This window comes from Sciurus vulgaris, assembly GCF_902686455.1.
Source record: "Sciurus vulgaris genome assembly, chromosome: 3".
NCBI lineage: Eukaryota > Metazoa > Chordata > Mammalia > Rodentia > Sciuridae > Sciurus > Sciurus vulgaris.
The window spans coordinates 160465936-160519408 of NC_136463.1; the positions used below are offsets into that span (position 1 = coordinate 160465936).

The 53473-nt window shown below is 41.5% G+C and overlaps 5 protein-coding genes and 2 pseudogenes across 8 annotated transcripts; 1 reads left to right on the forward strand and 6 right to left on the reverse strand.

Annotated features, from left to right (window-relative positions):
* Positions 1 to 7151: 7151 nt before the first annotated feature.
* Positions 7152 to 7489, reverse strand: LOC306656296 (Golgi apparatus membrane protein TVP23 homolog B-like; annotated as a pseudogene). Its single transcript has one exon. The product of its transcript is annotated as a Golgi apparatus membrane protein TVP23 homolog B-like (transcript).
* Positions 7490 to 9405: 1916 nt separating this feature from the next.
* LOC306656411 (homeobox protein OTX2-like) lies at positions 9406 to 11615 on the reverse strand. Its single transcript, XM_079131536.1, has 2 exons — positions 11184 to 11615; positions 9406 to 11049 (listed from the first exon to the last, which is right to left on the reverse strand). The coding sequence occupies exons 1-2, from the start codon at positions 11430 to 11432 to the stop codon at positions 10429 to 10431; spliced, it is 870 nt and encodes a 289-aa protein (XP_078987662.1). The 5' UTR covers positions 11433 to 11615; the 3' UTR covers positions 9406 to 10428.
* Positions 11616 to 13459: 1844 nt separating this feature from the next.
* Positions 13460 to 14467, forward strand: LOC306656577 (small ribosomal subunit protein uS2-like; annotated as a pseudogene). Its single transcript has one exon. The product of its transcript is annotated as a small ribosomal subunit protein uS2-like (transcript).
* A 5524-nt stretch (positions 14468 to 19991) lies between these two features.
* LOC306656770 (gamma-crystallin E-like) lies at positions 19992 to 22462 on the reverse strand (the record flags this gene model as incomplete). The annotated part of the gene is made up of 3 exons (XM_079132306.1): positions 22370 to 22462; positions 22028 to 22270; positions 19992 to 20264 (listed from the first exon to the last, which is right to left on the reverse strand). Exons 1-3 carry the CDS (start codon positions 22376 to 22378, stop codon positions 19992 to 19994), a joined length of 525 nt encoding a protein of 174 aa, XP_078988432.1. The 5' UTR covers positions 22379 to 22462.
* Positions 22463 to 29212: 6750 nt separating this feature from the next.
* Positions 29213 to 31038, reverse strand: LOC306656800 (gamma-crystallin D; the record flags this gene model as incomplete). Its single annotated transcript, XM_079132316.1, has 3 exons — positions 30946 to 31038; positions 30604 to 30846; positions 29213 to 29485 (listed from the first exon to the last, which is right to left on the reverse strand). Exons 1-3 carry the CDS (start codon positions 30952 to 30954, stop codon positions 29213 to 29215), a joined length of 525 nt encoding a protein of 174 aa, XP_078988442.1. The 5' UTR covers positions 30955 to 31038.
* A 6681-nt stretch (positions 31039 to 37719) lies between these two features.
* Positions 37720 to 39345, reverse strand: LOC306656801 (gamma-crystallin C; the record flags this gene model as incomplete). Its single annotated transcript, XM_079132317.1, has 3 exons — positions 39250 to 39345; positions 38902 to 39144; positions 37720 to 37992 (listed from the first exon to the last, which is right to left on the reverse strand). Exons 1-3 carry the CDS (start codon positions 39256 to 39258, stop codon positions 37720 to 37722), a joined length of 525 nt encoding a protein of 174 aa, XP_078988443.1. The 5' UTR covers positions 39259 to 39345.
* Positions 39346 to 45327: 5982 nt separating this feature from the next.
* LOC306656707 (gamma-crystallin B) lies at positions 45328 to 47300 on the reverse strand (the record flags this gene model as incomplete). Of its 2 annotated transcripts, none has more annotated exons than XM_079132226.1 (3): positions 45328 to 45603; positions 46957 to 47196; positions 47292 to 47300. In XM_079132226.1, the coding sequence occupies 3 exons, from the start codon at positions 47298 to 47300 to the stop codon at positions 45328 to 45330; spliced, it is 525 nt and encodes a 174-aa protein (XP_078988352.1). The 2 variants fall into 2 exon arrangements, with proteins under 2 accessions (XP_078988352.1, XP_078988353.1); XM_079132227.1 differs by having other exon boundaries at positions 45328 to 45600; positions 46954 to 47196.
* Between the last annotated feature and the right edge of the window lie 6173 nt (positions 47301 to 53473).

The window sequence follows — 53473 nt, forward strand, 5'->3', positions numbered from 1 at the left end:
CAAGTGCTCAACCAGTGCTATTTCCTTCCTCTTCTGCTTAATGACAGTGACTTTGATGTATCCTCTCTGAGATTTCTCTGCTGAACTCAGCAGTATTCAGACCTGATTGTTGTGACCTCCATTGTGTCTCTAGGCCTGTGTCTCATGCCATATTGAGCCTGGCTGTCCTGATACCCTTCTTAGTCCCTACTGACTTGAGTCAACCCAGCTATCAGCAATACCTGTTACCTGCAGGTTCTGACCTGATTATCAAGTCAAAAACAGAGTTTACTTGTCAAGATAAAAGGAACCTTGACTACCAGGTGTGGGACTTTCGCTGCCCATATGTGTTATATGCAGTGTTCTCAAAGCAATAGAGATAAACAATACCCCAGATTGTTTTCGTCATATCAGGCTACTTCTACCCACTATCCGACCTGCCTCTCTAATGGGAATAGTGTTTTGTTTCACTGACTTTAATTTCTTTCCTGATTTTCTTCCTTTGACAGAAGCCTAGACTAAAGCAGCAGCCCATTCAGTGTTGGTTTCTGGCACCTGATCAAGTTCCTGATGTCCATCTTCACTGCTCCTACTATCCTTTTTATATACTGTGTTAAGAACAGCTACTTAAATTCTGCTGCCATGTTGTGTTAGTCAGTTTTCCATAGCTATAACAAAATACCCGAGATAATCAACTTATAAAGAGGAAAGGTTTATTTTGGTTCTCAGTTTTAGAGATTTCAGTCCAAGGTTGGGCAGACCCATTGCTTTTGTGCCTATGGTGAGGCAGCATATCATGTTGGGAAGCACATGATAGAGGAAGATACTGATCATTACCAACAACATGGCAGCCAGGAAACAAAAAAGTAAGACAGGAAGGGGTCAGAATCCCAATATCTGCGTCAAAGGCAGGCCCCCAGTGACTGACTTCCTCTGACTAGGAACAACCTCTTAAAGGTTTCATACCTGCCAACAGCACCACAATCTGAAAACCAAGTCTCTAATTCAAGGGCCTTTGGGGACATACGTCCAGACCATAGGACAGGTCTCATCTGATCTTCTTCAATGCTGGTGAGAACTTAGACTCACGAACGTTTGTGTTTCTCTCTGGATCTTGGCAATTTACATTGTAAACCCTCCCCTGGGAAGAGAGAAGCTTTCTCTGCTCCTTAGTAACTCCTGTCAGCTCCACCTGTTGCTGCCAGGCCCCCCAGCCTGTCTTCCAGAGTTATAACAGCTCTTTCCCTGGACTCTTCTCAGTCTCTGCTTCCAGGTTTAAGCTTTCCCCTCTGTCCTGTGCCCTCTAAAGTTAGATTTTTGGACTTCCCATTCCTTCAGGTTATTAACTAAGTAAACACACTCTCTTATTAAAGAAAAAAAAAAACAGCTATCATATTTTAGTTCTAGGCCAATGAAATTATTATTATTATTATTATTATTATTATTATTATTATTAATGCTCAGCGAGAAAGATCACCTCTATGTCTAAATCTGTGTCCTGATGGGAGTGTCCATGGCTAACTTTCACGGACACAAGTTCCTCCTTCTTCTAGAAAAGCCGTGTGACCCAGCTCCTCCTTGATTGGGTGCTTGCTTTCCAAACTTACCAGGGCACAGACGGGTTTTCTCGATTCTCTAGCAGAAGCAGAGGAAAGCGTCCTCAAGGGTTCCCGGTGGAGAGCAACTTACGGGGCCATCAGGCACACTTCCTGCTTTCATTCCCTGCCCTTGTTTGGCTTGCACAAGTCATCTCTTTGAAGAGATGCTACCAAGGTCTGTTGTCTCTCTAGTACTCTAGGTGGTTTATGGCATCCATTCCTCCTCAGTCCACTAGATGGCGAACTTTTCCTGCCGCTCCCTCAGGCCCCTTCATTCCTTTGGATGAGAAAATGACTACAAAATGCCATGTCCAGGGAATAACATACACGTCTCTCTGTGACCACCCCCTGCTCCATCTTCCTCTCTCCAATGGTCTCCTTATATACACAAAGGCAGAACACTTATTGTGGGGATTCTGGAGTCAGAGAAATCCTGCTTCAAATCCTTGTTCTGCTCCTTCTGTTTGTATAGACTGGATTAATCCTTTTATTTCTGAATTTGTACCCATGTTAGGGGCAGAGGCTACTATTACCTAACTTGTGGGGTTGTTGCAAAAGAATCGAATAATCAGAAGAGCAGAATGTGACTGGCACAATGCCTGGCATACCAAAAACAGCCTATAAATTTTGTTGATTATTATTATGAACCGTGTGGCAGGAAGACACATGGCAAACGTGAAAGGACAGCCTCCCAGAGCTGCTGTCCTTCCCACAACTGCTCCATCATGGCTCACAATGTGTGGGTTAGACCACACTGTGCCAACCAGCCAGAAACAGATATATGGAAATAGATGCTTAAAGAATTCCAGTGTGTCCCGTGGAGTAAAACCTCAGGGGACGATCATCTGGACCTGTTAGACTTCGTCTCTAAAGTGATCATGATGTGTTTTGCACCTCATGGGGAATTTTTTGTTTGTTAATAGATGTAATACTATCCGTAGCTCCAGTGAGGAAGGGGGCAGGGAAAAGGCCCCTTCCCTCTAACTCACCGTATTTTAATGCTCCCTGTAGGGCAGCAGTTACAATCCGTCCTCACCAGCCCTGGACAAGCTGAGCTACAGCAGTGTATGCTGTTTCAGCTTTCATCATTAGAAGCACCATCTAGGGGCTCTTGTGTCCCCCTTGTCCCCCTTCACCTTCCCCCCTCCCTCCCTCCCTCCCTCCCTCCCTCCTCCTTCCTTCCTTCCTTCCTTCCTTCCTTCCTTCCTTCCTTCCTTCCTTCCTTCCTTCCTTCCTTCCTTCCTTCCTGTTTTCTAAGCATTTTCTTACTTTCTAGCACCATAAGGTGCCCCAGACCCATCTTGTATCTCTGCTCCAGTCCTGGGATGAACCACTTCTAGGAACCCTGTTTTCCTATTATCCAAGAGGAAAATTGGAGACCAAGATCTAGGTGCTAGATGTGTTCTTATTGCCTTGACTATCAGTGTGTTTAGACCTTCTCAGCAGACAGAGCTACAAAATATGTGTAAGTCTAACACGTAAACACATATTAATATCTATCTGTCAATCAAATCATGAGTTTGCATTGAAACCTTAGACTCCAGTCCAACATCCTAATGTTCATTTTAGCCTTCCCCTTTTCCTTATTTGTATCTTCCTGCTCATTATCTCTAATACACTTACTTATTTGTTAAATGCTAGTATACGTGTGTAGCAATTCAAGACTGGTAACACACACCCATGTGAGAAATATTTTTGTTAACTGGAAAGTTGCCTTTATGTATAGTTCTTTTGTCTTTAGCTTTACACATTGCAGTCAAGGTATTATTTGCCGTAACTCCTTAATTCTTTCCTTCTCTACCTCCTTTAGTCTTATGTGACTCATTTGCAGTTCACAGAAGTTCATTGGTCAGTATGTGTTCCAATCTGGGTTTCCCCACAGCCTGGTTGGCTGCAACTGCTGGTTTGTTTTTGAGTCTGGGAAACGTTACAATGGACCTAACAGAATTACACAAAAAGACATACTCAGAGAAGTGTCACTCCTGGATGGGCGTGGTGGTGCACACCTGTAACCCCAGTGGCTTGGGAGGCTGAGGCAGGAGGATTGAGAGTTCAAAGTCAGCTTCAGCAAAAGCAAGGCGCTAAGCAACTCAGGGAGACCATCTCTAAATGAAATACAAAATAGCGCTGGGGATGTGGCTCAGGGATCGAGTGCCCCTGAGTTCAGTCCCTGGTACCAAGAAAAAAGAGTCCTTCCCTCTTATCCCTGCTACGCTCCTCTCACTTCTTCCTTGTTTTCATCTCTCCCATATGTCCTCCTCTCAATAATATGAATAAGATTCCCAAAGTTCTCACGGTCACTGCAAGTGTCAGTACCTGCTCTGACAGTGTAGTAATTATTGATTTCCAAAAGTCAAAGACCAGGAACACCCCTGTAGGACAAAGCTGAGTTTATTGGCCCTGTTTATTGGCTGGAGGGCAGCCTGAGGTGGCTCAGTAAGAAAGATGTGGAGAGGGGCTGTTGCAGGATTTGGTTCTGTGTTAGATGGTTCTGGGGAGGGTCAGAAAGCAGGCCCGATAATAGTATGATTGGGTCTCTAAAGTTTTGATTTAGGAGGTGGAAGCAATGGAGTGAGATTAAGCTGTGATTGGGAAAAAACAGTATTGATTCATTCATTAGCTGGGAGGGGAGATGTTTGATCATTTTTATGATTTGAATAGTGTCTTGCTTTCAGTGCTCAAGCATGGTTATGGAGTGAGTTTGTTTCTGTCTGGCTCCATCATTCACAGAGGGAGCTCATCTGATGTTGGTGTTCTGTGAAATTGTTGGTGCTCCACAGGAAAACCCAACAGCCCGGGTTTTTTTTTTTTTTTTTTTTTTTTTTTTTAACAGCCCGGTTTTGATGCTGGCTCCCATCTTCAATCTACTCTTTTCTTTCTGCTTTCCAAAGCTCATGTCCCTCAGGGATCACCTGCTAGAGCAAGGGGACTGGGGACATACTGCCTCCAGCCAGCAAGTAGTTATCGAGGACTCTGTCCTTCCTCTCCAGAGCCACCTCCTGGCTGAACTGGTTGTAAAAAATATTGAAATGTTTCTATGCTGGTTTGCAAACTGTCTTTGTTTCAGACCTTCAGGACCACCCAAGATGGCCCCTTGGGATCCCGATAGAGCCTCAGGACTCCAAAGCTGGCGTGCATTCTAGTCGGGCTGTGCCTTTACCTTCCTGGTCCTTAAATGCCAACCCTGGGCATCTCTCAGGCTTAACTTGTTCCTACAGAAGTCTGTTCAACTCTCATGGCACATTTTTCTTTTTCATGGCTGGAGGACGTGGGTCCTGGGGTGTGCCTTTGGGTCTTGGACTTCGTTCCTGGTGAGCGAGCTCCCTCTCTGCCTCCTGCTTGCCAGCTCTGGAGCCTGCCTTTCCATGATGCTGTGCCTCACCTCAGGCCCAGAGCAATGGAGCTGGCAATCTATGGACTGAAACCTCTGAAACTGTGAGCCCCAGATAAACTTTTTCTCCTCTATTTTGTTCTTGTCAGAACTTTTGGTCACAATAACAACGACAACAAAAATCTGACTAAAATATGGATATTGAACCCAGGGGTGCTCTACCACTGAACTATATCTCCATCCCTTTGTAAAACTTTATTTTATTAACAGTATTGTTAAGTTGATGAGGCTGGCCTTAAACTTGTGATCCTCCTGCCTCAGCCTCCTGAATCACTGGAATTATAGACATGTGCCACCACACCTGGATTATAATTATTTACTCCTGAGGGAACTATCCAGGGTCCTCTAATCTAAAGGAACTACATAAATACCTTTTGGGGTTGTTGCTTCCCTTGACCTGACCATCTTTCACTAGGCCCCACTTAAAGGTTTCACCACCTCCCAACACTGCCACAGGGGAACCAAGATTTCACACATTCAAACCATAAAAGTAGATATAGATTAACAACAGAATTTGATTTTTCCAACTACTTCATACACACATACATAGAGATTAAGATGGGATTATACTTTACATGTTCTTTTGACTGATGTTATTTAATTTAAGACATCATGAAAAGATTCCCATATCAATGAATATAGACCCACATCAGCAACAGTCATTTGGGGCAAATATATGAAACAATGACTACTGTAGGTATTAAAAATGTGATAGTTTTCCTTAAATTATTAAGACTCTAAAATTTTTATAAATCTGCTGGTATTATCAATAATATTAACATCATATTTAGTATGTGTTAATTAATGCCCCAGAGAAACCAGGCAGAATGGAAGCTTTTATTTACATTTGGGGGTCCTGCCTAAACTTAAATGAGTTGAAATTTAGGTGCTCACTGATATGTGAGCAGATACTACTGTGAAGGGGAGTTCTTTGTACAACAACAAAAAAAATCTTTCTATTTAAAAGGGTATTTTTTCTATCATACCAACAAAGACATTTATTTACAAAACAGCTTTAAAAATATTTTAGCAATGTACAAATATATTCACTATATAATCTGCTGATTAAAAAACTCCAACAAAGTTTATAGTACTTATAACAGAGTTTACAGATGCCTGCGACAGTTTGTAGATTGGTTTAGTTTGCAGTTATATATATTGCCTTGTTTTAAGAAATATCATTATACAAATGGACTATTTACAATATAATCATTATATCAAGAAAAAAATAGATTCATAAAAGAAAATGTCTTTTAGGCATTTATTAGACCAAGCATTTAAAGGAGCATTCTCATTATGACATAAGAATAATACTCCTTTAGTAATAAAAGGTAAGATTTTATTAGCCCAAAGACCATTAAAGAGTTTCCAGGAAGTTCCAAAGTAAAATCTGACTATCCTTTCCATGAAATAAAAAGAATGGCAGCAATCCCTAGGTATTCCCTAACATAAACTATAATGATTCTACTTATAGTAATTGGGCCTAAAGTAAATGATTTGCAGTGGTATAAAAATAAAAACAAAATTTTAGAAAATAGTCAACACCACTGGCCTGAATTTATATTTTACTTGTGCGTGTCTAAGGTAAGCAATTTCAACATGAAGTGTACAATAAAAATTAAAATTTTTTTCTAACTTTTCTAATTCATATACAACCAAGTGTTCACATACCATGGAATAAAAACTTATTTCTGAAAATAACCTACAAAATAGTATGTAAACACATAGACTTTGAGATAGACTAAGAGCATGTTCTGTGGATCAAAATGCAAACATCTCTGTAACATATGTAAGTTAACACTTTGATACCTTACTATATGCATATATATGTATACCATATATATTTTATGTATACCATGAAATAAATTCTGCCAATGTTTCTAGTGACATCATACTTCCTAGCATCAACTACTAGAGAAAGAAAAGAAAAACTTAGTATGAAAACTATTTTTTTTTTCAAATGAAGCTTTTAAGAGCAAAATAAAACCAAAACAAACGCAACACTCCTCTTTGTGACTGGATTGAACTCTAAACAGTTCATAGTCAAAAGTCTCTTTGGCTATTCCCCAATGTCACAGAATACATAAGCTTTCTCTCTATTAAATGGACTCTACTGTCATGTAAAACTAAATAGAACCAATAAAATTTAAAAAAGAAGTCTGATCATCTCCAGTGTTTGGTCTTCAAAACTGCTTTCTAAGATATGAGAAAGCCGTGCTGGCTAAATTCTTCCTGCTGCCCTCTTTGCACCTGATGTAACTATATAGGTTGCCTTGAGCAACACACCCATGACAACCGCAGCCAACCACTTCACCCTGAAGGGGAAGAGGCACTGAAGGCAAATATTACCCCCAGCACTGGACGGGCAATCAGTCCTACACAAAAGATTCTTGATCCAGCCTCTGGACCAGTTTCATTCTCCTGAGGGGCCTCCTTCCTAGACTCAAACACCCTTTCCACCCTCATCAATATGATTTTACCATTGAAGGCCAACCAGTAGCATACCTGTGACATTCTCCATACATGCTCCATATATTCCTAACACTTCCATAATAGCCAGTTGAAGACTGGTACACATCAGGCCTTCACTACCTAAAAGTCACATGACAACAACAGGATAATGGTCACCATACAGGCAATAAATCTGCTGCTGAACAATTCACAGAGAAGATAGACTATAATGGTACTGACTGGGAAGAATGAATCAAAAAATTATGCCACTGGATATCTGATTTGGGATTTCTTGGTCTATCAGTTATCTCTTCTTCTGCATCAAACAATGAAACATCTTCAGTATCATCACGGTTGTCCTGTGGCCAAATGGCATTTTTAAAATTTTGGTAAATTACCTAGTCTATTTAAGAAACAAAGTAATTCTACAAAAAGAGTGTAGCAGCTCTCTAGGTACTTGACACATTAGATCCATATAAATTAACCTTCCCATTCATTGTTCATTTGTACCAAATTGAACCCAACTGGTTCCTACTTTCCAATGGTTATTATACTTAAAAAGAAATTATTTCTAGACCACTTTGGTAATTATAACCATTGTCTTTATAAACCTCTTGTTTTAGTCAGCTTTTGTGTTTCTGGAACAAAGTACTTGACAACAACAACTTAGAGGAGGAAAGTTTATTTTGGCTCATGATTTCAGAGCTTCAGTCCATGATCAACCAATTCCTTAACTCGGTGCCCAAGGTGAGGCAGAACATCGTGGTGGAAGGACATGGCAGAGGAAGGCAGTTCAGGACATGGCAACCCATAAGCAGAGAGAGACTCACTCACCAGGGACAAAATATAAACCCCAAAGGCACAACCCCCCAGTTACCTACTTTATCCAACCACACTCTACTTGCCTATAGTTACCACCCAGTTAATTCATGGATTATGAAAGTTATAAGTTTTGTAATCATGTTACCTCTGAAAATTCTTGTATTATCTCACACCAGAGCTTTTAGGGAACACCTTGTGTCTAAGCCATAACACCTTTTATAGAAGAAAACAGTGGATCTATATAGTAAAATATTTATGGAGGGAGAACAAATGTCTATATTTACAGAGGGACAATACCTTACAAAAGAAATGCTTTTTGTGGGGGCACCCAAAGAACTTGGAAGCCCAGTTATTCTTGTCTGCCTATTCAGGAGTCTTCATGTCACACTTATCTTTTAATTTCTAGTCAGTCCAACCTCTCTTCCCTCTGAGAATAGCTACTCCACAAATATTGCTAACAATCTCCAGGGCCCCATTTCTCGAACACAATGGCAGGCATGTGACCAAGGCTGGCCAATTGGAGTACGTCATCCTGAAGAAAGTACCCACCGTTCAGGGTATTATCTCATTTTATTAAGACCAATGGGGGTCCTGAGAGACCTGATTCAGACATTCAGGGCGAGGGACAAGGATTTCAAACTCTGGTAACCAGTTGATCCTGGACTACCTGATGGAGAAACTTGATTCAGGATGAAGCCCAATGACAGGAAAGCATGTCACTCTAAGAACCTTTGAATCCATTCCTGCATGACAACATCTGTGACCTCCTAATTCCGTGAGTCAAATCATCCTGTTTCAATTTAAAGTCTTTTGAGTTCAGGATCTTCCTTGCAACCAGGGCAGTCAAATACTTCTCTGGAATCACATAAACAAACTCCCACGAATAACAAGAGACTGCCAGTCAAGCTCAATTCTCACCCACTCACAAATCCTATTATTTGTGAATGTCTGAGAACCTCATTGAACAGGATAGTCACCAGTGTGCACGGGAGTTCATTACATTGCTACATTCTTCTAGCTACTTGAAAGTCTTTTTTAAAATATCAAAACCATAAATTAATACCCATTAGTATTAACTCTGTACTGGGCTCACATAGAAAATCAGCCGAGGCTCCATTTTCACATTAGCTTTTTTTTTTTTTTTTTTTTTTTTTTTGTGCTAGAACCATTTTAATATAATTATACATATCTGCCAAATCCAGGAAGAAAAGGTTTATGCATATATAACTTCCAGTTAACATCTGCAAGCATAAACAACAATGATCTCAGTTTAAAAATTCATCAGGGTCAGAGCAATTGACCAATGTCTCTTTACTGCTAGGCTTACCAACAGTAAAATACAGATGAATTAATGTCCTTTTTTTCTCTTCTCTCACTCTCCTTGTCCAGACATTTTGTCGTAAAGTTTCAGTGCAGCTCACCTCCAGCCAAAAGTAATCTTTTTAAATCAGTACTCAGTTGCTCTGAATTTTGCTTATAATTATAACCTATTTAATCACGAAGAACTCCTGCAGAGATGGAGTTCAAGGTTGCATACAATAACAGGAGATCACAGTTTTGAAGTCTAGCACAGATTAAAAACCACAGATGTACCATTTATATAAGACACACACTGATTGTCTCTTAAACTACATATTGACTCCTTATGAACATTATTTTTTTAAATAAAGTAGTGCATCTAGGACAATCAGTCGCACAATTCACACAGCCCTGAAAAGTTTTTCAGTGCCAACTACCAGTTGGTCATGAAACGTGAATGAGCTTGAGACACTGTTCATTCCTAAGATTCAACCAAGGATTGGCTAAAACATTGGATCACCTCTGCTTATGAAGGCTATGACCTTCCCTCCCTTCCCTCACAATTTAGTTTTGTTTGATTTTTATTTTTTTTGGTTGTGTTTGGTTGCACATGGCTAGAATGCATTTGATAGATCACTTTGTAAATCAGGAAAACCAATGATCTAAAAACTATGAGAGGATCTTAAGCAGATTGGTTTGTCCATGTCAGGTTGCTGGTTGGTAGGCCCTTTTAAGGCCCTTCATTTTTCCTTCTATGCCTCCTGGAACTTTGATCAGAGGAGTCTGAGCATCATCCCATCTAACTCTTTTAACCAATGCCTGGCTAAAACTGGAATGTCCAGCCCAGCATATTTAAAAATCACCCACAAAAAGAGGTTCTACAGGTCTTCACAAAACCTGGAATTTCCACGAGGATGTCTGATCTTTATAATCCAAGCAGTCAGCATTGAAGTTAAGCTTCCAGGAGGCAGTTTGGTCCTTATAATCCAAGCAATCAGTAGTTGAGTTAAAACCCAAGCTTGAAGCTCCATATCCCTGGGTGGAAAGAGAAGCTGGGGACTGATTGAGATGGCTGGTAACTGCATTGGTACCCATGGGACTCAGTGTGGCCCCTGGTCCAGGAAGCTGGTGATGCATAGGGGTCAAATAAGATCCACAGTCCATGCCCCCAAAGTAGGAAGTTGAGCCAGCATATCCTTGACTATAACCTGAAGCCTGAGTATAGGTCATGGGATAGGACCTCTGCATGCAGGAAGAGGAGGTGGACAAGGGATCTGACAGTGGGGAGATGGAAGCTGGGCTCCAGATAGACTCTGGAGCACTGCTGCTGGCAATGGTAGGGACTGAGGTGCTAGAGGGGGGAGTGAACTGGCCACTTGTTCCACTCTCTGAACTCACTTCCCGAGCTGGAGATGTCTTCTTTTTGGCAGGTCTCACTTTGTTTTGACCTCCATTCTGTTGTTGCTGCTGCTGTTGGCGGCACTTAGCTCTTCGATTCTTAAACCATACCTGAAGGAGAGTTCCAGGTGAGTGTGTGTGTGATTTAGATGCTAAACACTCTTCAGAGAACTCTGTGTGGGGCTTGCTTTCCAGGCAAGTCGGAGTTGATTTTCCCTCTCCACTTTAGGGTTAAGTTTAGGGGACTGCACCCTGGACTCGGGCAAGTTGATTTTCAGCGCCACTTCTTCCCTCATGAAGATGTCTGGGTACCGGGTCTTGGCAAACAGGGCTTCCAGTACATCTAGCTGGGCTCGGGTGAACGTTGTCCTTTCCCGCCGCTGTTTCCGGGGAGTGGCCGGGTAGCTCACGGAGGGGTGTAGCAAGTCCATACCCGAAGTGGTCAGACTCAGCCCATTGACTGCGTAAGGCGGTTGCTTAAGATAAGACATCATGCTAAGGTTGTTTGGAGGCGCAAAGTCGGCCCAAATGGGGGAGACCCAGCCGGAAGATCCCGATTCGCCTGGGGTGGACAGGTTCAGAGTCCTTGATGGGTGGGTTTAGAGTGGTGGAACTAAGGGCAAAGCAAACAAACAAACAGAGGTGCTGGTTTACTGCTTCGGAGGCAGCAGCTCACGTTCCACCACTAACTAAAAAGAGCCCGGGCTAGGCAAGGCAGGGGCTTTTAAAGGACTTGCAGACAACCCCCCCCCCCCACCACCCCCAGCTGCTCTGGAACTAGAGGGGATAGAGGGAGACCAGATAAACCTGTCTTCCCCACCCCCACCCTAAACTTAAAAAAAAAAAAAGGACCCTAAGAAAGCAATTACAATCTGCCTTCCTTTTTATTTTTATTTTTTTAAATTTTTAGTTGTAGATGGACACAATACCTTTATTTTATTTATTCATTTGTATGTGGTGCTGAGAATTGAACCCAGTGCCTCACACATGCTAGGAAAGTGCTCTACCACTGAGCCACAACCCCAGCCCACATGTTAGCTTTTAAATATGTGAAGACACTAACTTTTTCTTCCCCAGTCCAACCATTCTCAGTTTCTTTAACTATTCAAAGGAGACAGTTTTTAGACCTTTCACAATCCTGATGTCCTCTTTAGAAATTAGGACATATTAGGATTAATCCCTTACCCTGCATTGCCTGGACTGAGCAATTTGTTTGATGAGTTTGAAGAACGGTAGTTATTTTTTTTTGTATTCTGGGCACTATAGGTCTATAAATACACTTTAGTTTTAGTTAAACTGCTTCATACCTAAGACACCCTTCACTGATGTTTGGACTTCATGATAATTTCCAGAAATCCACAATACAAACACTTAGCTCAGAGAAGTTAGGTTGCTTCCCAATGTATCACACTGAGTTCATGGTAATTAGGATTTCAGTTTGATTTCCAAAAAACTGGTCTCTTGTTCACAAACTATTGAGACTATAGGAGCAATGCCTCCACCAGGAAACCAGCTGGATGGGTCTGGTGAGCTGTCACTGTGACAACTGACATATTTTAAAGATTGTGGTGGTCATTTATGGGAGTTTGTTGAATTTGTTGTTGTTACTGCTGTTTTTAAATGCAAAATGATGTGCCATGAATCCTTGAATGGAGGTTTATAATGGAAAGCGAGGGAGGAATAGAAAAAGTTTAAGTGGAGGTTGCTTATACAAGAAGAAAAGTACTATGCAACAAAGTATTACAAGGGAAAAGGGAACCATGGTACATAAAAACCATGGAGAACAATCTCAAGTGTGGAGAATGGTCTGGTGAACTGTCACTGTGTCGACTGATGTATTTTAAAGCAATCCCCTAAAAACCAAAGACCAAATGTTTTCTCTGATGTGCGAATGCTAATTCACAATGAGGCGGGGGCAGGTAGGGAAGAATAGAGGTACTCTGGGTTAGACAGAGGGGAGTGAAGGGAGGGGAGAGGGCATGAGGAGAGGAAGGAGAGTAGAATGAATCAGACATTATCACCCTATGTACATATATGATTCTATGACTGGGATGATTCTACATCGTGTATAACTAGAAAAGTGGGAAGTTGTACTCCATTTATGTGTGATGTGTCAAAGTGCATACTACTGTCATGTATCACTAATTAGAACAAATAAAAAATTAAAAAAATTTAACAAAAGACCTTCATCTGCTCTGGGAAACCCAAGGTCAAAGGTCTTCTTGCCTCTCATAAAATGCTTAGGAGGTGTCAAAAAGCTCTCAAATGCTTGTTGTGCTGTGCTGGGGATTGAACCCAGGCCAGGGCCTCACACATACAAATAATACTTCTTTTTAAATAAGATTGATATTTGCTTAGTAAACTGGCTAGATTATCAGTTTACTTTGCATACACTGCATAGCAGAGTATATTCAAAAGGTGCAAAATCATTGAAAAAGGCTTGTAAACCACACCTTCCTTCCGGTGAGCACTGGGTAGAGCTCTGATCAATACTAAATAGCTTTCCGTGCTACCCAGGGAGGGATCCATACGGCGTTGTCCTTGATTCCTGTCGTAACTTAAAGGGAAACTGTCACAATGTCTGGAGCCCTTGATGTCCTGCAAATGAAGGAAGAGGATGTCCTCAAATTCCTTGCAGCAGGAACCCACTTAGGTGGCACCAACCTTGATTTCCAGATGGAACAGTATATCTACAAAAGGAAAAGTGATGGCATCTACATCATGAATCTGAAGAGAACCTGGGAGAAGCTTCTGCTGGCAGCTCGTGCCATTGTTGCCATCGAAAACCCTACCAATGTCAGTGTCATATCCTCTAGAATACTGGCCAGCGGGCTGTGCTGAAGTTTGCTGCTGCCATTGGAGCCACTCCTATTGCTGGCCACTTCACTCCTGGAACCTTCACTAACCAGATCCAGGCAGCCTTCTGGGAGCCACGTCTCCTGGTGGTTACTGATCCCAGGGCTGACCACCAGCCTCTTACAGAAGCATCTTATGTCAATCTGCCCATCATTGCTCTGTGTAACACAGACTCTCCTCCGCACTATGGGGACATTGCCATTCCATGCAACAATAAGGGAGCTCATTCTGTGGGTCTGATGTGGTGGATGCTGGCCCGAGAAGTTCTGCGCATGAGTAGCACCATTTCCCGTGAACACCCATGGGAGGTCATGCCTGAGCTCTACCTCTACAGAGATCCTGAAGAGATTGAAAAAGGAAGAGCAGGCTGCCGCTGAAAAAGCTGTGACCAAGGAGGAATTTCAGGGTGAATGGACTGTTCCAGCTCCTGAGTTCACTGCTACTCAACCTGAGGTTGCAGACTGGTCTGAAGGTGTGCAGGTGCCCTCTGTGCCTATCCAGTAGTTCCCTACTGAAGACTGGAGTGCCCAGCCGGCCACTGAAGACTGGTCTGCAGCTCCCACTGTTCAGGCTACTGAGTGGGTAGGAACAACCACGGAGTGGTCTTGAGCTGTTCTGCAGAAACTTATTAAGCAAAATGGAATAAGGTTACGGAAAATAAACACCAGTTTCTTAAAAAAAAAAAGACTAAATAAAAGCTCTGTCTAGTGGAAGAAAAGTGGCTATTTTAAAGAGTTGTCACAACAGGAATTTTTATCCAATTAGTCTCCATGTGACACAGGGACTTTCAACTTTTTACTAGAGAGAAGAAGAGGAGAAGGAGAAGCAGAAGGAGAAGGAAAAGAGAAAGAGGAAGAAAAAAGGGGAAAAATTAAAAAGCCATAAATCAATAATAAAGAGGTAAAAAAAACTGGGTACCAAGAGAAAAAGATTGATCACACAGAATGAAGACCTGGCTTATTAATAATAAATTCCACTAATAGTGACTTTAAGTCTAACTGGGTTCTAAAGCCTTTTTCATGTTCTAAAAATCCTGTTCTTAAGCTAAATAAATGTCTTCTTGGTGCTCAGGTGGTTCAGCTGGCCTAATCGGTGAAAAGCCCAGCTTGGGATGGGTCGTGACCCCCTAGTCTCTTCCTGGCTCTCTGCTGGACCATCTGCTGTGCCTAGCTCTGCCACCAGAAGGGCACCTGCAAGTGGACAGCTGCCTGTGCCTGTGCCTGGTAGTTAGGTCAATTTGTAAAGAAGTAGGGAATCCCATCTCCATCCTGTTTTCCACTCAAGCTTTATCTTTCTTAAGTGTTAGGAATATCTGGATACCTAAAGTAAGTTGGTAGAGTTTAAATCAAAAGAGAAACGTTATTTGAAAGTTGCATAATTGATTCAGAATTAATGCATGAGTGGAGCTCAGGCATCAGCATTTAAAATAGATTCATAGCTACTGTGTGGCTAAACTTGAGAAAATGATCCTTTTTTTTTGCAGGGTGGGAGGGTCAGAGGGGATGATAACGAGCACTCTTTAGGATATACTTGCACTCTTTTAAAAATATTTTTTGGATTGTAGATGATAACAATACTTTTAATTAATCAATTAATTAATTCATTTTTATGTGGTGCTGAGGATCAAACCCAGTGTCTCACACGTGCAAGGCAAGTGCTCCACTGCCCAGCTACAACCCCTGCCCCTATACAGGCACTCTGGTCACTCTTTTCTCAAATTTGCGTGTATATGAGGACCACCTGGGGATCTTGTTAAAAATGTGGAATCTGATTCAGAAGGTCTGGGGTGCATCCTGAGATTCTGCCTTTTAGCCAGCTCAGGGCATGCCCTGTTCTGTTGGGTGACTGCCCTCACTGAATCTAGGGAGTTCATTATGCACCTGGTTTCTGTTGCTGTGCTTATTAGAACTTCAAAGTCTTAATCTCTCTTTAACTATTTTAAATATGAGTGTATAGGCATTATGGTATTTTTCTTTAGTTTTCAAATTTACCTTAATGAGTCAGCAGGTAGTACTTTCTAAGATAATGGGGGCAGGGGAATCAAAATTGATATAAAACAATTTTATTCCATTTCTCTGATAATACTACATTGTTCCATTTGATTTCAATGATCCCAGACTTATCTAAAGAATTAGTTAAAAAGTCATTGTCATTTTAAAAAATTATGTTTTAGAAATAATTTTTACTTTTTTAAAAATTAAAAATAATTTTTTTGGCATGATTTGTTATAGCAGTTAGTCTTCCCTGACTTGTACATTTTTCTTTGTCTTGCTCTTAAAGCAGGGCTGCCCCAGGGCCTTCTCCACCTACACACATACAACTAGAGACCCTATTCAAACTTATGACTTTAAATACCATCTCCTTGTTGATGACTTGCGAACACAGATATCCAGTCCACACACCTTTTCCTTTTCTCCTTCCTTTCTTCTTTCCTTTCTTTCTACTCGGGATTGAATCAAGAGGTGCTTTGTCACTGAGCTACATTCCTAGTCCTTTCATTTTTTTGAGATAGGGTCTCACTAAATTGCTGAGGCTGGCCTCAAACTTGCAATCCTCCTGTCTCAGCCTCTTGAGTCACTGGGACACAGAGCCTGGCCCACGACTCTTACTTGAACACTAGTCTAACACAACTAGTTACCTGGTTAATAACTTCACTTGGATGATCATGGATATCTTAGTGTCCAAAATAGGACACTTGACTTTCCTTCTCAAAACTGCTTCCCCAGCAGCCCTTCCTGTTTGGGTTGAAAGCAACTCCATTCTTCTAATTAGCTGCTTAGACCAAATCTCTCTTGCACCCTCATTTAACCCATCAGGAATTTTTTGTTGGCTTTACTTTCAGGTTATATTCAAAATCTGACCACTTCTCACCTTCGCCAAATGCCAATACTCTGCCTCAAGCCACCATCTCCTTTTGCCTGAATGACAGCAGCAACTTGCCAGCTGGTCACTGTTTTCTTCCTCACCTCTTCCTCTCTTAAAATAAAAAGTTTCTTTAAATAAACTTAGTAGTTAATGGTAACTAAAATAACCCATATTATAAAACATTATTGTGTTAGTCAGCTTTTCATCCTGTGACCAAAATACCTGACAATAACTACTTAAAGGAGGTAGCAGCTCAATTCACAATAGCTAGATTGTGGAACCAACCTAGATGCCCTTCAATAGATGAATGGATAAAGAAACTGTGGTATATATACACAATGGAATATCATTCAGCCATACAGAAGAATAAAATTATGGCATATGCAGGGAAATGGATGAAGCTGGAGAATATTATGCTAAGGGAAATAAGCCAATCCCCAAAACCAAAGGCCAAATAATTTCTCTGATAAGTGGATGATGATACACAACAGGGGGTGGGAGCGAGGCAAGAATAGAAGAAGTATGGATTGTATAGAGGAAAATGAGGTGGGGGGAGAAAGATAATAGAATGAGACAAACATCATTACCCTATGCACATGTATGATTACACAAACGGTGCAACTCTGCTTCGTGTACAAAGTTGTACCCCATTTGTGTACAATGAATCAAAATAATAATAATTTGAAAAATAAAATAAATTAAAAAAATAAACTGGCTAAAAAGGCAAAAGAAAAAAAAAAAAAAAAGGAGGAAAAGTTTATTTGGACTTCAGATTTCAGAGGATTCAGTCCAAGGTTGGCCAACTGCTTTGCTCTGGGCCTGAGGTGAGGCAGAACATCAATGGCAAAAGAGAATGGTGGAGGAAAGTTCCTTAACTCATGGCTACTGGGAAGCAAAAAGACCAGAAGGGGACAAACAATATGTAGTCCCCAAGGTCATCCCCAGCCATGGCCCTCTTGCCTACAATTACATCCAGTAGTCCATTCAACTGTCAATGAATTAATCCAGCAAATGGATTAAGCCACTGATGACTCAGAGTTGTATTCATTGCCTAAAAGCCCCCTTCTGAAACTTGCTGGGGATCAAGCTTTCAACACATGAGCTTTTGGGGGGACACTTTATATCTAAACAATAACAACTGTTATATTCAAGATTACAATTTTCTTTTTAGAGGAAAATTGTTTTATAAAAGCTGGAAGGTCTGGATATAGGTAACTAAGTTAAGAAGGTCAGTAAAACAGTTCAGAAGAAGGAACAGCATGAAAATGGAAGTGTTTTAAGTAGCTGTGTTGATTCTTATACGACAACCTTCAGATTCATTGTCTTGTCCCACTTGCTGCAGCTTCTTGGAGGAGAATATGGTTGCCTTGCTTGGAGTGGAAGCAGCAGGGTCAATGTTTTATACTGATGCTTCTCTTTAATGATTTTCTGCTTCTGTGGGTTTGAAATGATTTTGCTTGTTCCGTGGTTTTCCTGGTCCTTTATTACTTTGGAGTTCAGGTTCCAGGCTCCCATTGTAAGCCTTGTAATGATGTCATTCTGTCTCAGACTGATCAGTAGTGCCACTTATTTTCCAGATTTTGTCATCAGAAGAGGAGTTTCTAGAGAGGGGGCCCTCAATTCAGGACAGATTCCCTCACCTTTTTCCCTTGAAGCACTTCTCTAGTAAACCTCCTCCTCCTGAGTCACTGGTTCATGATCTGTGTCTGGGGAAGCCCACTTGATTTGTAATACAAGGTACAATGGAGAGTCAAGCCCTATCACTCTGACTACAATCACATTGTAAGAGTTTCAATCCCTTAATTGTATTGCCTGTCATGTCAGCATGATGACTGTTTCAATTTCTTTTTCCAGAAAATGTCAGACATTTTATCAATCAGTTCTGGAGCAGCATCTTTGATGCTTGTGCAGAATGCTCTGCATGGTCTTGGGAACATTCAAAGTCTATCCGAGCAGTGAATGAAGTTGCATTTGGAGCATCTCAGAAGACAGACAAGTGTTGAGGCTCCTGTACCCCTGCCTTTTAGGCACCCGTGCTGCTAGTCTGCCACTGGGATAATTATTGTACAATCCTAAGATCTTCCACTTTCCCATTATGAACTCTCAGGGATGCAGTTCTATTTATGCAGCTTTTCAGGGAAAAACACAATATGTAAAATGGAGGTGTGTATGTTTTGGGGTATAATTCTGTATTACAAACATGTGATTTAGAACTGTGGTTCTCAAATGTCATCTGTATAATAATTACCTGGAGTAGGGCCTAGAAATTTGCACTTTAACAAGCATGGGGGAACAGATTCTGATGCAGATGATCTTTAACCCATTACTGGTACTTTGAACAGCACTCATATAAGCTTCAAATTGTTAGCACAAAAAGACCAGGCAGGGCATAAACATCACAGGTCATCTCAGCTGCTTATTCAGGGGGTAGAGGGATAAAATGGTGCCCGTGGAATTCAGTGTCCTGGTGGGAAATGAGCCCACTGAACAAAGAAAGGGACTGGATGTATATAGGTTATTTTGAGGGATGGTCTAGTGAACATATCAATTTCCTTGGACACTCAGGAATATGAGTTATTTTGCTCAAGGTCACTGTCAAGCAGTGTCTGGAGAGGATCTACCTTGGAGATAAATGCCTCCTAGAGACTGTTTCTTTGAAGGGTGATAAAATACCTCCCTGTCTGCAGCCAGCACCTTGGGAGATGAAGGCCATCAGGGCATGGCTTTTATTTTTATTTCTTTTTCTCAGGTCCCATTATCTTGGGAATTTTTCATTCTCCATATCCATTACAAATAATATAATAATAAGGTCATGAATCCTTATTATACAGTAATTACTTTGTGTGTAGTATCATTGTAAGAGAATTACTTTGGGTTTTTTTGCTTTTTGTTTGTTTTGGTGGTACTGAGGATTAGAACCCAGGGCCTTGTGCATGCAAGGCAAGCACTCTACCAACTCAGCTATAGTCCCAGTCCAAGAATTACTAATTTTACTCATTTCATCTACATTTAGGCCTCATGAGATGAAAAGTATATTACCCCACATTCTTACAAACTAGGAAACGGAGGCACAGAAATGTTAAGTGACTTGCCCCACCACCGGTAGCTAGTAAGTGATTGGGACCCAGACGCCCTGACTCCAGAGCTCTTGATGCTACTCCACCCACCCCTCGCTTCCCACCCACCTAAGAAAATCGGTATTATTCCTGGCTATATGTTTGTCGAGCCCTTCCAAGGAGACTGAAAGAAACAGAGGAGTCCAGTATTGCATGAAACACACAGGAAATACTTTATTAGCTTCCAGATGGAGAAAAGGGTAGAGTAAAAACATTTCAATAGAAATCTATGACCCTCCGCAAAGAGCCCACTCGGGAACTCAGGGCGCCCCAGTCGTGGTAGCGCCTGTACTCCCCCGGCCTCAGCAGGTACTGCCGCCCCCGGTAGTTGGGCAGCTCGTAGAGGACCCAGTAGCCCTCTAGCACGTGGAAAGAGTGGATGTCACTGAAGTGGAAGCGGTCCTGAAGAGAGGAGCAGTCCTCCGTGATCTCTACCATCTGGCCTCTGTAGTCCTCTCGCTCATAGATCCTGATCCTGTGGGAGCTGGACTGTGGGTCCAGCAAGAGAAGACGAGGGGGCATCAGAAAACCTGACCTCATTTCAGCAACCTATCGCACACGTCCCTGGGTCATGGGCACGTCTTTTTTCTTTTTTCTTTACCTTTTCTATACCAAAGATGACCAAATTAAAAGAGAGACTGCTAATACCAGGACGGCTGTGTATACGCCTAAGTCCTACAAATGTGAAACTCAAGAGGGCGCCACCCACCGTTCCTTTGATATGAAAGATGCTCTAGCGTTTTCTGGTACCATAGCTGCAGGAACCAAATGACTGGCCTGCTCAGCACCATTTTGAAGTAAGATCTTAGTGCATTTGTTTCGTTCTTTCTTTCTTAAATTTGTGGTGATCTAAGGCTTTCCTTGGATGACATACAAAATAATTAGATATTACAGTAAAGAGACAAATGTACACCTGGCAAAAGGCATTATTTTGAATCTCAGTAGCATTGGAAGAAGCTCGAGAGGAAGTCAGATTGCTTCTCCTGCAAGAGGCACAGATTAACTGCGTGTCAGGAAGAAAGCTCTGCCCAGGCAGCGTTTCTGTCCCTTTCTGTTCCAGGAAAAAAAGAGCATCTTGAGATGGGGGTTTGGGTCTCAGCTTGAACATAGGTTTCTGCTAATCAGTTTCAGGTGATGGACAAAAATTGAAATTCAAGCTCGTGAAGGGGCAAGAGTATGACACTTTAAGGAAAATGGAAGTAAATGTTTGTGCTAAGCAAATCCTCTCCGATATCTTGAGCTCCTGCTCTTCCAGCATCTTCTTGTTCCTTCCCAGCAGGCACCAATGTGTCAGTGTCTTTCTTCTTCCCCTATGGAACCCTCTCCAGGAAGGTTCTAAATGACTGGGTAGGAGGTATAAACAACTGCTCATAAGGTATCTTTCCTTGAGTCGGTGTTTCATGACTTGCAAAGGACTCACATGAGTGCAGCCAAATTGATCTGCACCATAGCCTGGCACGGGTGAAACTATTATAAGTACTTCCTTCTTTTATGAGAAAATGAAGCCCAGAGGTTACAGTCTGTAGTTATAAATGTCAGGACTAGGAAATGGAAACCTGGGATTTTAGGCTCCTAATTGCATTTGAGGCCTTACCAAGGTATTCACTCCTCTGAGAGGTTTCAAACTTCACAAAAGTGGTTCATTTTTCCACATTAGAGAAGCCACTGTGGAATTCCAAGCTTCCATGGGCTTCATTTGGATAACAGAGGGCTCTGCAGGAGCCCTTGGAATCTCATTATTGATTCCTTGTTTTGCCTCATCAAAAGACCAGAAATCGGTGATGTCATAATAATAGTTAAGACTTTGGGCGGGTCGGCCTTCCAGGTGCCAGGTAATCTCGTTTCATCCTTATCACAACTCTGTTAAGTGAGATTATCTTATTAGCTCCCTTTTACAGGTAAAGAAAGCGAGAAACCACCAAAGGCCTCCTGTTGGGCCTCCTGACGGCAAGGAGTTATCTGTTGCCCATTCATGCCCTGTGGCCAAGAAGCTCTGAATTAAACCTTGCACTAAGTATTCCCAGTAGAGCTGAATTTGATTTAGCAAAGTAAAATAAAATGTCCAGTTAAAAGTTTTGCATCGTACGCTTTTTAGTGGAAGGAAACCTTGGAGATGTTAATAGACGGAGAGAGACTATAGTTAGAGCCAGAAAGAAGGCGACGGCCATCCCACCCTTAGTCCATGGTGTGGACAACAGGTCTGGATCACTGAGGTGACGCAGGGCAGGAAGGGCCCAGGGCACCGGACTCACGTGGGGGATGAGGCGGCAGGAGCGGATGGAGTCGCTGAGGCCCATCCACTGCTGGTAGTCGGGGTAGTCCCCGCGCCGCAGGAAGTACTGGCAGCCCGAGTAGTTGGGCTGCTCATAGAGCATCCAGCAGCCGCTGTCCACGCGCACCGAGTTGCAGCGGCTGAAGTAGGGCTGCAGGTTGGAGTGGTCGCTGCTGCACTCGTAGTGGCGGCCCTGGAAGCCCCGGTCCTCGTAGAAGGTGATCTGCAAGGCAAGGCGAGGCGCGGGCTCAGAGGCCTGAGGCGGCGTGGGGCCCCCGGGTGCCAGCGCCCCTCCCCGGCCCCGGGCGCCCGCCGGGCTCACCTTCCCCATGGCTGGTGGAGGCGGACGGTGCGAGCTGAGCGTGGGGCCGCGGCGGGCGGTCTATATAGCGGAGGGCTGCTGCGTTGGCAGATCAGCACAAAAGGGGCCCGCGGGGAGCTAGGGCGTTTTCTCTCTTTTCTATATAATGACCGTGGGGTGGGGGGATGGGGGCTGTATGTTTTCTCTTAGACTCTCCAGAGCTTTCGAATTGATGACCTGGTTAGCAGTGTCACTTGATGCCGCTCGGGCCTTTAAATGAAGCCTGTCTGGGAAATTGAAATTGAGCAAAGATGCTTAACGAGTTAACCGTTGTAGTAAATGTTTGATTACTTCTTTTACATTTTAGAACGTCTTTTGGAGTATCCAGGGAGGGTAGTGGTGAGTATAGGTCAGAACGGGCCTCAGCAGGGGGCGTATAGATCAGAGAGCGCTTTCTTCACGTGAAAATGTGGAACCTAGGGGTGAATTTACCTTCCCCACGGGTGTTTAAAGGAGGAAAGGATTTTCCGCTGAGAACCTCCCTGTGATTCTAGGTGCCGATAAGCTGGTGATCAGATACTAATGGGGAGGTAGGTGACAGGAGGTTGGCCAGGAGGAAGCCCTGATTAAACCCTGGCCTCAGCTCTGCTCCCTGGGCCTCAGCACTGTGTCTGCCACTTCGCAGGCAATGAAACCTTCAGTTTTGGGATTCCTGGAGTGACCCGCCGTGATTGTTACACTAGTAACTCTCTGTTTAATTCATATTTTTGTTAATTGGGAATTCAGCTTAGTTGGTTCTAGAGGCGGATGAATATAACTTTAACTCACAAATGTAACACGTTTCAAATCCCATAATCTTGCCAAAATTCTGCTTCTTTTTTTATAGTTAAATAAAAGTAACTTTATTTTTGGTTTTTTCAGACATACATGACAGTAGAGTGTATTTTGGCGTATACATACATGGAGTATAACTCATTCTAATTAGGATCTCATTTTTGCGGTTGTACATGATGTAAAGTTTCACTGATCTTGTATTCATATATGAACACAGGAAAATTATGTCCAATCTATTGTACTGTCTTTCCTATTCCCATCCCCTCTCCCTTCTCTTCATCCCCCTTTTGTCTTCTGCAATGAGTTTCTATTCTCCACCTCCCCCACCACCATTCTACCTTCTTCATCCTGTGGCAAAACCCTGGTTGGTTTCTAATGAAGGTTCTGGATCTAAGGGCTGGATTCTCCCTTTGGGTCCCCAAGATAACAGCTCTGGATGCTCCACTCTCCAGAGTAGGGTTTTTCCATCTTGATACTATTTTGACATTTTGGGTCAAAAAATTGTGTTGTGAGAGGCCATCCTGTGTATGACAGGATGTTTGGCAGCATCTTGGCCTCAACAAACTGGATACCAATAGTGTCACTCTCCCAGTTGTGACAATCAAAACTATGTATAGATATTGCCAAATGTCCCCTAGAAAATAAACTTCCCTTCCCTCTTGACTTTGAGAGCCATTCGTTTAGAAGAATGTAGTCCTCCAATGGGTATAACCTTGCCACACTCTCATTTCTTAGTAGGATTTCTTGCTACCTAAGTCTAATACTAAAAATATTTTTCTCTGAACAAATTTCATTTGAGTCACAAAAGCTTAAGCCCAGTCACATCTTTTTCTTTTAAAAATTTATAACTTTGGGCTGGGGATATAGCTCAGTTGGCAGAGTGCTTGCCTTGCAAGCACGAGGCCCTGGGTTCAATCCTCAGCACTGTGAAAAATAAAATAAAATAAAAAAATAAATAAAAATTATAACTGATGAAAAATTTGGAAACTATAAAGGTGTAGAAAGGAGAAGAAATTTAAATCCTAATCTTGTATGAAAATAAGCACAGTGGATGTATATTAAAAATTTAATTTTTACTCCTTTGAGCTGATAGTTCCATCTCCAGGAATTTGTATAAGAGAAGTAAAATGCATATAAAGATTAATTAACCAGGGCTGGGGAGATAGCTCAGTTGGTAGAGTGCTTGCCTTGCAAGCACAAGGCCCTGGGTTTGATCCCCAGTATCACAAAAAAAAAAAAAAAAAAAAAGATTAATTAACCAAAACACTTTAAAATATAGAAAATTAGATGCTAATAAAATGTTCAAAATAGGCCATTAAATAAATTATGTATGTAACATCTATTTGATAAGATGCTATGGAGCTACCAAAAATCATATTCTTCAAAAATTTATTTAAAAATATGGAAAATACTCACCAGATATTAAGTTTTAAAAAAAGTCAGGTATGAGATACACTGAAAACTACAAAATATTGCTGAAAGAAATTAAAGACAGAAATAAATGGAGAGAAATTTGATGTTTATGGATTGGGAAATTTAATATTAAGATGGCAGAACTACCCCAAACAAGCTACAGAGTCAAGGCAATCACTACCAAACCCCCAACATTTTATGCAGAAACAGAAAAATTCATCCTAAAATTCATAAAGAATCTCAAGGGACCCAAATAGCCACAACAGTTTTCAAAAAGAACAAATTTGGAGGACTCATGCTTCCTGATTTCTGATTGTACTATGAAGCTATAGTAATCAGAACAGTGTGGTATTGGCATACACTTAGACATATAAACCTATGAACTAGAGAGTCCCTCATGCATTGCCAAATTATTTTTGACAAGAATGTCAAGATCACTCAGTGGGGAAAAGACATTATGCTATTTGAAATAAGCCAGACACAGAAGGACAAATATGCTGTTCCCATTAATTTGAGGTACCTAGAAGAGTCTGATGCAGAGAGCGAGAGAGAAAGTAGAAACCTGGTTATCATGGACTGGGGTTATAGTGGCAATGAGGAGATGTGTGTGTGCGTGTGTGCGCGCACGCACGCGCAGTACTGGGAATGAACCCAGGGCATTCTACCACTGAGCTACATGCCCAGCCCCCCCTTTTTTTGAGGCAGTGTCTCCCTATGTTGCTGAGACTAGCCTTGAACTTGCAATCCTCCTGCCTCAGCCTCTCAAGTCCCTGGGATTTCAGGTGTGTATCACCACACCTTATGAGTTATTATTTAATGAATATAGATTTCAGTTGGGGATGATGAAATAGTTCTAGAGATGGATAGTGGTGATGTCACATTTTAAACATTATGAACTAGTTTAGAAAAATATATACATTGGGGATTCTAGAACATCAGCCATGGCCCCTTCCTCCCTCCTGGGAGAAGTCTGTATTATTTCCTTTAAATAAAACCTGCTTAATGTGAAAAAAAAAAAAAAAAAAGAAAAGAAAAGAAAAATATATACATCTAAGAACATATTGTATGAACCAAAATGTTAACAGTGCTTACTCTGTTCTTATTTCCATAGAGTGGAATTAGGAGTAATTTTTATTATTGCCTTAATAATTTTTCCTTATGTTTCAATATTTGGGGGCACAAAAATGTTTTACTTCAAAGTCAGAACAAAGAGGGCAATAGGTGCGTTGTTTTTAAACTACTCTTAAAATTCTGTTGTATTTCGGTAAAAAATATAGCACCTATGTGGAAAATGTACCACAAACATAATTTGGGGCTTATTGATTTCAGTGAACATTGCATCAAATGACTTTTCAGGTTACCACTTCATAAAGAATTGTCTGAAAAACACTGAAATATTCATTAGGTGTAAGTGTCGATTATTCCTTTACTATTAGAAAATTGGCAGTTTCTATTTGTTTTATTGTGCAACTATTACTTGAATGATTAGTTTGTGCACAACATTTTTTTCCATGTTTAGAATTTGTTTCTTAGGACTGGTTCCTAGAAGTGAACTGACTGGGTCAAAAATTTACATTTCTTCCTCTGCTGCTCTTAAAGACATTCATTATCACACAGGAATAAGAGAATATAAAGGTTTGTCAATAGTAGGTACTGTTTAATTGTCCCCCACAAGATGGGATCAGTTCCAGGGGTTATAAGAGAATTAAAAGTATCTAAGACACTTTATCTTAAATTTTTGTGGCCATCTTACTTTATAATGGCAAGCAATATAATAATATAATTAACACCTTAAGTGGTTTTTTCCCCATTGCTACCTTTCTCTCTTTGGAATGCTTCCCTTTAATCTCCCTTTACTCACTGCATGTCTTTATCCCACTGAAGATTACATATAAGAACCTGAAGATATGTAAGAGCCTCTTGAATCCTGGGAAGAAACGTGTGGTCTAGGTATCGTTGTATTATCGGCCAAGTTTGCTCTTGGCATTTTCCTTCATCAACCTTTCCTGCGTATTACCTTAGTTGCAGCTTATGGTTATCCCATAGTTACCAGGATACCAGCTTCAGGATTGTCTGGAGCCAGCAGGTCGCGCGCCCTGCCTTGCCTCAAGGTCACGAGCCCTGCCTTGCCTCAAGGTCACGCGCCCTGCCTCACCTCATGTTGAGCTAAGATGGCGCCTGCCAGATGCTGGAGGGGCGTGCCTCTACCTGTATACACACCTGTCAGACTATACCAGGTGCATCAGACTAGATTGCGTGGTGCTTCATGATTGGCCAACTACACTTCCTTATTTGAGTTCTGGCGTGAGGACTACTCTTGCCTTCGCGCGCTTTCCCCTGATTGGTTTTTGTACTTTATATTAACTGTGTTTATTCCCCTAATAAACGAGACTTGATCAGGCTTTTGTCTTGTCTCCATTTCCTGTGTCTCTTGTCTCTCCCAATTCCCGCTCCCCCCTCCAGGTTCCCATTGAAGTCCTGCGGGTCGGGACACAGGATAATGCTAGGTATGGTGGGAGACAGACAAAGACCTGGGGCCCAGATGGTAGTGTTGAGCTGCTGAATCAACCATCCCTAAATCCTGTGCTATCCCAGGACTTCCTGCCCTCTGAGCTAAGAGGTTTCTATATTGCTTACCTATTTGCTATGGAGTGGCTGCCACTCTCAGCCTAAAGCTTCCTAACTGACTCAGATAAAGTTTTGGATGTGGGACTAAAGACAAAGTTTGACCTCATTTTGGAGGAAGATCAGCACACCAGAAAGTGGGGACAAGTAATCCAAGTTAAGAAAAGATGTGAACAGGGTAAAGAGATGTGGAAGTATTTGGTGTGCATGGAGGATTCAGCAAGATGAATGCAAAGGACTATTGGGGCCAGATAACAGGCGATGAAGTGGACACATTAGGGCCAGGTTCTTGAAGAAATTGAATTTTTTTCTCTGTGCAGTTGAGAAACAGCAAAGATTTTTTAGTCAAAGATTTTAAATGATTCTAAGCCCTTAGTTATTCCTCTTTCTAAAAGTCTAGCAGTGAGAGCACAAGTAAGATAGAATGCGGGTGGGGGGATGTAGCTCAATGGTAGAGTACTTGCCTAGCGTGCATAAGGCCCTGGATTCCATCTCAAGTGCACCAAAGGAAAAAAAAGATAAGAGAAACAAGGGGTAGGGACAGCCTCTATCAGCAAATACGATGTTCTATTTCACCTGAATTCTTACATATAGTATACTAACGCACACACACACACAGTAAATCTAGAAGGCTATATAAGAATATGTAACTGCATGTATGTGAATGTATGCACGCATACACGGGGAGAAATGTCATTCTGGATTATCCAATGTACTTAACTCAATTCCTGATTGGTTGTTTGCAAAGACCTCATAGTAAGGATCTGTAAGCCCAGTGCTGTCATTACTTTGACAAGACTCTCTAATTTCATAATGGAAAATCAGTGATTTTCTGAGCTGTGATTCTGGATTTTGATGCCACATTATTATAATTGGCCATGTGACAATAGATTTGAACTTCAGTGTACCTTGTATAAAATGAAGTTTTTATGGTCCACAGGTCTAAATGATGTTAAACATCTTATCATCATATGACTACATTATTCCATAATGTCTACTTTCTCCTCCTTCCTCTTTTATCTCCCTCCCTCCCTTTTCTTTTCTCCTTAATTTTTTATTTTTCAAATAGGGATCTCTGAGATTCTGAATAAGGTTTTAAATAGTCCTCAGGAAAATTTGTCTAGAATTATGTGTGTTGAACTGCAGATAACAAAATACCCAGTTACAGTGGGCTTAAACAAACATGGGTTTGTTTTACTTCCTTTCCTGGAAGTCTTAAGGAAAAAGGGTCTTGGCATTGCTTCAGAACCTCCACCCCATCAGGGCAACATCTCTGCAAGTCTCCTGCCCTTTCTCTCATACTAGTCCTCTCTTGTGTGTAAGATGACCGAAATGAGGGAATTGGGGCACCAGGAACATCTGCCCCCTCTCTTTAGGAAAAAAGACATTTTTCCAGGACCATCTCCTCTCACCCTATCAGCATTCCTCCAATTATGTTTCAATGGCCAGAATAGTATTCCATGGTCACCTCAGCAGGAAGGGAGTCTGACAGATTTGTGAACTCAAACTTTTGTCTACAATTTTAGGGGATTCAGAACTTTCTAAAATCCTTTATGGTGCCCAGGTTTAGAATCTCTGATCTCAAAAGTGGGTCACACTGTCTGAGCCTTGACTTTCAGAGCCTCAATCTTCAGAGACACTGAAAACTGAACAGATTTCTAATAATCTGATTTGAAGCAGTAGTTTGTTTAAAGGCCAGTGTACAAGAAGGTATTATGAAAGTATTTTGTAAACTGTAAAGTTCTCTTAATATGAAGGTGTATTTATATTTGAATTGTGAGAATTACCTATGTTAGCTAAGAATCACACATCTGAGTTGCCATTTGTATTGTGTGTGTGCGTATGTGTGTGTGCTCACCCACAGATGTGTACAAATAAAATTATTATTGAGAGGTAGGAGAAAAGAAAACAACATAAGCAAATCGGTGCCAGGAACACAAAGAAAATATTTTATTAGTTTCCAGATTGAAAAACGATGAAAGAGAACACATTTCAATAGAAATCCATGACCCTCCGCAAAGAGCCCACTCTGGCGTTCAGGGCACCCCAGTCCTGGTGGCGCCTATACTCCCCCGGCCTCAGCAGGTACTGCCGTCCCCGGTAGTTGGGCAGCTCATAGAGGACCCAGCAGCCCTCCACCACATTGAGGGAGTAGATCTCACTGAAGTGGAAGCGGTCCTGAATAGAGGGACAGTCCTCCGTGATCTCTACCATCTGACCTCTGTATTCTTCCCTCTCATACAGTCTGATCCTGTGGGAGCCAGCCTGGCAGGCCCAGAAACAGGAAGGGGAGAACAGAAAAAAAAAAAAAAAAAAAAAAAAAAATTGTGTTAATGCATTAGTGCAGACCAGTTTGGGGAGAACTGATTGGAGTCGTTTTGAAATAGATCCTTAAAAAAGAAAAGAAAAGAAGCATTAATTAATTAATTCCTATTTCTTAGGACTTTCTGGTTACTGAGGGCAGAGGTTTAGTACCTTTCCAAGATAAAGTGTGACTGAATGAATCAAGAAGGAAATACTGCTCCTTAATATATTCATGTTTCCCCTATGCAGTACTTTGGCAGCTTATTACTCTTTTTGTTGTCATTTTAAGGGAATGTTTTATATTAAAATAGACATAAAATATAAAATTTAAAACATTTGGGATGGGGAGATAGCTCAGTTGGCAGAGTGCTCACCTTGCAAGCACAAGGCCCTGGGTTCAATCCCCAGCCCCGCAAAGAAAAAAAAAAAAAAAAAAAATTAAAACACTAAACTTCTTAGGTCTTAGACAATCCATGTTCAATTTATGAATAAAATACAGAAAAAAATGGAAAGAAAAGTCAGTAAGTCCAAGGACTAATTTTTCATAAACTTTTGTGTTTTAAAACACACAGAAATCTATGTGTCAGGTGGGTAGATTCTTTGTTGCCCTCCGTTGAGGAAAGCACTTTGAAGTAAAACCAAAATATTCACACTGGGAGTAAAGAAGGGGAAAAGTCTTTAAAAAATTATCACTTATTCTCAATAACTACCACACCGCCAGGCACATAAATACTCTTCTATTGGGTAATTGGTGATTTTTCTACAATGCAATTTTAAATGATTCCAGGACAGGACTTGAGTCACCTACTCCCCTCCCCCAGGACTGCCAACACAATTCTACTTAATAAATACTGATTGATTAAATGGTATCTGAGTAACACTTTGCTTTTGCGTCTCTGTGTGTGGAAGGGTGGGTGAGGGGACTGGACTGAACTAATCCACTCTAACTCTTGTGATCTTTTTCCCAAACAGGCGGTTTTTCATTCGTAATGATCATCCCTACTTCCGATGTTTACCCTTTGCTGGAAACTATCCAGTCAGGGTCCTCAGGGCCTCATCCTGGGATGAACCGGACTCACGTGGGGGATGAGGCGGCAGGAGCGGACCGAGTCGCTGAGGCCCATCCACTGCTGGTAGTCGGGGTAGTCCCCGCGCCGCAGGAAGTACTGGCAGCCCGAGTAGTTGGGCTGCTCATAGAGCATCCAGCAGCCGCTGTCCACGCGCACCGAGTTGCAGCGGCTGAAGTAGGGCTGCAGGTTGGAGTGGTCGCTGCTGCACTCGTAGTGGCGGCCCTGGAAGCCCCGGTCCTCGTAGAAGGTGATCTGCAAGGCAAGGCGAGGCGCGGGCTCAGAGGCCTGAGGCGGCGTGGGGCCCCCGGGTGCCAGCGCCCCTCCCCGGCCCCGGGCGCCCGCCGGGCTCACCTTCCCCATGGCTGGTGGAGGCGGACGGTGCGAGCTGAGCGTGGGGCCGCGGCGGGCGGTCTATATAGCGGAGGGCTGCTGCGTTGGCAGATCAGCACAAAAGGGGCCCGCGGGGAGCTAGGGCGTTTTCTCTGTCCTTTTTCTCTTTGCCGTCATAGTCCACGGGACTCATTGTGGGTTTTGGTCCCATTCTCTCTGGAGTATTCGGGTTGGTATCACTGGCTGATGCTATTGAGATGGTTTGAAAAAAGTAATTTGGGACATTGTCTATTTAATAATAGAAGTAGAGCTTCAGCCATTTCACATATAGCCCACACTTTTATTCATATAGGTTGGGAAAAAAAAACAAAAGAAATCTAAGTGGGGGAAGCAAGAAGGGCAGACTCTTACAATGATAAATATAAGTTAATCTGTAAGAACTTCCATAATGTCTGTGTGCACCAATCTAGAATACTGACTCTGAACAGAAAGGAAATGGATCTAACTGAATGCTGAAAGTTCTTTGGAAGAACTTCAGAATTAAAGGATGTAAAAAATTGCAATGTTTTCCCCAGTGGGTTTATAGAGTTTCAGACTTTCCATATGGTAAAAAAACAAAAACAAAACCAAAAACAAAAAACAAACAAAAAAATCAGCAAACGTGGATCTTCAATGTTGGTTCTGATTTTGTTGTAGTTATTCTCAATAACTAGTGACCTGGGTAAATAACCTGAGAATTAAACCTTTTCTTTTAGCTAATGTGGTTCTGTGATTCAAAAGGGAAAATTGTTTTAAGATACTCAATCTTAGAGGTAAAAGAAAATGTCTAAGGAAATAAGAACAACTAATACACTTAAAACTCAAAGACAGATTGCCTCTTAATGTACTATAAAGTAAAAACAAATTCCTAAGAAACACATTTCTGGTAGGATCAAGGATAGGCCTTTGTTCTCTGGCGAAGAAGCGTAAACAGAGTCTTTGACTCAGAGGAAATTAATTGTATGAACACAAAGAGGAACTATGGCTGGAATGGTGTAGGGAGAGGAAGGAATAAATGTCTAGAAGCTGGGACTCTAGGAAGACTTTAGAAAGTATTTATTGGTCTGGAAAACAGGTTGATGGACTGGAAAGAGCACTGGAGTGGAAGATGGCCTATGTGTCTAGCCTCTTTCATGCTCAAAGAATTATTCACAGTCCTCGGTCAACCCATGGAGGAACTTTGTTTTGTCTTTGAGTCATAAATCTTTGTAAGTTGGTATTTATGAATAAATGGCAACTATGTGCCATATGATTTTGATTCTTATTTTCTGGTTTCTCATTAGCCACTATGTAAAGGTATATATTGAAAGTTACTTATGTTTTTTAGGTAGTGGAGAATAAGTAGCAGAACACAACACATAAAAAATCTGTATAATTGAACATTAAAGTAATAAAAAATAAATTGAAAACACTTTTTCCTTAGAGTTGTTTCTGAGTCCAGGATTTTGTGAGGAGAAGGTTGATGAATGCAAGCAGTAAAATATGAGAAAGAACTAGAGCCAGGTGCGTTGGCACATGCCTGTAATCCCTGCAGTTCTGGAGGCTGAGGCAGGAGAATCTCGAGTTCAAAGCCAGCCTCAGCAACTTAGTGAGGCCCTAAGCAACTTAGAGAGACCATCTCTAAGGAAAATATAAAAAGGGCTGGGGTTGTGGCTCAGGGTTCAGCACCCCAGGTTTTATCTCTGGTACCAAAAAAAAACCAAAAAAAACAAAAAAAAAAAACTAGAAATCAAAGTGTCAGAGAACATGAACGATATGGTTCAGGGAGTACATAAGTAGGGGAAAAAATTCAGAAAACATAGTGGGGACATCTTTGGGGACCACTGCCTTTGTTGATATGCAATTACTGCTGAAAACTAGGATGCATATGAAAGATCCAAACAAAGGGATTTGAACTTGGGTTTTTCGTTGATTGGGAAAAGAGAAGATCGTATTTCAGCCTGAAATACAAGAAATCCCCCCCCCCCCCCACTTCTCATACAGCTTAAAAGCTAATGGCTCAGGCCATTAGCTTACATTAAATTACATTAGATTACATTAAATCAAATGTAACTTGATTTAAATATTCTACAGGAAGTTCCAGGAGTGACAAACTTGTGTTAAGACTTAAGTTCCAGTTGTATATAGTGTGGCTAGGTGAACATGAAGCCCAAGAATCCTTACAGAGGTGGCACAGAAGCTGTGGCAGAGAACTTGTCACAAGTTGTCTGGAATAACTAAAAGGACTGTCACTGGAGGGGAAGCGGACATGAGGAACAGGCGCTATTGTCCGGAGTTCTGTCTAGCCCAGGAAGTAATATTCCCTAAATTTTTGGGTGGTTTCCAACAAAGTGATGGTGAAAGAGACTTGTTCAGGTTAGAGTTTTGCTGTATGCAGGGTCAATCATTTGTTGTTAGTATAAATTCTAGTCCACAAAATGAGGTATTTAAAAATACCATTTTCCTTATTTTCTAGAACTCAAAATATTTTATGCAGCTAAGTCTCATTCCAAGTAGAATGAAAAGAGATTTTAATGTTCGTCATTGTCAGGATTTCTTTTTTCACATCAACAGACTCCATGGGAAGATTGTGTGTGTGTGTATAGAGTGCCAAGGCATTTCCTGGTGGGGAGAGAGGATGCATGCCGAATTACTAATGGTGTCCATGGTTAATAGCTTTCGTATCAACTTGAGCATGAGAACTGGAAATCTTGGGGACTGTAGATCTGGAGATGTTTCATTTGGCTGGTGCAGTGTGTAGACGGTTTTTATAATGCTTTGGATTGGCTCACGCTGTTCATAGTTCAACGTACTCCACACCATTCCTATTGTCTTATTTACCCCATCTCCCTGGCACCAAAGGCGTTAACCTGCAACTCCAAACAAGAGTTTTCACATCTGCTCAACTTTGGCCAGTTTTTACCAACTGAGAAAACTACATCTTGTAAAGCTTCCAAGAAGTCTTTCTTGGATTGAAGCATAGCTTAGTAGAAACTTTTGTAATTTGAGGGTCTAAAATGTCTTTTATAAAATGAAGTAATAATAGATGGTACTTTGTTTTAAATTTTTTCCTTTTGTTTTTATGTTTTAAATGTTGTTGCTGTCAAAATACCAGTGGGCAATATTGTGTGGGTTCCCATTTGAAGAAAATTGACCTGGGAAATCTGAAATGTTGAGAACTACTGGATTGAAAGAATGTGAAAAATATGGTGAGCATTTGGGGTGGATCTGCTTGTTACAATGCTTCCAAAGCATTATAAATTCTGTGTATTTTAGGATAAATTCTATCCTAGAATTATTTCAGAAATGATTCCTCCATAAAACTCCCCATATTAGATCTAACTTGGAATTAGGGACATTAGACAAACTTGAGGTGCAGTCTTATCCTTGCCTCTGACTAGCTGTGAGAACTTGGGTGTGTTATTTAATTTAACAGAACATCTGTTTCCTCATAAATATTGTAATGATAGACTTATTGTCCAGAATAGAGGCTGCCTATGTGATTGAGCTATTTTTTAAAAACTTAAAGATAATGTTCTTCATTAACAGCTTCTATTATAAAACTGTCACCCTCTTCTCGTCACATGACATTTCACTTTGAATGAAGTGGTATTACTCAAGCACCTTCATCCCTGTATGCCACCTAAATCATTAACTATCATTAACATTTATTGTTCTTCCAACCCCTTCAGTGGTTTGAATCTACGATTCACCAAGACACAAACCTGACTGTAAATAGTGATGGGAACCTGGTTCTTCAGCATTTCTCTTTTGAAAGTCTAAAGAAAAAAGAGGCCATTTCATGTTGGGTGGCAAACTCACTGTAATTTTGTGAGAAAGGAAGAAAAAAAAATAAGTTGTTTACAACATGTTTGGATTTTATCTGGGATTTTTTGTTCCTTGGAAGATCTATAAGTGGGCTTCAAATTCCTTTATCACAAGGAGCAGGCAGCACTGGATCATAGTTGAAACTCCTCCCTTCCTTAAGAATTGGGGGGCATTGGAGGATTCAGTTTGCCTGTACCCCAAGACCAGTGTACTGGAGAAGGGAATGAAGGGCATAAAGTTAGGAGATGGAGGTGGGGTGGCAGGAGGGTCAGCTGAAGGTGGCAGTGGGAGAGAACCTGGGACAAGCTCCTTCTTGGCCTCCTATTCCCCAGCCAAGGCACCAAAGGCAGGAAGTGGTTGTTTCCACAATGCACCTCTTCCACCATCATCCAACTCTCATGGAGAGGACAGCGTTTTCTACTCACTGGAAACTCTGTCCTTTGGAGATATTATTGCATAGCAAAAAAAAAAAAAAAAAAAAAAAAAAAAAAAAAAAAAAAAAAGAAAGAACGAAAGAATAGAAAAAAGGAAAACAAAGACAAAAAAGAAGAAATCTAGAAAGGTAAGGTGTATTAGGAAGTATTAAATATGTATGTCATACCAGGAAAATACTTTCCCACCCAAAATGTTAAGGAATATAAATCTATAACAGGAGAAATATACAAATAAATATTACTCCATTTTTCCCATACAAGTTTGTCATGAAATGATTAAAGTACTTAATGAAAGTATTCAATGAACAAGTGATTAATCTGTATTATTTTGCACTTGGTGTGCACATGACTTAAAAAGTAATTAGATATTACTAGTTAGATTTAGTACTTACTCTTTCTTCTATGTAGAACTCTGTGGCAATAAAGAAAATGCCGTTTGTTCATTTGGGTGATTATTTTCACCCTCAGTGCCTTGTACACCTAGCTCATAATACGTGCTCAAATTAAAAAGATCCTATCTCAGAGAAGGAAGGATCCCTAGTATCTAATAATTAGGCAGTCTAATAAAAGAAAAAATAAACTTGCACTATGAGCAGGAACTGTCACTTCTAGATTTCTACTGTCTTGAAATTATGGCATGTCAAGATAAAAGTACATGTACAATGATATTGTTTGCAGTATCGTGTATAAAAGCAACATTGGAAAATCCCTATGGCAATGGAGAAAAGGTACAATAATTTAGGGACCTTCAGAATGGGATGCCATTCTACCATGACATAGAATGAGATTCTGACCTAGATACATGTCCATATTATATTCCACTGTACAAGTAAGTTGCAGACTAATATCTACAGCATGATTCCATTTTCATAAAGAAAAGAAGCAAATGTTTCACAAGGTAGCTATATAAACAAGGGAAGATTTCTAGAAGAGTGCCACCAAGTGGAAACAGGTTAGCAATGAAGAGTATCAGAAAGCTCCTTCTTCTTCTTTATAGAATTCTTAAAGTAGTAAGATTACAGGCAGCTTTTACTTTGAAAGGAGAAATTCAAGTTAAAACATTAATTCTGTACTGACAAAGAGATTTCTATTTTTTTTTTTTTTTAATTTGCAGGAATTTGCTTGCAACCAAGCAGGTTATAGTTTCATCAAAGGACTCTAAAATTTTGGCCTTCTCTAATTGGCCTTTAAATTTAAGCCTAATTTTTGGAGTTAAAGATCTTTTTACGTTTGTGGCACATTATATTACATAAGTCTATTTAAAATATTGATTTGTATCTCTTATTAATATACTTGTATTAGCTGGGTGCCATGTATGTCCATTCAGTTTCTGCATGTTTGGTCCAAGGCCAGTATTGGCCAGGAGTCACCCTCACTGGAGCTGTTTTTGAAGAAGGCAGAGTGTCTGTAACTTTGTAAAGGCACAGCAACGATCATCGGCAGCCCTGGCCTTAGTTATACAATATAGTGTTTGAAAGTGAACAATACTATAGTTCCTTATGTAGTCTAATTAGGCTTTTTGCCCTCACTACTCCTTGATTCTGTCTTTTGTGGCCTTCAACCACTTCCTGGGTCAGAAAGAAACTTCTAGAATATTGTTCTTCAAAGCCCTCAGATGAATACTTCCTTTCCCAACAATTGCTCTCTCTTATGTATCTCTAGCTTTTTACAAATTTTTATGGGTGCATTATAAATATACATAATGGTTGGATTCCTTACACATTTGTATTTGCACACAATATAACAATATAATCTGGTCAGTTTTGTTCCCTGCTACCTCCTCTTTCCCTGCTCTTTCTCCTGTAATTGCCTTTCTCTACTGGTCTCTCTTCTATTTTCATGAGACCTGATGGCTCCCCCTCCCACAACCTTGTCTTTCCCCCAACTTTTTTTTCTCTCTAGCTTCCTTATATAAGAGACAACATATGACCCTTGACTTTGTGAGTTTGGTTTATTTTGTTTAACATAAGGCTCTCAAGTGCCGTTCACTTTCTTGCAAATGACATAATTTCATTCTTCTTTATGGCTGAGTTAAAGTCCATTGTGTATATATAGCGCAGTTGCTATGTCCATTCCATTCACCAGTGCCATATGCCCCTGCCACTGTTCCTTTCCAACTTGTGGGACTTGTTCAAACTCACAAGTTCTTGAACAGGTCTCTCCCATTCTTTTTCTATTTCTTTCTTTCTTTTTTTTTTTTTTTTTTTTTTTTTTTTTCATATTGGAGATTGAACCCAGGGAAAGAGCTCTATCACTGAATTATATTCCTCTTTAAAAAATTTTGAGACATGATCTCACAAAATTGCCTCGGTTGGCCTCAAACTTGAGATCCTCCTGCCTCAGCCTCCAGAGTAACTAGCGTTACAGGTGTGCACCACGTGTCTTAATCTTTAACATTTACAGATGGATTGACTTGCACACAGTGAAAGAAAAACAAAAGTCAAGCAATTGCCAACAATACATACTAAATACTTTATTAGGTTCCAAAATGAGAAAATGGAAGTGTTAACCTATTTTAGTATAAATCCACCACCCTCCGCAAAGAGCCTGCCTTCGCATCCACAGCCCCCCAGTCGTGGTAGCGCCTGTACTCTTGGGGCCGCAGTAGATACTGCCGTCCCCTGTAGTTGGGCATCTCGTAGAGGACCCAGCAGCCCTCCAGCACGTGGAGGGAGCGAACCTCACTGAGGTGGAAACGGTCCTGGATGCAGGAGCAGTCCTCGGTCAGCTCCATCATGAGGCCCTTATGGTCTTCTCTCTCATACAGCCGCATCCGGTGGGAGCCTGCCTGCTCCGCCCACGAAAAGAGGAAAGGGAATAAGCTAGTGAGCCTCTTCCAGAATCATCCAATCAAACAACACAGGAACTTGGAAGTCGGGGTATGTGATTGTCAATGTAAAATCTGAGACTCTGAAATTACTGAGTGCTGTATGTGGATGTTTTCTACTATCATTTAGCAAACACTCACATGCTCATTTTCTATTATTTATCTAGGAGATGAGATTTGAAAGAGGTTCAAACTCTGAGAATTAAGACTTCAAATATCTTGATTACCAAGTCCCTGTGTTAGCTCAAACCTGTATTTTGGGTGAAAACAAATAATATATTTTGACTAGTATTCTTTTAATAAGAATATTATCCCCCAATTAATACACATATAAACTTGTCAGTAAATAAAGATTTTAAAACTCATGTAACAGAGTGGGAGGCTGGTTTAAATTGTCACTTCCAAATGAAAAATCATTTTCCAAATGAAGGAAAATTACCTCTTCCAGACTTGGATAGTACCGTAGCCTATCTTGACAATTGAGTCTTCTTTGTTTTCTAGTCCATAGTGCAACATATTTAATTCATTTATTAGAAATTCCTTTCATATAGATAAAAATAAGTTTGCTAGAAATATTGCCTTCTTATGCCCAACCAGCTTTCTGTCTGCAAGATTTGTTTTGTATCTCATTATGATATTACATTCGTCACGAACAACTTTGACCTAATAGTAACAAAAATCAAAAATAAAACTGACACTTCCAAGTGGTTTTTTTCTCTGTTTACATGCCTGTATACATCTGGGCCTAGGCAGGTGTCTAAAGCTCACTTAACCTTGGTACTTTTAAAGGGAAGGTTCCTTCCCTCAAACCCACATCGATGACACAGTGAGGACATTTGGGCAGCATGATCTGAGACCAACAGGACTCACTTGGGGGATGAGGCGGCAGGAGCGGATGGAGTCATTGAAGCCCATCCACTGCTGGTAGTCGGGGTAGTCCCCCCGCCGCAGGAAGTACTGGTAGCCCTGGTAGTTGGGGCGCTCATAGAGCATCCAGCAGCCGCTGTCCACGCGGATGGAGTTGCAGCGGCTGAAGTAGGTCTGCAGGTTGGGGCAGTCGCTGCTGCACTCGTAGCAGCGGCCCTGGAAGCCCCGGTCCTCGTAGAAGGTGATCTGCAAAGGAAAAGTAATTCTGAATGAAATCATTGGCGCCCAGTCTGCTTGCACGAGGGCTCCCCACCCCCTTCTTTATTTTTCTTTGACTTGTGTTCTGCTCACCTTCCCCATGGCGGGTGGACACAGACCGTGCGAGCTCAGTATGTTGGAACCCGCCAGCGGCAGCAGGTCTATATAGCAGGAGGCTGCTGCGTTGGCAGGAACAACACAAAAGGGGCCGGCGAGGGTGAGTAAGGGGATTTTATGGATCTCTTTTACATGCTGCATTCAGTGGCAGTGATTGTAGATTTGCCCTCGTTCTCTGGTATATTCTAACGCTGTCCTATGTGCTGTCCTGTGTTGCTTTTATTTGGATTCTTACTCTTTTCTAAATTTATCAGCACACCAGTCTGAACTTTTGACCTGAAATTCATGTCTCCACACTGGGATTTCATTCTACCTCGTGAGTCTCTTGGGAAAAAAAAAAATCTCTGCCTTTGGGAAGTGTCTCCAGAATTCTGGGAGGTTTGAATTCTGAGGTAGAATTTTCCTGACATTTTTAGATGACAGAAGCTGGTCTACCTTAGTTTAGTTTAGTTTTGTTTTTCCTTTATATAAGTTGCCAGTTCAGTGCAGGACACAAATCTAGATTCTGATCTCTGCTGTTTTTGATTGTGTTGACCCTATGCTTTAAAACATAGTTATTAACCCCTGCTTTGGTGGGTGGGCCATATGTAACTATTAACTTGTAAGAACTAGAGCAAAGTTTTGTATGGTTGTGGGACCTGAGACTGAGAAGTGCATTACCTTATGGATTGCTTCCCCTTTTCCAAAGGGCAGAAGAGGCTCTAAAACTTCCTGGGCAAGAGCGCAACCTTTGGACTGGGCCTGCCCAGACCCAAGCCCACTGAATAGCTGCATCGACTCGGCGATCACAAATTTGTCTCTCAAAGCACAAATTACTTGGGAGAGAGATTATGAAGAATGAGAAAGAAAGAAAACAAGAGAGGAGCAGTCTCTGACATTTAGAGGCTGCAGCTAAGCCATGCTGTTTGTTCCTGTAGTAGACATAAACAATCTCGTGAAGTGCCAACTTCAGGCAAGGTTACTCTGAGACCATGATAAAATGAGATGAAATAAGGCCACTTGGCCATTTTGTCTAAACACCGGCAAAAACAAAGTTGATGTGTCACCCACAGAATAACAAACTCCCCCTTCTCAGCCAAAATAATCAACTGCTACTTCTTTGTCAATTATAACTATCTTCATTCTAGCCTCCTCTTCCTGTGGGTAAGATTTAAAGAGATAACCAGTCACAAAGTTAATCCTGCTTTATGGCAATATCTAATTGAGAGTGAACCCCCACTTTTTAGACCTTTCCCCAAACCACACAATCGAAGTACAAATTCTAGAGTAGGTTCCTTCTAACACCTCACTGAAAACATAGTCTTCCCCATGGTGTGGGTTCTCCCTGGACACAACCAGTCATAAACCTAACTTGTTTAAAGACAAGCATGTTCCTGGTTTTTAGCTAAAGAACTTTGGCATGAGTAAATAGGATTATGTGTATAAGTGTGTGGCACATACTGGGCACAGATGAGCTCTAGTAATCCGAGTGACATTGATCCTGGTAATAGAGTGAGGGACATCATCAAGGATGACTTCAGCCTACTATCTCTCTTAAAGATATTCATTCCTCTCAAAGATTCCTGAGAAATTTATCCCCTACAGTCATTTTGTGGTTAAAAAATATAGTTAGGTTTGGAAGGGACTTTAATTTTTAAATTCTGCCTAAGAATGCCTAAGAATCACCTTGCTTGTTAAAAATGCAAATTACCACCAAAGGGAAAAAAAAAAAAAAAAAAAGAAGTAGAAAGAAAAAAATGCAAATTACCAGTCCCAAGATTTTACATTAGTAGATCAGAACAAGACTCCTGTATTTTCAACCAGGACCAATTAGTTCTTGGACCAAATTTTGAAAAACACTTCTGTGATTTATTCCTTCCTTCTTTGGTAAAGACATCATGTGATTTAGCCAACCTCAGGTAAGGCCTTATTAGCAACTCTACTAAGATTTTTTTTTTTTTTTTAAACCTGAGGCGGAAACATGCTCTGCTTTGTAGCACTATTCCTTATTCTACAAAGTTTGGAGAACCAAAACAGAGATACCAGCACTTAAATGACAGCACTGGTAAAACAGGCAAATAGCATCTCAGGATTAATTTGAAAAACTGTCCTGACAATATGAACACTTTGAAAATGTCTGGGGAACCCCAAAAGCCCACATACCATGCTGTGAGATCTACATTGCTGACAGATTGGCTTGGATGCTGTCTAGCATCTCAAGTCCCAGGAAATGGACAGCGTGATACTAGGAGAGTTCTATATGACACCTACACTACTCAAATTGCCCTTCTCAGGGGAGCAAGGGTTTTAATGGTGAAGAAGAAAGAAGGGTATTTAGGGCCCTCATTGCATCTTGGTGACTTTTATCAGCCTCCCGATTCTGCCCAGTCTGGCTCCTCCACAATGCACTCTGCCAGGAAGCGGGGGTGCTGAGAATGGAGACCCATCAAGCTGTGTGCTCATCTGCTTAAAATGCGCCACTGACTCCCGTTGCTTTCAGGATCAAGTCCTGATTCCTTAGCATGGTGCACCAGGCCTGACCTCCTCTGTCTCTTGCCACTGTCTCTTGTCCATCTGATCACACTGAACCCCTTGTCATTTCCCAAACACATGATGTTATTTTTACATTGCTCTTGGTTTTCAGTAGGTTGATCTTTCTCATGGAGACACCATTTCTCTACTTTTCAACCAGAGAAATTTTACCCTTTCTTCAAGGCTCAGCTCAAGCATCAGTTCCACTGTAAAGATTTTCTAGAACCTTTTTTAATCTTCTGGGTTGAATTTAATACACTTCCCTTGGTTCCTCAAGTATTGTGCTCATACCACTGTAATGGTAACCATCACTTATCTAATTATTTTGTTTAGACATCACCCCTCAAAATAGATATGAGGAGCCCCAGGAGAGCCGGGACTGTCTTTGTTTTAGTATTCTTACTAATCGACAAAACAGATTGGCACATAAAGTTTATGCCATATATGCTGGTGGGGGATGAATGAATGTTATTCTCTAGTCTGAAATTCATTGTCTTAATGGTCCCTGGGACTGATTTCCAATGCTCAGCTCACAGGAGCTCATATCATATCTCTCATGTTCAAGTTCAGCATTGGCAACCTTCCGTGTGTAGAATGATGCAGACACCCTGTGCTTCATCATGGTGGAGATGAGTAAGCAAAAGGGAAAAAACAAGAATGTTGTGTGGTCCCTTCAGCCCTCGACTCTGTAGTCATTTTAACTCTTCAACTTTTTGTCTTGTGAAAAGACACATTAGTGTTGCAACAGCAGCCCCAATTCTCAGAGTTTTGCTGGTGTCTGAGTCCCAGACAGCAGTTGATTTTATCATCTACCTTTTTGCTTCTTAGCAATTAATGTGGTGTTTGTATTAAATACATGCTTGGTTAAATAATCATAGATCACTTGGGTGGTGATCATGTAGACCCAAGCGTCCCAAACAAAGAGACTGGTAAGAGACCAGTCTCTGGTTCTTTTTCTCACTTTATCTCTGATGACCAAATAACAAGTGACAAGAAGAGAGGAGTAATAGCTGGCCTGCCTTTGCTAGACTCCCACAGTATACCTCTTGGAACAAATTAACAATACATTTCTTCTTGTTTAAGCAACAGGTGGTTGTCCTTGTCACTTTTGCTTTGGCAAACTCGCAAAGAAGAAAATTTGAACTCCCAAAGTCCACAGGGGAGAGAAAGAGGACACATACTAATGTCAGGACCTAACCCCATGGTAGCCGGGCAGGAAGATTAGAGAAAGAACTCATGGTGAGAACCCTTTGGGAACATAACTCAATATGGCAGTATTTGGCACTCCTTTATGTAGTAGCTTCTACTCTAGTTTCATTGTTTGGTGGGCCTTTCGGTAAGGTTAAATGAGCAAAAGACATTGCAGATTCAAAGGGAGAAAAGAGTGGGGGGGGGGGAAGAAGAGAAAGTTTTTTTCTGAAGTTGGTGTTACAAATGAGGATATGCAAGAAATACCCATGTGTGTATTGGGGGGTTATCAAGACTGTACAGTGTGTGGGTTGAACTGGGGTTGTCTCAAATTCTTCATTCATTTTAATGAGGAAAAGGTTACTCCTCCTCCTCCTCCATTCTACTCTCTGAGGTCCCAGCATTTGCACTAGAGAGAGGAGGGAAGGGAAGGAGTAAAGGGTAAGATTAGGAGTTGCTTTGGGCATAGTTTCTTTCCCAGGTCATTCCCCAGGTGACTTTCTCTTCATGTTCGGATTAGGGAGAGGACAACTTTCTCTTTGCCTGGATCCCAGGAATAGGACTAATTAATTTTAAATAATCATGACTTGATTAAAGAAATTCAGGAATTCTAATTTTATGCATTTCCAGTTCAGGTGTTTCAGGATAATTTCCACATCTAAAGTCTATGATTTTGCTATGTCACAGCAAATACTGTGACATTCAACACCTTAGTAAACTTTTGGTCCTCTGATTCATGTTCACTATATCACTGTTGGCAAATAGAGGACTCTGATTAATGTCTCTAAAACCAGCACTACTTTTGGTAGTTTAAAGGTTAAAAAAGCTGGGTTTTAGGAATAATTAATACAAAATAATCTGAGAATTGAACTGCCTTTTTTTTTTTTTTTAATACTGGGAATTGAACCTAGGGCCTCATGCATGCCAGGCAAGTGCTGTGCCATTGACCTATATCCCCAGCCCCAAACTATTTTCCAGTGACAGAACTTTTACATGTATGTATGCATACAATAGGCATCCATGAGTCTTGGTTTTCCCAGAACAATCTTAGTTTGTGCTTCTTGTCCCTTATTAATAAGTCAGAAGTGGCCTAGTTCAAGTCACAGATTATATTCTTGCTTTGTTTATATGCCCTGTGACATGGGATTTGGACCAATTCATTAGAACCTCCAAGGATGGGCTACTTCCAGTGAATTTTTACATGAAGTCATCTGTTTCCTGGATGAACTTGACAAGAAACAGCCCCAAGAACCTTATTTATTTACTCAGGATGTTTTTAAGGGAGTTGTTTACTCAATAGCCTCTTTACCAGGGGCTTACAAGAAAATGTTCTTTTAGGTATTGGTACTGGGGATGGTGAGGCTTGTCCTAATTAATATTTTTGTCTTTGAAACTCTGTGAGTTACATAACTGATTGTTTCCTCCTCTGCCTTGGCTGCTTGAGCAAAACCTGCGTCTATCCATCAGATAGCATAGCGCATTCCAGCATACAGCTTCAGTTTGAACTTCACTCTTGGTTCTGTCTCATCGCTTCCATTTTTTTTCCCTCTTACCCAATTTCCTCCTCCACTTATTTTTAAATTTATTATATCATGAGTTTTATTAGCAACTTTAATTCGTTTTGAAAAACTAAGGGGAACAAATATGCAGTTACACAGACTTCTCCAGAAAACTTAGATTGCTTGTTTTCTATTTAGTAATATTTTCTGCATATAAGTCATAATATATTACTTCCTATTAAAATGATATGAGACAGTTTCTTCATGGGTATGTGGTTTTGGAAAATGCTATTAAATATTCTACAAAGTTCATAAGGCAAAGACGGAGTGAATTATTTTTGAATTGGAAATCTCATGGAGGAAAGAGGAGAAATAGATTTGGGACAAAGGGATAGTGGCTATTAGCAGCATAAGAGGGCAATGAATAAGACCAGCTCGTTTGTTTATAAACCTAAAGTAAAAGTCTAGATGCTGAGAATGGATCCTTATCAGGGGAGACAATGGGGACAACCTGAAGGGATAACTTGAAGTGTTCCAATAAGTACTCATTCATCATTATAGCTGCAGATATATCCTTATGAGACAACTACAGGTTGGTTTAGTCTGATTGAATGGAACTTTTCTTTGAACCTGTATATTTTAGTCATTAGGACAGTGCCAGAAACACTGTTCTCCTCATTATTCCCTTTATAAGTTGCTTCCCATCTTGAAAACATGCTATTATGTTTGGCCTACTGCCATTATTGCTTATAAATGCTTAATAGACTGAAAGGAAGACAGGACTCCATTAATGCCAGAATCACAAGCTACATTCTTTATTAGATTCTAAAGGAGAAGAATGGAGAATGTAAATACTTCAGTAAAAATCCATGACTCGTCTTAAAGACCCAGCTTTGGCATTTGCAGCTCCCCAGTCAAGATATCTCCTGTATTCCCCTGGCCGTAGCAGGTACTGCCGTCCCCTGTAACTGGGCATCTCATAGAGGACCCAGCAGCCCTCCAGCACATTGAGGGAGTGGATTTCATTGAGGTGGAAGCGGTCCTGAAGAGAGAGACAATCCTCTGTGATCTCTGACATTTGTCCCCTGAAGTCATCTCTCTCGTAGATCCTCACTCTGTAAGTGCCAGAGTGCTGGGGTGGCAGAGAGAAAGAAAAAGCAAATCAACAAAAATTAGAGAAACGAAACTTCCAACCTCCAGGCCTCCTGGGTACACCTGCCCAGAAATTCTCTGGATCCAAGTTTGCTTCCAGAACAATCATACTGCAGAATTCAGAATTCAGGAGCCCACCCACAGCCCACTGCTAATGAACCAAGTGATCCATGGCAGAGCAAGGGCGGAGCTCAGCAGCTCCTCGGCTTCTACCCACCAGCCCCCATCCTCGGGTATTAAAATATGCTTAAAATAAAATTTACCACTTCATTTTAGTGCTTGTTTTTTTTGAGACGGTGCTTCTCAAAGGAGAAAAATGAGTCATTGGGAGGGTAAGTATCATTTGATGTATTACTGTTTAAAATTATATCAGTATTTGCTGGGAAAAAAATCAACAGCTATTTTCTGTAAGACTGATATACTGATTTTCATGTATGCTATGGAGCATAGAATTATTAAGCTTATGGCAAATAAGATGGCATGTTTCCCTCATCTCTCTTTTTCATAACTTCAGTTTGGGTTCAAATCTCAAATCAAGTGACTCCTGGGCTCCCTCCCTGGCCTCTTCCGCTCAACTTAGCCACTCCCCTGGGCAGCTAGAATCGCCCTCATTAGCTCTGATTTGATGGCACTGTATCTCATGCCTTCCATGCTCCACTTTTCTAAGTACTCCAATCACTTTCCAGAAAAGACTGAATTGCAAACGCTGGTTTGGGATTTGGCTTCTCCTCTGATTTATATCTCTAAGTGAGCTAGTTAGGTACTGACCACTATACTGGAATAGAAACCAGAAGAGAGAGGAATAATCAGGGAGAAAAGTAAGGCCAAACAAGCCAGAGTTATTTTTAGTCAACTAAACAGTCCCCAATTGAATTCATAAATTTTGATTCATTTGATTTCTAACTTTATATGATTTGGAATGAACACTTTAGGCAATTATATCTTGAACCAGTAGTAAATTCCGGTCTCCCCAATATCCTACTTTTTCTTATTTAATCTTTGTTTTCTTAATTTTTAATTGCATTTAAAATGTAAAATTTGGGAACATGGCTTTTTAAAAAGGCACACCACGGAGTTCATGAGGAAAGGCTTTGCATCTAAGGAACCTGTCTACCCTAGACTGCGCTCGCCAAGCACGTCCATGTCCTGCTCTCTAGTTGGAACTATTTTGCTTAAAATAAAGTTATTTGTTTTTGGTGGTGGAGATGGAACTCAAGTGTACTGAGCTTGTGCTGTACCACTGAACTATACCACCTGTCCCCACCTAAGATAATGACTTTATATAGTTTTTATTTCCAGAAGTCAATGGCTCAGACAGAGCCACACTCACCTGGGGGATGAGGCGGCAGGAGCGGATGGAGTCGCTGAGGCCCATCCACTGCTGGTAGTCGGAGTAGTCTCCCCGCCGCAGGAAGTACTGGTAGCCCTGGTAGTTGGGGCGCTCATAGAGCATCCAGCAGCCGCTGTCTACGCGGATGGAGTTGCAGCGGCTGAAGTAGGTCTGCAGGTTGGGGCAGTCGCTGCTGCACTCGTAGCAGCGGCCCTGGAAGCCCCGGTCCTCGTAGAAGGTGATCTGCAAAGGAAGACTGTAAGTATGAGCGATTCGCCCCCACTGAGGATGCTGCACCAGGGCAAAGATGGAGCGTCAGGTACCCACCCAGGACTCACCTTTCCCATGTTGGAGAGGGGGGATGTTCTCTCGGTACTGTGTGGTACTGGGGAACGTCGCTGTATATATAGCAGCCCTGACTGCTGCCTCCACAGGAAATCACACAAAAGGGCCCATTCCGGGAGTAAGGGGATTTGCAAGCTCCGCGCTCTCCCTCCCCCTGGCCACTGGGGTTGGCTGAATGGTTTACTCTCATTCTTTCTGGTAGGTTCGGGTTGCTCTAATTCACTAAAGCTGTTGTTGCCACCAAAGTGAAAAGAGTCTTTACTCTTTTAGTTGAGCAAAAGGGAGAGCGAAACTCTATCCCTATGCTTTTATTTTATAGCTTACTGTGCTTAATTGACTTCTCAAAGGTGATCACCCTTAGCAATGCATTCTGCTTAGGGACGGGTGCTTTGTTTTTTGTTTGACTTTTTTAAAACTTGAATTTAAATAATAAGGAATCTTAAGGAAGAGGGGATCAAGAGAAGTAATCTGTGACAGTGTTTTGAAAGGCAAAAAGCTTTGTTAAAATTCAAGATTCTATGATCATCATTGTTACTTGGGGAATCACCTTGAATACAGTTGTTACTTGACTGGAATTCACAGGAGGCAGGGGAGTCTCTCTTGTTCATTTTGCCCTGAGCCCCAGAACAGAGGTTTGGCACACAGTGGGTCCTTAATACTGGAAGGAAAGCTGGTAGTTGTGACCTTCCTCCATTCCTCTCAGCTCCCCAGGGACCTTCTGCTATTGGCTGCCCAAATCCTGCTTCTTCTCTGTCATTGCAGCCTTCCTTCAAAAGGCCTAAGATCTTTCTTTCTTCTTCACCATTAAAACCCTTGTGTTCTTGACACAAGTTTTGATTAGGGTAAGAAGTGCTGCAGAATTATCTCACCCTCCTCGTCCTTGGACTTAGATGCTGGACAGCATCCAGGCCAGCCTGTCCAGCTTCTTGGAAGTGTGGTATGGGAACCCTTGGGGTCCCTGAAACAATTTCAGACTGTTCATACCATCAGGACGGTTTTCAAAGTGATACTAAGAAGTCACTTGTTTTTTTCACTCTCATTCTCTCATGAATGGGCAGCATTGTTTTTCCAGTGGCCACATGGCAATGAAAGAGATTTTGCAAAACTGTGAAAACGATGCCAGACTTTTCATTAATTACTTTTTGTTTGAAATTTTGGTTATTATTCATATGCATGTATTGTTTATTTAGCATGCAGTAGGTTTATTGGCTAAGATCTTTCAGGGTAAGAAAGGTAAACCCATACCTGGAGTATGTGTTGATTCCTATCAGGGTGAGTCATTATCCTTTCCAAGGTGGAAGGACATCCAGGTATTCAGCTCATCATCAAGTGACCGATTGGTCTCTTCGAGGGAGGGAACCTCTTTGGGGCACAGTTGGTCACTTTTGCTGGCAGACTGGACTTTGTACAGTGGCAGTAGCTGGTTTCCCCTTGGCCATGTGGGAGGTAAGGCCTAACCTTCACCTCTGCCACCATGAACACTCTGTTCTGCTCAGGAGCTCATGTAGCAACACTAGGGTAACTGATGGCAGAGAATGACTGATAGTCAACTCAGTCTTTTTATTTGGGGAGGAAAGGGAGTATTGGGATTTAACCCAGGGGCAATTTACCACTGAGCTACATTCCCACCCCCTATTTTTAATTTTGAGACAGGGTCTCACTAAGTTGCCTAGGGCCTCACTCAGTCTCAGAACCACTGGGATTATAGGCATGTGCCACCATGCCTGCCCCAAATCATTCTTTCTACGTGGTTGTTTAGTGTGCCTTCCATGGAGGATGCGCTAAGTAGGCTTAATATGGGGATACGATCATCTTCATGCTTTGGGCCCACGCCTATGTTTCCATACACATTTCTTTAAAAAAAAAAAAAAAACAAAAAACTTTTTTGAGTTGTCGATGAAACTTTATTTTATTGATTTATTTATATGTGGTGCTGAGAATCAAACCCAGTGCCTCATATATGTCCAGGCAAGTGCTCTACCACTGAACCACAACCCCAGCCCTCCATACACATTTGTACCAATCAGCCAAGTCACTTGCCAGGGTCCAGCCCTAGCAGCGGTCAGGGGTCCTAGGTGTATGGGAGTCTTCAGCACGGTAGAGAAGCAACAGATAGAGACACCAGGTGTTCTGAGGCTGAATCTGGTTTATTCAAAATTTTTGAGCATTAATCTACTGTAACACTTAGCTCAAAAAACACGCTTGTGGTTTTCATTCACAGTTAGCTATTTTTAACAATACTTTTGCTTACAAGTACATTCTGTAATTATTAACAAAAGAAATCAGCCTTTAGACAATACTAGTTCCTTGTGCCAATTATTCTCTGGTTAATAGCAGACTAAAATTATATTTTGACCTTTAAGGTGTTAGACATAAGAAGGTGGAAATCATATCTGTGGTTAATCTATAGCACTTTCTGAACCAACTATTGATCTGTCTAATGAGAGCTCTTTTTTGCTCTTTTTGTCTTTATGCACCAACCAGAATGTCCTAGACTTTCCATAAACCCAAGCGTATGAGCATTAACACATCTACTATTTTTTCTAACTATCCAGTGTCCTTCATCATTATATACACCTCTTCAAGGGAGAGGAGGATCAGTAGGTGGTGGCCAGGTGTCTTTATGCCTCGAGGATGATACCATAATTTTCCTTTTATTCTATATGCAACATTTGGAGGTCCCTGTAGTGTGGGGACCATGGGTTTTTGTTTTTGTATAACTGGAGTCACATGAGGAATGGCTGGAGTTGTTATTTGTGGTGCTGATAAAGCTGCTTGTCTTAGCTTATCCATGAATATACCATTACTTATATGAGGGGGCATATCTCTTCTGATTTTACATAACAGAGATCCATTACATTTCATTGTGTTCCAATACAATAAAATTTCCCTGGGGATTATATGTTGTTTTCTCAAAGAGACTTGTGATTATTAACAGTATTCCAAGAAAAGCAATCACACATAGGAGTATGCCATGCCTCTGATTTCCAGGAGGGTGGTAGCCGTGCAACGTCCTCTGTTCCAACAGAACCGTGTCATATGCTGGAATGGTGGGACATCGATGTGGCAGTCACTCATCAGTGCTCAGTATTCTATGTATGTCCTAACCTCACGCTACTTTTCTTTCTACGCAAAGTGGATGGGCAGGGCCACTTTCTTAAGGGAGCATTTCCTTCTCAGCTATTTTGGGGCCACTCCTGAGTGAGCCATGATTATGCAGGAGTCCCCCATTTTTGGCTTGTACACACATAACAAGGCAACCATTAGTGAGCCAAGCTCACCCAGCCTTTTCCTTCTTCCATTCATCAGCTGGCCAAAAGATCCCTGAGTGCAATTGTAAGTGTGAGCTGAGAGTGAGAGGGAGCAATAGCAGAGCCTCAGCCAGTCCCACAGGGAACTCTGGAGCTGGAGTCCTTGAGGTAAGGGGGCTAGGACTGTGTCCCTCCATTGCCCAGTCATTTGATGTGGGCTGCAGCACTGGAGGGGCCTGAGCTTGGACAAGGGAGCACCCTTCAGCAGAGGAAAATTCCTTGAGACAAACAGCTTTCAGCTGTCAGTGTCTGGGAGAAAGAGTGCCAGACCCGAGTTGGGGTCTGGGCAGTGTACCAGTGTCCTCTCTACAAGAAAGTAAGAATAGTTTGTGGTCTCACTGTCTGAGTTACCCACAGTGACCCTTTTATTATTTATCTATATGTAAAACTCTTGTGTGGTTATATTACTTAAACTTTGGGGCCTGCTTTTGTGTTCTTCTAAGTAGTCTTTTAAATGAAGGGATCAATAAAACTGATTAAGGTGATTATCGTTAACCTTTTAATATAAAGGTGTTTTGTCTTATTTTGGTGAAGCAAGACTCTGAATGAAAAGTCCTTGTGGATTCTCTACCATACCCATGATTGAGGCCCGAGGACTCCATTCAGCTGATGAAGTCACTAAAAGATATAAACAAGGTCTTTTTCATGTGTTGGAAGTTCTAACCCTTGAGGAAACAAAACTCACAAAACCCATTATTATATAAGATCAAATATATTCAGTGTCATTTGTAGATAAGGGTTTGAGGCTGATAATGAAATATCATAGAGTAAAAATTAATCTGACTTAAAATTACCCAGATTTTTATTTGTACTATGATTTTAAAATCATTTAGGACCCTGGAGAAATGCACTGTAAGTCTTTGGTTCTGATGCACAGAGAGACCAGTAATCCTAGGAAAGAAAGTAATTAAGTATCAGGAATACAAGGTCAGGATGTGATTGGTTCTAATAGAAGAAATTTAAGGATTAAGCATGTCTCAGCATCAATCGTAATTTAGAGAGGGTCCACTTGGGCTTTTTCCCTCTGGCACATGCTTTTCTTTTGAGCCTTGGGGGCTCCTTGCCTCCTTGTACAATGGGCACCTTATACAGAGCCGGGGTTTTATGGGTCTGGAGTTTGGGGGAAGGTGTGCTTTGAGCAGATGCTCCTGGATGTGGAAGTAGTCTTCAGGGAGCTCCAACATGTGGGCTCCATTACTATCTGTGTAGCCTTGTCCACGGGAGCTGGTGAGCTGTGACATGAATAGAAGAGAAGAAGGAAATCGATACAAGCCTTAGTCACCCTGGCTTTTATAGGACTTGTTAAAATTTATGAAAACCTAACTGGAAATATTGTTTTTTCAGTTTTTAGATCACACAGAACCAAGAGCCAACTCCGAACTGGCACATTCAAACACCTTGTAATTCCAGAACTAGAATCAATTGCCTGTAATGACCCTGGGCTTTCTCCACGGCGTGTATAATGAGGTAGCTACTATCTCCCACTTCCCACAGGACTGGAGGTTTCCTCTCCTGGCAGGGGCAAGGACCCTAATACCCTATGGACCCCAAGAATGCCACCCACTCTACGGCTTCCAGATGCAGGGCAACTGGTGTTTCCAGAGAACTCTTTTAAATAGCTGATCCCGCCCCTAACTAAACAGCTTATGTATCCCCCCCCCACTGACTCATGATACCCCATTATAAAAAGTGAAAGCTGGGCATGGTGGCACGTGCCTATAATCCCAGCGGTTTGGGAGGCTGAGGCAGGAGGATCATGAGTTCAAAGTCAGCCTTAGCAAAAGTGAGGCGCTAAGCAACTTAGTGAGACCCTATCTCTAAATAAAATACAAAATAGGGCTGGGATGTGGCTCAGTGACTGCGTGCCTCTGAGTTCAATCCCCGGTAACCACCGCCCCCTGCCAAAAAAAAGTGGAATCCCTAGTGGATAGGTGTCCCTGTACTGGAGCAGAACTCACACAGTGTCCAGCAGACACCCAGGCCCTGACCTAGCTTTTCATGGGATGGAAAAGAATGGTGGGTGTGGTGATAGGCTGGCTCTGGCCCATTCCTTAGCCTATGTCATGTGGCATTGTAGAATTTGCTCCAACCTCTCGCACAACCAGTAGCAGTTTTAAAGGAGCCCTGGGGTAAGCCTTTATGTCATACTGAGCATTACATAAAAATACCTAGAAATAAAATATTGGCTCTAGAGTTTCAAGAGTTATCCTCAGGTGATAGGTGTAAAATCATGAGAACATCCAGGCTTCAATCAGAGGCCTGCACTCAAGTCCTTTCAGTCATGTAGTTGACTTCTAATGTTGGAGCCTCAGTGACTTGGGCTGGGTAGAGTGTGTGTGTGTGTGGGGGGGGGGCATAAATGATGCTTTCAGGGGCTGCACCATTGACTTATTGGAGGACCCAGCACTTGCAAATGACACCACCTATAATGACTTACCCTGACGGACTGCCCCATGGCCTTGCTTTCACACTGCCTCCTCCAAAGCTTTTTAATTGTTTTCATTGCAATACTAACAACACTGAAATTGTTGGAAGGCATTATTTGTTGAGCACACATTTAGTTGAGCAATGTCTACATACCTCCATGCACACTTCTGCAGTTTCTGTTATTGCTCAAAAAGTCTTTGAAAAGACAGTTAACTTCCTCAGTTTCCTCATTTATGGATTAGGAGTGACAATATAAAAATCAAATGAGATATTGGATTTGGAAGCATAGAGTAAATGATGAAATAAGACCCATGACCCCAAATTGGAATCATACACATTGTTAAAGAGAATAATTATTCATAATATTTGTAAAGGTGGTAGGGCAGACTTTGTTGACGTGAGGGCCAGGGAGATAGGTGTAGAGGCCACTGAAATGG

Coding starts and splice junctions, on each gene's coding strand:
- LOC306656411 (XM_079131536.1), bottom strand. CDS start 11,432: ATGATGTCTTATCTTAAGCAACCGCCTTACGCAGTCAATGGGCTGAGT. Junction 11,050..11,183: donor TGCCCGAGTCCAGGGTGCAG/TCCCCTAAACTT, acceptor ACTCTCCTTCAG/GTATGGTTTAAGAATCGAAG.